The sequence below is a fragment of the Aricia agestis genome, chromosome 3 (assembly GCF_905147365.1).
Source record: "Aricia agestis chromosome 3, ilAriAges1.1, whole genome shotgun sequence".
In the NCBI taxonomy this organism is placed as follows: domain Eukaryota; kingdom Metazoa; phylum Arthropoda; class Insecta; order Lepidoptera; family Lycaenidae; genus Aricia; species Aricia agestis.
In genome coordinates, this window is record NC_056408.1 from 2,101,313 (window position 1) to 2,162,260 (window position 60,948).

At 38.5% G+C, this 60,948-nt stretch overlaps 2 protein-coding genes across 2 annotated transcripts; one reads left to right on the forward strand and one right to left on the reverse strand.

Moving 5' to 3' along the window:
* Nucleotides 1–28,033: 28,033 nt before the first annotated feature.
* Nucleotides 28,034–30,696, forward strand: LOC121740315 (ras-related protein Rap1). The gene has a single exon (XM_042132981.1). The coding sequence runs from the start codon at nucleotides 28,190–28,192 to the stop codon at nucleotides 28,754–28,756; it is 567 nt and encodes a 188-aa protein (XP_041988915.1). The 5' UTR covers nucleotides 28,034–28,189; the 3' UTR covers nucleotides 28,757–30,696.
* Nucleotides 30,697–36,340: 5,644 nt separating this feature from the next.
* Nucleotides 36,341–60,227, reverse strand: LOC121740316 (rootletin). Its single transcript, XM_042132982.1, has 36 exons — nucleotides 60,066–60,227; nucleotides 59,345–59,565; nucleotides 58,628–58,793; nucleotides 58,208–58,417; nucleotides 57,530–57,676; nucleotides 55,630–55,760; nucleotides 54,691–54,805; nucleotides 54,075–54,180; nucleotides 53,608–53,738; nucleotides 53,131–53,282; nucleotides 52,555–52,700; nucleotides 52,025–52,155; nucleotides 51,480–51,676; nucleotides 50,684–50,849; nucleotides 50,051–50,240; nucleotides 49,452–49,621; nucleotides 48,740–48,932; nucleotides 48,263–48,446; nucleotides 47,817–47,992; nucleotides 47,351–47,536; nucleotides 46,829–47,009; nucleotides 45,574–45,739; nucleotides 45,179–45,292; nucleotides 44,793–45,000; nucleotides 44,379–44,488; nucleotides 43,984–44,160; nucleotides 43,681–43,788; nucleotides 43,104–43,188; nucleotides 42,593–42,687; nucleotides 41,816–42,044; nucleotides 40,941–41,085; nucleotides 39,634–39,845; nucleotides 38,565–38,743; nucleotides 38,111–38,266; nucleotides 37,622–37,756; nucleotides 36,341–36,795 (listed from the first exon to the last, which is right to left on the reverse strand). Exons 1-36 carry the CDS (start codon nucleotides 60,225–60,227, stop codon nucleotides 36,691–36,693), a joined length of 5,685 nt encoding a protein of 1,894 aa, XP_041988916.1. The 3' UTR covers nucleotides 36,341–36,690.
* Nucleotides 60,228–60,948: the final 721 nt, after the last annotated feature.

A 60,948-nucleotide genomic window follows, 5' to 3' on the forward strand; every position in this document is an offset into this window, starting at 1 on the left:
GTAGTTAGAAAAACGGCCTCTTGTCTACCGCTACTTGTCCCAGCATCTTGTTTTTTATATATTTTGTAATTTTGACCGTTATTGGCCGTTAGAAGATAGTTCATTAATAGAAGTAAAGATAAAAGTTATAAACTGGCTCAAAACTCTAGATTATCAAGAAAAAGAACACGAGAAATATATAGATAGACAACACACACACACACACACATACACACACACACACCCACACACACAGAGCGCGCATACACACACACACACACACACACACAGCGCGCACTTAAAACTTAAAATTTAAAATCTTTAATGAGTACCCAAAGGCTCTTTTATTTGTTTTTCAAATATTATACCTGTTTTTTAAATTTAAATCTTAACTAAACTATATGTCTAAAAGAAGGAAAATATATTGGTGATCAGCAGGACAGGCTTAGCCTAGTGCAGGCGCCAAAGTTATATAATATGTGTAAAATCTGTTATTTATTGTCTTCGGAAGTTCATATACAACTGTATTGTACTTCTAGGTCATATTATAACTACACATTGTAACAGATGCTAAAAGTTTTAAATAAAGATTATTATTATTATTATTATATAGAACAATCTTTCCCTATAACCCGATTACCGAAAGAATAGAAAAACGACCACTTCGCCTACCCGCCTAAAACGAAATCACTAGATAATAATATAATCTATGTTATTGGTGAATAAAAAAGATAAATAGCGAAAGGTTATAGACATCATCTTCAATAATAAAATTACTGTTTTCTTAATGTATCAGTTTAAAAAAAAACTCTAAATACAACAAATGGGAGCCACGTGACGTAAAAAACAACGTGGCCTAATTTGGGCATTCATTACGACCGTACAAGTCTGTATCCGCCATAGACTAAGTGGATAAAGAGGCACATACTGTATCACTCTACCGACTTAGCTAGCTGGGTTTTCTATTTTCTTGCAGGCCCCAAGACAGCTTTAGCATGTCCCTCGGGCTTCTTGATATATCAAAGTTTTCGTGGTTAGATACCGGTGTCGATCTTGGTGACACAGGGGTTACAGTCGTGATTCGTGGGCCCGTTTAAAAAAAAGACACCGTGTATTGGCGGCTCTCGACATAGGCGAACGCGTTGGCCAACGCGTCTGCAGACGCGTTGGCCCAATGTGTAGAACGGGCGTTCGCGCGTTGGCCGTAGGTATTTAGACGTTGGCCAACGCGCGAACGTGGCCTAATTTGGGCATTCATTACGACCGTACAAGTCTGTATCCGCCATAGACTAAGTGGATAAAGAGGCACATACTGTATCACTCTACCGACTTAGCTAGCTGGGTTTTCTATTTTCTTGCAGGCCCCAAGACAGCTTTAGCATGTCCCTCGGGCTTCTTGATATATCAAAGTTTTCGTGGTTAGATACCGGTGTCGATCTTGGTGACACAGGGGTTACAGTCGTGATTCGTGGGCCCGTTTAAAAAAAAGACACCGTGTATTGGCGGCTCTCGACATAGGCGAACGCGTTGGCCAACGCGTCTGCAGACGCGTTGGCCCAATGTGTAGAACGGGCGTTCGCGCGTTGGCCGTAGGTATTTAGACGTTGGCCAACGCGCGAACGCCCGTTCTACACATTGGGCCAACGCGTCTGCAGACGCGTTGGCCAACGCGTTCGCCTATCTCGAGAGCCGCCATATGAAGTTTACCACTCGCCAGAAAAAGAGAAAGCGATCGTACACCATAAAGTTAATATACCTAGCGGAATAGAGCTACAATCTCGAGCTGTCAAACGTAACCAAAATTGGTTTTCATCTGTGAGAACAATATGTCGCCCATGACTATTTACAATGTCGGTTGTGCAAAATCGTCATTTTTGTTTTATTTCATAAAATATGTCCTTATAACCAAGGCTATCATGAGCTGAAATGCGTAACACAATTACCTGAAGGACTTGTGTTACACATAGCCATAGCTGGGCACCGTTAATCAAACAGTTAACTTCGTTAATCGTTAATCCGTTAAAAAATATAATCCGTTATACGTGGCAGAGCCATGCTTCGGCACGAATGGGCCGGCTCGACCGAAGAAATACCACGTTCTCACAGAAAACCGGCGTGAAACAGCGCTTGCGCTGGGTTTCCCCGAGTGAGTGAGTTTACCGGAGGCCCAATCCCCTACCCTATTACCTTCCCTACCATCCCCTATTCCCTTCCCTTCCCATCCCTACCCTCCCCTATTACCCTATTCCCTCTTAAAAGGCCGGCAACGCACCTGCAGCTCTTCTGATGCTGCGAGTGTCCATGGGCGACGGAAGTTGCTTTCCATCAGGTGACCCGTTTGCTCGTTTGCCCCTTTAATTCATAAAAAAAATGTTAGCTTCGTTAAACGTTAAAGCGTTACATTTCAGACAAATTAATGCAAGTTAATCGTTAATCCGTTAATATGTAATATGGCCTTGTTGTAACTTATATCATTGCGTTAGTGTACATACAAAACCTGTGGTTTAAGGTTTTGGAAGTTAAAATGTTAGGGACAAAACAAAATACTTTTATAATAATTGTATTCTATCTAACTAAATTATATACTGCACTCTTCTTTATCAACATGCAAATGATTTATAATAACAATAAACAAATCACTCTCTATAAGCACCGGCGCTGAGTAAAGAAATGATAAAACGAAACAAATCTCTTCTCACTCGCACGCGCCTGAAAATGTATCTAGCCCTCCGTGCACCACGTGAATAAAAGTCACACCGTGCACCACGTGGGGTTTGTCAAACCCCAAGACTTATTTAGGCAAGAAATGCATAATTTGTGTTTATTTGTTCATTTTATTTCAAATAACTATTTTTAATCTATTTCATTGTAATATAAAACGATACTTACTGAGATAATTCTCATTTTTAATCCTTTACACACAAAAATGAAAATTTAGTAATCTTTTACCAAGTTAAACATAGACTCTTTTTGGTGAGCTCCCACAGTTGAAAAGTTACCTTTTATTTCCCGTACTGCTTTTAAATTTTAAAACTAACTATATAAGGAATACAGATTGAATAATATTAACTTAATATAATCAGTCTACACGATATTCAGGTAAGTTGAAATCAGTACATTTCTTACAATGAATGTGGGCCCGGTATGTGTAAGCAAATAAGTCTATTATTGTGCTCACAACCGTATTTGAGTTTTCAATTTATCTTCGTCATACAATCTGAACACTTCTTTATTGATCTTGATAATTTTTGTGGTGGTCCAGGGGCTGCTTTGCCAAGAAATTCGTAAAACCGCTTACAAGAACCTCTCAGTATCCATGGTTTATATAATATTTGCAATTTTTCAAACCTTCTTCTATGAAAATCATACTTAATTTGTTCATAAACCTGTCCACGAATGTTTATTAAATCGAAATAAATTCAAACATGTGAAAAAAAAAGATTTTTTCACATTTCACAATACTCTGTCTATACAACTTTTTGACGACGTCCTGAACTACGTGGGGTTTTCGGGACCGCAGCACACTTTGTGCAAGTCTGTACGTTACATCGGTGAAGAAAATCCTAAACTACTGCCGCCAAACGGTAAGGCAACGTCTTAACTCCAGCTACATATAAGGTCAAAAAAACACGAATTTTTAAAAAGTTATAATTTTTGTACATCTGGGGTTTGTCAGACCCCACGTGATGCACGGAGGGCTAGTATTGTTTTGTTTCACTCGCTGCTGCCCGCCCGCCCGACACTTATCGTTTCATACTAACTGTCTGAACCTGTTTTCGCGCCGCGCCGCAGTGCCGTGCGGTAAATAGTATGCATTGGATTAACGATTAACGGACTTCTGCATATTAACAGAAGTTAACGAGTCCGTTAATATTTTTATTAAAAATTAACTTAAAAGTTAATCTGTTAATCAAAATGTTCACTTCGTTAATTAACGATTACCGGATTAACAAGTTAATGCCCAGCACATAGCCACAGAGGTCGTCTTCATTTACGTTACAGGTTGATTAGAGAATGCTATTTTCTCTATGTGTATGGTCGCCGCAGAGTAATCTCCTTGCATATCTTACTCTTGGTTAGGTTAATCTACCTTGAGTGTCACGATTTAATCGTAAATCTGAGTAAGATTTACGATTAAAACGTAACTGTTGTCCACATTATTAATAATTACGTTTACGTTATTATTAATTACTAAACATCAAGTTTAAAGCGTTATTATTATGTTTATTTTTCTTATAATGCTAGTTGCTAGATAAACTATAATATTCATGTCTTTTAGATCCTTCTTTTATTGTATAGCTTTGTCTTGATTGGAAATATTATTATATATTATAGGTTAATAATTTAATACAACATGTATTTAGGTAGTAAATAAAAGTTATTTTTACTCTTTACACAGTAGCCATATTTTATCAAAATATAGTATTTCGTTACCATCTGATCCAGTTGAAAACAAAACATTAATGAGTATATTCGGGAGACAATGCATTTCAGACATTTTTAAATAAACAATAGTACTCATATTATCAGAATATCATGCCAATAAAAACTGAAATTCTGAACAGTTATTTAAACGTTTTTGTTTTTTTTTTATAATATTTTAATATTATTTTATTTTCCTCTTTCAAACAATCTAAAAAAACTCTATTTTTCACTTTAAATACCTTTGTTTTGTTTCCATTATTAGGATTACTGCGTATTAAACTTACTTAAATCAGCAATTTTTTTAAATTAGCAAGTTGTTTTATTTCCTAAAAAAATCAAATATTCTCTTATTACCCAATAAGAATTAATTTACTTGAAGCACTTGAGAAAATTCTTAATAATACAAAGCCTTTAAAGCCAAAATTATTTAATATTTCCCGGCGTTACGTGTTAAGCATTCTCATCAACTGCCGCCCTAGCCGCCCGCCCTACGACCTAAACACGTCCCAGCCATACATTTTGAACATTTGTTTCATTTAAGTTAAGTTTTGAATGTATTTTGTATATTTTTATCATCGTAACCTTAATTAGTAGATTCATAATATCCTATTGCTAGTTATTTTTATGAAATTTACATTTGATTATTATTTCTTTCTTTATTTATTCAGAATGAATTTACATTTTACATTGTAATTTTTTTGTCAGTGTTAGTTGTATGTAAATTTAGTGTGTGACGTGTCTAAAAACAAATTATATTATTAATTTTAAGGTATTTTATTCACTTGTCCTTTAAGAGGATACCACAGCGGCTAGAGAAATGAAAAAAAAGTACGTGTAATATCTATAGCTGTCTCCCTTACCTCAAGCCTATACCGCAGAACGCGATAGAGACAACTGCAGAAAATCCAGAAAATCAACGATTCGTTGTCCCCTGATTCCTTCTCCAAAACTTAACCGATTTAAGTACTTTTTTCATTAAAGATTAAAGAAAGGCTTGAGCTGTGTTCCTATGTTTTGCTTTTTTTGTATAATCTATCCAAATCTGTTTTCTGGACGTTTAAACACAGTGGAAAATCTGGCCATTTTTTTGGGTTTTTGAACGTTCATATCTTATTTAATAATTAAACTATGAAAAAAAAGAAAACATAGGGACATTGTATTAGTGGCCGTAGATATTCAGGAAAAAAATTATAACTCTACTAGCATTATCCAGGGAGGAAACAGGGGACAACGTTTGTATGGAAAAAATGGCGGTGTGGAATCCTCTTAAGGGTTTGCCCTATCTACCTCACTTTCTCTGCAACACCATAAGGTTTGGCTGGAAGAAAATGCCACGAGGCATTAAGCCCGCCTTTGTTCAGAAACGTGCAATAGCTTAAATAAATAAATAAAAAATATTACTCCTGTTCGTAACTAAAATTTGAATGCCTTTTGTATACTTAGTATTTTCTCGAGAAATCACAATCTTGGAACAAAAACATCCTTCAAGTATCCTGAATGTCACAATACAGAACTTCGTTAACATCAACACGTTGAATTTTCAACTTTAATTTAGAGTAGCAAAGTTTATTTCAGCTTGTCCGACCTTCCACTTTATTTTAAAACGCCCCGTTAATACATTAATTAGAAAACTTGTGTGATTGGATTGTTAGGAAGAAAATGCTTTATACATTCGACTTAAACCCTTTGACTGTTGTACCGTGAACGAATAATGCTTTGAGAACTCCAAGTCGAAAACTCCTACGGGATCAAAAGTGTGTATCGCGATTGAAAAACGACTTCAGATTATAACTCTCAATATTTTAATTTACATTTATCATAACTTTGAAATTCAAATATATTTTAATAGAAAAATATAAATTAGTATTTAATTTTGTATTCACGACAGTCAAAAATTCGTAAATAGTTATTACGTAATTTTGACGCCGAAGTTTATGGATAGCGAACCGTACATTTATATCGTGATCGTGAAACTTATTTAACAATAAATTTGATGTCGCTGAATTCTGATTCTCAGGTCTGCAAATGCTAAGTTTTGACCTAGGGTCAGTTCATATTGCAACGAGGCGTTTTAAGGCATTTTCAATTAGAACAGGCAGCACAATAAGCGGCAAGTACGCCAATTTAATGAGTATTGTGTATCTTCTTATAAAGTTCAGTTTTGAATGGCTCATTTAAAGTGCATCGCATTGCCGCGTCATGTCGCAATGAGGTGGCATTTCGACCTTGCTACTTTATGATCTCTGTCCTAGCTACAGGTATCTTGTGCTCTACACCACTAAAAAGCAGAGGCGGCATCACTAGACCAATGTTGATAGAAAATTAAACTTATAACATTAAATTCCTCTCAATTAATTATTCAGCAAATGAATTGTCAAAACTGTCAAACTGACGAATGTCAAATTAGCACGAATTGCTAGACATGAATTGCAAGCAGAGTGACCATTTTGCGATTATAAAAAAATGAATCATAGATTCATAATATGATTCTCCAAAGCGACCATTTTAGCCTCGATGTTCATAGTTGATCCGAACCCATTGATTGACCCTACTCATAATAAACCCTTACATCTTGTTAATTCTCGAGCGAGCTAAACCCCGAATCCTCAAAACTTCGTTACTCGTCATTTCGCATTTTGAACTCTGCTAAAACTAGATTTCCCCGGTTATCGGACTTTTAACGTTCAAATTGTATGTCTTTCCTTCCGTCATTCCCACATCCCCTCGGGAATTCACAAAACTGAAATGTGTATTTGTATTTGGACTTTGGCAATCGTAGCATTCGTTTATCCAGTGGAAAAAAGTTGAATAACGGGATACGGGTACAGGTAAATAATTGTGAATATAAAATATCTTATAGGTATATTAGTTCGTTTGTGTGTCTTACCGTGATGTTGAATAGTCTATAAATATAGCTTTATTTTATTTATTTATTTAAATCAGGCATCTTGGCCCATAATTATTATAAATACCTTAAAGACTAACAAACAGCTACGTACATTTATACATACATATTTAAAATAGGCTAAACTTCCTATATAAACTTTTTAACTACATGATACTAAATAGGTACTTTTTGTAAACCAGATAGATCTCGGATACGGCAGGCACCCTAGTGGTCCTTGTCACTGATCCCAAGACCGTGTCGTAGGGCTAGGCAGTGCCGTAAATAGCCTTTTTGCACTGCATCCTTGTTTTTTAACTGACTTCCAAAAAGGAGAAGGTTATAAATTATAATATGTTCGGCTGTGGATATATTTTTTTTACTACATTGGAAAACATCTCTGGGGCGCAGCGGTAAGTACTTATCGGGAGCAATTTAAAAAATTAAGAGTCTAACCTGGCCATTCTTGCGCCCCCCCAGAGTCTACGACTTGTGCCTGGGCACCAGTGGCACTGCCCTATTTACGGCACAGGTGCCGCCTGCTAATCAATCAAGGTTAAAATCTCAACTACCTATAATTAAACTAAAAAAACATTTTAAATATTTTATATATATTGTGGTAAATGATGTGGATATCACAAGATATTATAGTATACCTGTAGGTATACCTACATAACTAGATGACGCCCGTAACTCCATTGCGTCAAATTTCGTTTATCGCGCGGGAAACGTACATTTTTCCTGGATAAAAAGTATCCTATGTCCTTTCCCGGGAAATATAAGCAAAATCGGTTAGCAGTTTGGGGCGTGAAGAGGTAACACACAGATAGACAGACACGTTTTTCCATATTTTAGGACTTACGGACTTGTAATCTATATATTAATACGTGAGAGAAAAACTTTGTAACCCTTTTTACGAAAAATGGGGAAACTGTGCAAAATTTCATGCACCTAGCATGAAATTTTGCACAGTTATAGTTTATATGGTGAAGGAGTGCATGGAGCTAATATTATTTTAAAATTATGCTTTTATCATATATATTTTTAACAAATAAAACGGTACATACACTACGACACTACTACTAGGAAAAATGACAGATTTTTGAGTGACAAGCCTATACATACGAATTAAACTCTTTTATTTATGGTTGAAGTCTGTTGACAACAAGTTGACAAATTGGAAATGGATTATTGTTTTTTTGTTTAATTTTAGATACTATTAGACAATGCTTAAACGGCCAGTCTGAGATAAGCTGAGTCCCAGAGACAAGAATTGAAAAAAACTATGACGAAGTCAATATTTTTTACAAAATATAGGTAGCAGTCCTAATGTCGTTGCAAATAAGGTCGAATTTCGACCATTGGGCGATCTCTAGTTCTTACTAATGATCATCATCCAGCTTGAATCAACAAGCTAGCTAAGCTAAGATTAAAGGTTGATTATATGCATTGGCTCAGACGGTAATGTCTATATTATATAACTTGAGTAAGAACTATAACAAGGCAGTTCCGAACTCGATACTAGAATCGGTCCAAGATGCAAGTGCTAGCGACAATCGACATTATAAGTAGTTAAAATTTGATTACATAAGGTGCGGTAAAATTACGACCTGCGTATTATGATCTGCTGCTTATGTAAGGATATAGGAAAGAGCGAATTAAGCAGTGCTATATATTAACTACTGATCTGATTTCAATAGATGAGGACATTAATAATAATTTAATGATGGAACAGCAACGTATGACACTGTATGTTATTGTTAATAACATGTCATATGTTATGTTAACAACATACGTTGCTATTCCATCATCCATCCATCCAGAATGAGGAACACCTCATTATATTCCTCATTAATCCTTATTAAATTGAAGTTCAATTTAATGAGGATCGTGACACGTGAACTTACTTAATATAATATTTTCTGTCAAACTCTTTACTGGATTAATGTAATCATTAAATATCTTTGAATTCAGCCGTAAGTAACATATTATTATGATTCCTTATTGAAGTAGACGCGATACAATATTTTATGTTCTCGTCTGCAACTATCGAGCGCTCATAAGCTATCTTAATTCGATGTCGAATGGAAAAGTCGAAAATTATTTGAATCTGTCGGCCAATTTTCAGAAATCCCCATCAAAGCTAGAGAAATGGACGTATGAAACTTTTATTATTTCGTAACTGTCTGTGAATTCGTAAAATTTACGAATTTTTATTTACACAACGATAGGAGCGTTTCACTGAAAAACTGTTTCTAGTCTTTTGTTGTCATAGTTCTACAACACGTACGCCTGTATTCACTATTCGAACCATCGGAGTAATTGATTCATATTATGCAGATGACCAATCTTATAGTTGTAGTCCTGGTCGACGTGGGCTTGTTATAACGCGACAAAATTAAAAGATTTAATGCTATATCAAAATTTGTACTGTGAAATCTGCAAGTATGACCAATGACCATACAGTTAAAAAAATTGAATGACGCATATTTTAGGGTTCCATAGTCAACAAGGAACCCTTAGGGTGAGGCCAAACGAGCGTAATTTTGTGAGTCGTGAGTCACCTGATGGAAAGCAACTACCGTCGGCCATGGACACTCGCAACATCAGAAGAGCTGCAGGTGCGTTGCCGGCCTTTTAGGAGGGAATACGCTCTCTTCTTGAAGGTTTGCAGGTCGTATAGGTCCGGAAATACTGCTGGTGACAGTTCATTCCAGAGTTTTACAGTGCGCGGCAGAAAGTTACGCGAAAAATGCACGGTGGAAGACTGCCACTCATCAAGGTGATGAGGATGATAAGTATATATTTCGCGTGGGGCGATGACGAAAAGTTGCAGGAGGTATGATTCCGAACAATTCCTCAGAGCACTCCCCGTGATACAACTGATAGAGGATGCAGAGTGAAGCTACATAATATAGCCCACCTTAAATATTTAATTTATTTTGTTTTTAGTATTTAGTATTATAGCGGCAATAGAAATACATAATGTCAGAAAAACAGATGGATGAGCGCATTGGTAGTTCAAGCCGGGAGTCGCGGGTTCGAATCCCGCCGACGGAATAAAAAAAATCAATTTTTTTAGTATCTATATTTATAAAAAAATATAGATATTTTAAAAGAGCCAAAAACTAAAAGAGTTAAAAAAGCTTTAATAAATGTCATTTCCGATTAAAATTAATCAGTGACATCTTTGGGAGAATTTTGCAGTTTGTGAACGTGTTTTAAAAATAGTCTACTAGATGGTGCATTTATTTATAGTATTTTTTATTTGTTAGGCTAATTTGATACACTCAACGCCATCTATCGTTCAGATGAGAACTAAAAACTGCAGACACGCTGATTTTTATGGGATTCAAGAGTCTTATGTATAATTGGTCTGTGGTGTGATGGTAGTGATGATGATGAATGTAATTTACATAGTAGCATAATAATATGCTTTCTTCGTAAAACAACGCCGGAACCCCCAAACTTTTATCTTTAAGGAATCCGGAGTTCTCTTAGTATCTTCGGAACCATAGCATACCTTGGTGCAAAATCTTACTTTTTGGTAGCATATTATGCTTAGGATACTTCTCTTTAAATCAGAATCACCATATAATTAATAATTTCAAGTATCGGTTAAATTTTCATATTGTTATAATATGGGCATAAATGCCCTTGCGGCAGTAACGTTACGAAAATATAACGATATTTGAAGATTATGGTGAAACTATTAAACAACATTTTGTTTTTAATTATATAATGATTTTAATGAACAAATATACAATAAATGTACAGTTTAATACATAAAAAATAACAATTATATCACATATTTCGTGGATCATTCATAAAATTATAAATAAATGTAGAAAAAAGAAACCGGTCATGTTCGTTTTTATGTTTTTCAGAATGTCAATACAGTTTCAATTATGAATCTGCTAATGAATTGAATTGCCATTGACGTAGGACGTTATTTTACAAAATTAGATGAATCACCGACGACATTGCTCGTAATATTGTAGCTGAATTGATTGAGAGGAATTGCTAAAAGTTACTATTTTAGCCCCACAGTTCTGCGGTTTTCCACTACGTTACGCAAGTATCAGGGTAACTGTAGGTATCGAGCGAGTGTTAGCGCACTCCTGGCCTAGTGGCATTTATATACTACACGGCTCCCTGGCCTATAAGTATGCACCAAAATCCTATTTCTTTTACTTATCTTAGTTCAAAATTGACCTAAAAAAATACAAACGGTAAATATTATGTAGTTAATGAAATTGTCGATCTATTGGCGTGTGTTTCAAATAAACGTAATTTGTAAATGCTAAGGCAAGGGTCACCAAATGGCGGCAGTCCGCATCCGGACCGCCGACCCATTATGTGGGGACCAAGCATTTTCGAAGATGAACTTCGTAAAAAATAATTTTGGTCTCGACTTACTGATGAACATCTCCAGTATTTAATATCAATAGCTCGCACCAATTTCACTCCAAACATCAGAGAGATAATTAGCTACAAATATTTACACTTTTCTCATTATATAGGTACTATTATTTTGACGACCTCTGTGGCTCAGTTGGTGGGCTGTTGGTAGCTCAAGCCGGGGGTCGCGGGTTCGAATCCCGCCGACGGAACAAAAAGTTTTCAAAGTTCCTGGGTCATGGATGTGTATTAAATATGTGTATCATTTAATAAAAATCTTAAATACAGGGTGCAATTTAACCTTTCTGCCAAATTTGGATATATTGATCCTTGTTAAAAATAAAAATACACGTATTTCTTCTTTACAATCACACACTACTAAAATTTTGAGAAATAGCCTCCGAAAGTTATCCTACCAAACACCACAAAATATGGACACATGCGCGGCCCGGCCCCGCTCCGCCCTTCCATTGACATTCTTGCAGTGACGGATTAAGACTACTTAATGCCCTAAGCAATCCATGCCTGTGGGCCCCCCTATCCGTATTCCGTATCTCAACTAGAATCGGTCTTTGAACCTTTACTCTTCTGGTGCCCCCTGAGACGTGATGCCCTAGGCAATTGCTTAATTTGATTAAGGGTTAATCCGTCACTGCATTCTTGTTATTATCATAAGTTGCGAATTTTCCTTTCATACCACAGAATAGATAATAGTACAAGTACTTCATACTTTGACGAACTTAGGACCGTCAAATGTAAAGGACGTAGACAGGTATGTTTAGAATAAAATTAATTGATACACATCAAAAGAATCGAAAATTACAACTTTTTAATTACGAAAAATAAGCACTTCAGAAATTTATAATAAATCTAAACCACATCCTTTGCATTTAGGCGTATTTAAAAATTCAATTAACTTATGTACACAGTACTACTAATTAAAAAATAAAAATCAAAACAACCCACCTCTAACTCTTATTTACTTCCATCTTGTCTACACTTAGCATAGTTCGAACGAGTTCAAACTGCAAACCGTTTTGCTCTAAGCAAAGTCTAGCGCGTTTTGCAAATTATCTTTAAAAGTTTGTTACTTTAAAAGTTTGTTAAGCACAACTTTGTCACTTTTAACCTCGTCAGAGGCATGTCTTCGAGGCTGGCTAGGCGTGTGCAGGTGTTGCGAAGTGCGAACTGTCCATAATCCAAGTATTTGATTGTCTCGCGATTCAGATTTAGGGTACAGCTGCTGCATTCGAGAATCATCAATCAGCTGTTACGAAGACGAGGAACGCTTTCTTGCTCGTACAGTCTCTGGGTTCCGCGTAAACTTTCGCCACTCAAAATGTAGCACCTCCACATTTCATAACACTCGATCGTGGTTAGGATACATTATAACAGACACTAATTAAAGCGCGGGGGCCGGGGGCGCCGTGACAAACAAAATAATTACGTGTTAGCTATACAACTACGCGCGTGATACTAAACGGTCGCCGGCGGGCGGCGGGCCTCCCGCCTCCCACCCCGCGCGTCGCCCCCGCTTTACCCCTACGCATAACCGGTCTCGACTGGATATTTGTGCGGCGCGATGTACCAACTCGGTCGCAATATCGCAATTATTATTAACTTATGAAGTGACCATTGTGCATCGATTTTTTTTGGGATAAAATATGATATTGTAAAAAAAAAACACCCTATTTTTTTTGGTTTAATGGACTCACCTAATGATACCTAAGCCCCAAAAAAAATTTGGCAGGTAGGTTTAATTGCACCCTGTATATGTATAGTATAAAAGTATTAAATATATTTCCGTTGTCTGGTAACCCGTAACACAAGTCCTTCAGGTAGGTACTTACCACGGGGCCAGACTGACGTGGTGTGAAGCGTCCATAGATATTATTATATTATTATTATTATTTCCGTAATTATCTTTGTTTATTAAATAATTTATTTTCTTATAAAATGTGTGGACCGCGAAGGTCATTTCATTTCTTAGAATGGACCCCGAGCAAAACTAATTGGTGACCCCTGTGCTAGGGAGATACTGAATGTATGCTTGAATTTAAATAAATTGGTATTATTTTGGATGCTGATATCATGAGTATTATTAATAAAAATAGGAAATTAATTACGAAGAAAGGAATGTTCATATGCTGAAGATTATTTCTGTATTTTTATTATAATTTTGTAGCTTTCAAATAATGAGTTAAAAAGACTCTAAAAACGGTAAATTACGGCATCTCCGTAGGGGGAGAGTCTTAACCCACAAAAAATTTGTTGAGTTATGAATACAGTCTTGTTCTAGATGATCTAAAGAAAATGAATGTGGGATGATACACAAAGCTTAACAGCGTCCTTAATATTATAATTATTGTGTTAATTAGTCTAATATTTCAAAATTCATAAAGAATGAAACCCCTTACTCGCAACTTTGGCGATTATAGTTCAAATTAACTTGTGCAAGTAATGAAAATGTTTAAAAGCATATAAAAGTGTGCAAATTCAAAAAACTATTTAGTTTGAGCTCGAATTACGTGTAAGCCTCACAAACTGCTGAAGCCTCTTGTAGGGGTTTCATAAATTCATATTTTAGTACATTTTTAAAAAGTAAACGCTACATGTTGCGCTAGATATCGCGTTTAGCTCGCAATCACTTTTTAATTATATTCCAGGAAGAATTATGCGTTTTTAATTTATCAAAAGTTACCTAAGTTTTGATGATTTTGCATTTTATTAAAAACTAAATGACCCGGTGAACTTCGTATATTCCCACCTACTATAAACCATCCCTGGGTTACCACGAATATTTCAAGACTAAAAATAGCATTTTGCTCTCGAGCTTAGCGAGACTAAAAAAATTAAAATTCATTGTTATTTTCGCGTTGCGTGAAATATGCATTTCAATCCAAGAAAATATAAGAATGTGGCCGATACTAAGTACGTATTTGAAAATTGTAAGCATAACAATAAAACTCCACTACAGTATCTAATTCAAAGCAAGGTGGCATTATCATCATCTATATATAGTTATCAGTTTAGTGAAATGACATATCACTAGATTTGTTTAGTAAGAAGACGTAAGAAACAAGAATATTCGGTATCTACCGCGATTTCGTGATATCCCTAGGGATTTCGGGATATCCCTGATATCTTCTTTTCCCTGCGACATATATAAAAATGGATTTTCAAAATATGTGTTAGTCGTGTAAAAAATCGAAAACGGCTGGACGGATTGGGCTGATTTTAGTCTGAAAATATTCGTAGAAGTCCAGGGAAGGTTTTAAAGTGACACGAAGTGACTGGGACAGCTAGTTTAATAATAGTAATAATAAAGTTTATTTGCAACTACATTAATGATGCATGCACACATACTTCAAAACAAGACAATTCCAAATCCATTTCAGAGTTAGATTGATTGATCTAATATTTTATTGTAAATGTAATTTACACTGCACTTATCTACAAATTCATTTGTTTCTATAGTATTATTTGCGAAGGTTGATTAAAACTATATTCGGCACGGGGACATATGGAAATAGTCAATTTGGTATTGGACGTTTTATTTAGAAACCCTATCAATCGTTGACCGCAGCAGGCGATGACTTTGTTTATATTCGCGACCACACAAAAGTAATTGCCCTGGATTTTAGGGTTCTATTGTAACTACAAAGAACCCCCATAATTAAGTCTGTTTTTCTGTCAATCATTGCTTTATAAAGTTGGTAGTATGCTGTATCATATGTGATTATAATGTTTTATTTTATTTTATCTAGGATTTCACCTTTGAAAGTTTAAAATATGATAAAATATATAATGAAAGCTTAAACTTTAAACCTCCCCCGAACTTATATTATTCATATAGTTTAAAACCAAATTTAGCCAAGTTGGTCTAGCTGTTATGAATGAACAAAAATTAATAATTTTCTCTGAAAACTATTTCAATTGTTCTAATATATAATTAGAGTGGAGTGGCCCCGAGAAACCCCCGAGAGCCTTAACATTAGGTACAATGTTCAATTGAACTTCGCCCAGTGAAGGTTGATGGTTATGAAGCCTGGATGCGGTAAATGATTAAAATAATTTAATGCAAGAAAATAGTAACGCCTGTTTCTATTAACTTTAGAAAAATCGGCTAAGTGCGAGTTAGACTCGCGCACGAAGGGTTCCGTATCACAATAGAGCAATAATGGGCTGAAAATTGTGTTTTTTGTATATGAGCCCCCCTTAGTTATTTTTTTTTTTTAATAATTATCAAGTACAAATACTATACTGATGGCCTATGTGTTGCCGTAATTGATATCGAGAAAAAAATAGCAAAAAATCACGTTTATGTATGGGAGCCCCCTAAAATATTTAATTTGTTTTGTTTTTAGTATGTTTTGTTATAGCAGCAACAGATATACACAATCTGTGAAAATTTCAGAAGTCTAGCTATAGCGGTTTTTGAGTTACAGACTGGAGACACACAGACAGATAGACGGACAGACATCGAAGTCTTAGTAATAGGGTCCCGTTTTTACCCATTTGAGTACGGACCCGAAAAAAGGAACATAATAAGTAGTATATAATGTTGAACAAACCGAAGTTCTGGGATATGCCAAAGACATAATACATACCCCTGAAAAAAAGGAAAATAGTTTATTAAATTGTGGTGACATAGCACGATAAGAAAATCGACCAAGTGCGAGTTGGACTCACGCACGAAGGGTTGTGTACCACTATAGAGAAAAGTAGGATTTTTTTTTATGAGAGCCCCCTTAATTATTTATATTATTTTAAATTTATTGTAAAATATTTAAGTACGCATATAACTGAAGATTTAGCGAAAATTTCAAGTGTCTACATGTTGCCATTATGAATTTGGAGCCAAAAAAATCATGATTGTTGTATGGGAGCACCCCTTAAACATTAACTTTATTTTGTTTTTAGTATTTGCATTTGTATAGGAATGTAATAAAGAAAATATTAAGAAGTAAGCTGTAGCTGTTCTTGAGATACAGCCAGGAGACAGTCAGACAGACGGACAGACATCGAAGTCTCAGTAATAAAGTCCCGTTTTTAACCTTTGGGTACAGAATCCTAAAAATATATTATTACATACATAATATTATGGTCTAAGCTGCCGCGCCGTTGATATTATTGTAAAGGTGCTATGCCCTACGGCTTGCTGTAGCTCCAGTGCTACGCCGTAGCATACTCTACATTCTACACTCTACAACCCGTAGTAGCCTACTACGGGTTGTAGAGTGTAGTTTAGCGTCAGTGGAAACGCGGCCTTAAGGCTTGCCTACTACTAGTAGGCAAGCCTTAAAGGAGTGAGCACACTAAGACGGGCCATGCCGGGGCACAGCGTGCTGGGGCTCATCGCAAAAATCCGCCTCCATACAATTTGTATGGAAACGGAAATCCGCTGCGCCCCGACACAGTGTGCGATACGCGCATCCGCTTTCATACAAATTGTATGGAGGCGGATTTTTGCGATGAGCCCCGGCGATGAGCACGCTGTGCCCCGGCACGGCCCGTCTCAGTGTGCTCACTCCTTAAGGCCGCGTTTCCACTGACACGGAGTGGAGCGGAGAGGAGCTTAGCGGTGCCGAATTGACCAATCACCATGCTCGAAATCTTCGCTTCGCTTCGCTGTCAGTCTACTGAAATAGCACGATTGGTCAATTCGAGCACCGCAAAGCTCCTCTCCGCGTCAGTAGAAACGCGGCCGGTTCTGCCAAAATGGAAAACTAATAGACATTTCAATTTGTTTTCAGTGCATTTTACAAAAATAATAATTATGAATTAATGCGCATAATGTAGGCAAATAAATAAGCACAATATTATCTTTCTTTTTTATGGTTCAAATACCTAAATATCTTAACTTTTACCACGAATTTGCAAGAAAAATAGTTTAGACAAGTGTAAATTTCAGCAAACTGTTGAGAGTTTTGGACGTGCTCGCTTGGAGCTGACAGGCGATTTCGTCTGCTGCGCCCGGACGTCCGGCTTCCGCCCTCCCTAATATCCGCTACTACAGCTGATAAACTGTTAAAATATCATCCGTATTGGATGAGCTGATTAATGGTATCTAAATAATAAATAACAGCAAAGATTTTACTAGTCTGAGCACGCCGCACTAAAATGACACGAAACGAGAACGTGATGTACATTTTTTAAATTATAAAATAATTAAACGCTTAATTTATTAAGCCTAACGCCTATGGATATTTTAGTTAAGTGACCTGTAGCGTCATAGCGTCGGCTCTAGTTTTCGTTTTATTTGAGCTGATCTTTAGTCTCATCACTCTCAAGCTTTGACGTGGGAGAGCCATGTTTCGGCACGAATGAGCCGGCTCGACCGGAAAAATACCACGGGCTCACAGAAAAGCGGCGGAAACAGCGCTTGCGCTGTGTTTCGCCACGTGAGTGAGTTTACCGGAGGCCCAATCCCCTACCCTTTTCCCTTCCCTACCCTCTCCTGTTTCCTTCCCTACCCTCCCCTATTCCCTTCCCTACCTTCCCCTATTGCCCTATTCCCTCTTAAAAGGCAACGCACCTGCAGCTCTTCTGATGCTGCGAGTGTCCATGGGCGACGGAAGTTGCTTTCCATCAGGTGACCCGTTTGCTCGTTTGCCCCCTTATTTCATAAAAAAAAGCTCGATCTGTATGCATCCGCGCGATCTGTTTTGCCACTTCACACTGAGATCACAAGCAATCGTATGTTACGATTCATTTAAATGAATTGAGTCATATGAAAATATAACCGTCTTAAGATTAATAAATTTATGATTAACTAAATATTGTATGTTTACGATAAATAAATATATTTAGTTCCCGCTAACTACGCTTTAACTAACAGTAGGTAATTTGTTTTTTTAAAGTTTATTCACACCTCATATTACACATAAGAAATCATCATAACGCCTTTAATTACCTCATCTAAACTCAGTCCATCCCAGTCTATTGTGAGCCGAAAGATATGCTCTCTTGCCGTAACTTTTCAATTAAAACTTGCGCCGGACGCACTAGATCTCATTCCATTGAATGTATTTTAAAACTTCCTCATGCCTCGACGTACGGAGAATTTTTGACTTTCTACGTTTTGAGCAATTTAAATAGACGTAGCTGAATTTAAAAGTAGGGCTCAAAGATTGAATTGGTAGAACCGTGCGTTTTGCAACCGAATAACGTGCATGTAGCTTTTTTAGAAAAGAAGAGGCTTTTTTCATACCTATGCGATGTCTCTAATGTTTTCCGAGATAGAGAGTATCCTACGTCCTTTTCCGGGATTCAAAGTACCTGCATACCACAGCAAATTTGGTTCAGCGGTTTGGGCATGAAAAGGTGACAGACAGATAGACAGACACACTGTCTAGAATTTAGGCAGTGTGCCTGTCTATCTGTCTGTCACCTTTTCATGCCCAAATCTGTCCATCATCAATTATTCTCATCTTTCCATCTAGATTCTAGATGGAAGGATGAGATAAATTTATTTATAGGTATATTACGATTATGATGGACCAGCCGCCTGCGTTATTTGGTCCATGTCAGAATGTAATTAACACCTCCATCGTAGGTATCGCAGACACAATAGATTTACAATTGTTATGCGGCAGCCGGCTGCTTGTCTACCTTGTCTTGCTTGTCGACCTCAGTGGCTCAATGGTTAAGAGTGTCTGGCAGCTCAAGCCGGGGGTCGCAGGTTCGAATCCCACTCGAGTCCTGATCGAGTTCCTAGGTCATGGATACGTATTAAATATGTATATCATATAATAAAAATCTTTAACATAATATGTATAATATAAAAGTATTAAATATATTTCCGTTGTCTGGTACCTTCAGGTACTTAGCACGGGGCCAGACTGACGTGGTGTGAAGCGTCCATGGATATTATTATATGATTATTATATATTTTTAATGTTGACTTTACATAATCCGACCAAATTATATATGTTCGCTATCTGCCTATGAATCAATTATTTCTCAGATGGATAAAATTGTGTAGGTAGTAGGTACGTATAATTCGTGTAATTAATGAATAAAAAATGCTACTGAATACAGATCCATCTGCGCCACAGCTATTTACTTTCGAAAAAGCCGAACGGTAAATATATTTTTACAAACGGATAACCTTATGTCACTGCAGGATTTTAACGATTTACTTTTATTCATTTTATTCGGGTGCATAGAATACGAACAAAAGTATTGTTCAGTTTTTATATCAAGCGAATTCGAGAGACCCGTTATATCTATACAAATACATTTTGTGTCGAACTTTTTTGTTTTAAAGTAAGCAATTATTCAGGTATACTTAAATTTGTTATGGCCAAGGTTTCGAAGAATTATTTATTTAGTTTAACATTTTTATTTTGTGTGGATCAAAACGTCTATCGTAGGTAATACTAGATGACGCCCGCAACCCCGTTGCGCCAAAATTCGTTTATCGCACGTAAACCATACATTTTTCCGGAATAAAAAGTATCGTGTGTCCTTTCCAGGATTCAAACTATCTCCATATCAAATTTCAGCAAAATCGATTAAGAGTCCGGGTTTTTTTTATGAAATAAGGGGGCAAACGAGCAAACGGGTCACCTGATGGAAAGCAACTTCCGTCGCCCATGGACACTCGCAGCATCAGAAGAGCTGCAGGTGCGTTGCCGGCCTTTTAAGAGGGAATAGGGTAATAGGGGAGGGTAGGGATGGGAAGGGAAAGGAATAGGGGAGGGTAGGGAAAGGAATAGGTTAGGGGATTGGGCCTCCGGTAAACTCACTCACTCGGCGAAACACAGGCGGTTTTCTGTGAGAACGTGGTATTTCTCCGGTCAAGCCGGCCCATTCGTGCCGAAGCATGGCTCTCCCACGTATAAATGCCATCGCAGTTCTCATACAAACGTAATACCAAGATCATTTCCCATACGAGAATATTTACCATATTTGAGTTATTATTCAGCTTAAGATAATAATTACGAGTACCTAGGTTCCTATACAAAGATTCTCTGCAAAATATTTACATACCAAAAATATGAACGATTAAAATATTTACATACTCAATTGTAATCGTTCATAATATTTTTTGGTATATATATATTTTACAGTGAATCTTTGTATCTAAGGAACCTAGGTAATTACTATGTTAAACTGAATAATAACTCAAATATGGTAAATATCCCCGTATGGGAAATGATCTTGGTATTACGTTTGTACGAGAATTGCGATGGCACCCGGACTCTTAAGCAGTTAGGCTGTGAAGAGGCAACAGACAGACAGACACACTTTCACATTTAATTAGTTAATATAATAAGTTATTAATATGGATTTACTGCCATTCGCCTTTGAGAATACTACTTAGCTCTTTGAGCTAAACTAATATTGAAGTAAAAAAGCATCATGAGATACAGTTTACACGTACATTCTTTTTGGCCCTCTTTCTATCCAACCCAGTTCAATGCATTAAGCCCGGCTGCACATTGTCCGAATTCTGATCAGAAACAGTTGAATTTCGCCGGACCGCCACCCCGCACACTATCCGAAATATCCTTCCGGCGAGTTCGAGCTCACTTGGCTCAGTACAAAATGTAAGAGACAGCGCGGACGTTCAACTGTTTCTGATCAGAAATTTCGGACAATGTGTGGCCGGGCTAAAACAGCAGTATATGGCGGCCATAATGCATCTTCGGTATGAGTAGGGTTGCCACGTGCCCGGATAAAGCCGGAAATTCTGGGTTTTTCATAAGTTCTGCAAATTGGAGAGATTTAGTGGTTCATTTAATAATATCGGTTCTTCTCGCAGTGTTAGTTCCCGAAACGGTGGTAGGCACCGTAGTATATCAACGTTCTGAAAGTATTTTCTTAAAATCTATTCAATTTTTATTTTATTTTAATAGACTTTTACTTAAATTCCATTTATTTTTGGTCAAATTGGTCAAAAGGTTGTGGGATATGTGTGGTGGCCAAAGGAAGATCTTCCGACCGAGCGAGGTGTTATGCTCGGTCAGGCCGAAGCCCACGTGATACATGTCAGCTGTCGTATATATACCGACGCGCTCAGAAAACTTCGATAGCGCGATGCAGGAACGTTAGGCGAATTGTGGGTACCGCCACATCACTCCCCCCCGAAGACCGGAGGTCGAATCTTGAAGTCTTGTTGCTTGAGTCGCCAATGCCAGTGAGTTCCAATGAGTCGGAACTGTTGCAGTGAGTCCCAGTGAGTCGGAACTGTAAGCTGCTGCACGGGATCCAGTGAGTCGGATAGCTGCCGTGCGGGGCCGATGCTACGTGCTGACCAGGAGAGATGTGCTCTGCTTGCTGACCGGTCGGTGTAGTGAGAAAGCCCGATGATGCCGATGCGGAGTCGCCCAGGCCGCGGTACATAGCGGCTAGTGGACGATGTACCCGATGAGGCGATGCTGGCTGGCGCGGTGCGGAGGGGCGGGGAGTGATGATGATGAAGGAGGCGTGTTCTGTCGAGGGTCACCAATGTGGGATATGTGTGGTGGCCAAAGGAAGATCTTCCGACCGAGCGAGGTGTTATGCTCGGTCAGGCCGAAGCCCACGTGATACATGTCAGCTGTCGTATATACCGACGCGCTCAGAAAACTTCGATAGCGCGATGCAGGAATGTTAGGCGAATTGTGGGTACCGCCACAAGGTCCTTTATTTGAATGCAAGCGGCAGTGTTGAGATTCAAAGTCCTCAGTAGCAGGGTGTCCGCCGTCCGGTTTGACGCGAATGTACGTTAAAGTTTTCTGGTTTGTCTGTTTTCTAAGGGTCTGATTACACCTACCGAGTAGAGTGGCGAGACTATACCCTCTGCCGAGCTCTCGGTATGTTAACTGATCACGGAGTTATAGGCTAATTTTTATTATACATACCTAGTGCTCGGCCGTGGCACTATCTTGCCACTACTCGGTAGGTGTAGGCCCTAAGTTTTGTCTGACAAGTGACAGCCCTGGGTATAGGAGAAGTGCATATCCGCTAAAAACACGAGCTCAGACCGCTCACTAACATTTTGATTTACTTAGATGCTAAAGATTTTAACAAGCTTTTATTGGACTTATATCACTTGAAGCCTCATTACAATATTATCTGTCAAACTCTTCATTAAATTGAAGGCTAATCATGATTAAATGTCTCTGAGTATGGCGGTCAGGCTCTTAATAAAAACATAAATAAAAATGTTTTGCCTCACACGTTTTCAGTAGGTACTCCCTAGATGTGACCCATATTCTGTGTGACGTAATGCTAAATTAATAAGTGTAGGCCGCCTCGAGCCATGAAATTGCGAGTTTAAAGCGCCAGTAATTAGTCGTGTTATATTTTTCAGTGGCTCGCTTCCGACGCTGTCATCCAAGTGCAGGCGAAGTTGCCTCGAATTATAGTATAATATTTTGTCTTCCCGAACGCCTAGCTACACCGCGAGATCACAAACAATTGTAATTATGTAATATAATCGAGCCTAAGCGTCTTGTAGGTCTAGCCCGGTTCTAATTTTAAAATCAAATAAAATTGTAAGTTATAACTCTTTTAAAAAATCAAACCTGTTCGAGGATTTTTTGTTTAATATTAGCTACTTACTCATAATAATTATATAAAGAGGTAGCATAAAAGCTACCGGCTATAGACCACGAAAAACTTTAATGCAGTTTTGTAAACACAAGTGAAAACTTATTTAGCTGCGTTCCGCGTTATGCATTTTTTTGGGATAAGTAGGTAAAAAATTTGAAACTCGCGTCAGGACACGCTCTGATCTAAGACCTGATCAAAAATTAATAGGACATGGGAGAGCCATGCTTCGGCACGAATGGGCTGGCTCGACCGGAGAAATACCACCAAAAAACCGGCGTGAAACAGGGCTTGCGCTATGTTTCGCCGAGTGAGTGAGTTTACCGGAGGCCCAATCCCCTACCCTTTTTGCTTCCCTACCCTCTCCTATTTCCTTCCCTACCCTCCCCTATTGCCCTATTCCCTCTCAAAAGGCCGGCAACGCACGTGCAGCTCTTCTGATGCTGAGAGTGTCCATGGGTGACGGTTTGTCAACTTCCGTTGCTATGCTCGTTTGCCCCCTTATTTCATAAAAAAAGACGGCGGTTGAGATGATAATCGATGCCAGCCTGGGAGAGGAAGCAATATAATATTATCCTCACTGTCTAATGTCTAGGTACAATATCAGAGTGCAAGCCGCTGTTTTTTTTGTTACGGTACGTTTTTTTTCTAATCTTTCCTTTTTTGCTTTAATTATGACGTTATCTTATATCTTAATAATTAAGTACGACATTAAAAGAATTCCTTCTTCATTTGGGTCTCCTTGCAGTGCTAAAACGCGTAAAAGCTTTACTTGTCGAATCGGTTTTTAGGTATAAATAGAAGCTCTCAGTCTGTAAGCCTGCGGATTGACGAAAGTAAAATCCCATTTCAATATTGGTTACTACTGAAATTACTCCGAAGTTCGAGGCTTTGATACGAGTTCGTCTACATTGGAGTCAACAATACTTTCGATATTAACTATTTGACTGAGAAAATTATGGTAACTTCATTTTGAGCAGAGTAGGCACCTTTTTACGTTTTTAATTCCCACTTGCTTGCTAGGAAAATGGACGTCATTTTATCTTTCACCTATTTTTTTAGATTTTTTACCCCCTCCCCCCCTTGGTAACCACGCGTAGTATTACGCCAAGACCCCCCTTCAAGTTTTCACGTGGTATTGACAATAATGTTTTTAATCAAATTTAAAGAAGACAGAACAATATAAATAACTAAATACTCCATGTTCATGTCAGTTAACTAGCTATTAACGTTCTTGAGTTACAGTCTGGAGACAGGCAGACAGACATACATCGAAGTCTTAGTAATAGGGTACCGTTTTTACCCTTTGATACTAAAAGCCTCGCAATCAGAAGATTATTTGAACGAAATACGAAAGAAATGGTTATTGTTTGTTAACCATAAAAGATAGACATTTATTAATAATAAATGCTGTCGTGGACTTTTTTGTAGATAATGATGAATACTATAGATATGTAGAGCATTATTCTTATGTATCATCAATACTTTTCGCAGCGTAAGCGAAATAATGTACTTACCTAATTTTAACAAAAAATTTTGCCACTTTGGGATTTTTGCAATTTTCGGAAGGATCTCTAACATTTTTCAGAATACCAAAATAGCCTATGTTCATCACACAGGATGTAGCTTTCTGTAGGTGAAAGAATTTTTAAAATCAGTTCAGTAGTTTAAAGCTTTTGAGCCTTTTCAATACAATTTGTATGTAATGCCAAAAAACACAAATCTATATAATAAGTATATAGATATCTTCTATACTTATATAAAATTCCATGTCCTGACTGACTGACTGACAGACTGATTCATCATCGCTGAGCAAAAACTGTAAAAGTTACAGCCAAGAAATTTGGTGAGTAGGGTTGTTTTATTAAGTAGACACCCACTAAGGAAGGAATTTTGAAAATTTTACCCCGAAGGGGATGAAATAAGGGTTGAAAGTTTTAATGAAAGTCCGTCATTTCTTGAGTTAGAAACATGAAACTTTAAATAAATAAATAATATAAATAAAAATTGTTTTATTTCTGAATAAATTTGAATCAAATATTTTCAGAATGTTGAACTACATGTTGCCTACCACCGCATTTATTTTTGGGTTACTGATTTAAAATGAATGGATACGTATTTAAGCGTTTTTGGAAATTCTACCCCCAAGGGGGTGAAATTGGAGTTGAAAGTTTGAATGAAAGTCCGTCATTTCTTGAGTTAGAAACATGAAACTTTATTTTTCTGCTACTGATTAAAAATGAATGGATACGTATTTAAGTGTTTCTGGTAATTCTACCCCCAAGGGGGTGAAATTGGGGTAGAAAGTTTCAATGAAAGTTCGTCATTTCTTGAGTTAGAAACATGAAAGTTTATTGACGTTTGCGTTTGACGTTTGCTTGAATAGGGTCCGTTTTTACCCTTTGTATAAGGAACCACAAAAACAAAAAGGAGAAAACTATCCATCTTTGTTATTATACTATGTTAATAACAAAGATGGATTTATATTATATTATGTATACATATATACATATATCTATATATATAAAACTCAAAGGTGACTGACTGATTGACATAGTGATCTATCAACGCACAGCCCAAACCACTGGACGGATCGGGCTGAAATTTGGCATGCAGGTAGATGTTATGACGTAGGCATCCGCTAAGAAAGGATTTTGATAAATTCCAACCCCAAGGGGTTCAAATAGGGGATGAAAGTTTGTATATAATAATACTTCTTAACGCGAGCTAAGCCGCGGGCAAAAGCTCGTATTATATAAAACTCAAAGGTGACTGACTGACTGATTGACATAGTGATCTATCAACGCACAGCCCAAATGACTGGACGGATCGGGCTGAAATTTTACATGCAGGTAGATGTTATGACGTAGGCATCCGCTAAGAATGGATTTTGATAAATTCCAACCCCAAGGGGTTCAAATAGGGGATGAAAGTTTGTATATAATAATACTTCTTAACGCGAGCGAAGCCAAAAAAGGGCAAAAGCTCGTTTTCCTATATAACGGAACGGAGCCCTACGTGCGCGAGTCCGATTACTACTTACTTGGCCGATTTTTCTTAGTTGCAATCTGACCAAGTTCTTAAATTTGTAACAACGTTAAATGCTCTAGCTTATTTAGATTTTTTATATGCTCATTTTTAATGGCATAAAAATTATTCAATAATGTTTTCTTCTGTATGGCTTGCACTAACAAGGAACCCTTGTAACATTTTTTAAAACCTTTGTATAGCCGATCGTACAGTGATATTATTGTACAGCATATTGAGCTTTCTTCGACTTGCTTGACAACTCCACAACGCAGGCACTGTTTGTCAGGTAGTTTATAGTTTGGTGAATTTGTCAACGTTTTAATATACATGCATCAGCTCCACCATTGCGCGCTAGATTCGAAGATAGTCAAAAGCGTTGCGTTTCTCTCGGCGAAATCGTAGTATTTTTAAGAAGGACCCTCCCCCCCTCCCTAAATAGGTCACGTAGTATGGGTATGTTCCCTTATCTCGTATAAAGGCTTTGGGTCAAAAGCTCTTAAGTTGCGCGCCGAATGGTCATTGTTCATAAACAGAGAGGAGCAGAATTTGTGCCGACCGAAATTCTGCAACGCGACCACGACCCACAATAATTCACAAAATATTACGCTTTTGTGAATTATTGTGGGTCGTGATCGCGTTGCAGAATTTCGGTCGGCACAAATTCTGCTCCTCTCTGTTTATGAACAATGACCATTGACACAGCGTAATATTTTGAGGCCCTCACCCGTTGTACCCACTGGGTACTACCCAGTACCGTGTAACTTTTAGCCAATCAGCGCCATCTAGGCTGTACAATATAAACTATAATAATTAAAATTATTGCCAGTTTAAAAGGTAATTAATCTACTAATTTTTTGTTTAAAAATATTATATTTTTATTTTGAAGGAAATTCTTTGATGTTACGAAAATAGTATCCTTGTAAAATTGAAACTTTATAGTAATAAACAATATTAAAGTTTTTATATGTAGATAATTTCATATAGATGAACAGTCTATCAAAAATTTTTATAAATAAAATATTTTTAAAACAATAAACATAATGTGAAGGTTTGAATTCAGGAAAATTAATTAATAGATGTTGGGTAATAATTTATGATGAATATTGTTGGGAAATAATTTATGATGAAAGTACTCGGAATGTTTTAAAGAGTGAAGAAATTAAAAAGTGGCAACATCGTAGTGTCATCCCTTTTTTCTTACAAAAGTCATGTTTGATTCACACGGCGACTTAAAATGAGTTGTCATTTGTATGAAAAAAATTCTGCCCGGCAGAAATTCTGCGTCTCACGACTCACAAAATTACGCTCGTTTGGCTTCACCCATAGTCGTTCAAAATGTACTTACCTTGTTCTATTACGATGAATACTTGTCATCCACCATCTTCTTTTTCGCCACTTCTTTTTAATAACTTTTTTCTCTTTAGTATACGCATAATTATAATATGCGAATGCACATAACAATAAACTTGTCGCAGCGGCTTCTGCGTCCATCGTCATCGAGCGCGAGAACTGTAGTGAGAACTATTTGAGAACTTTGTGAGAGTGTGTACCCAAAGAAGTTCTCGCTATAGTTCTCGCTGAGAATCTCCGGAGATTCTCGTATGAATGTCTCTTGAGAATGTGGAGCGCCCTTAAGATTGATTTAAAAGGGAAGACACTACGATGTTGCCACTTTTTAATTTCTTCACTTTTTTGACAGACTATACCTATCTACTCTGTACTCTGTAGGAATGACAGATAAAACCCACATCATTTGAATTTATATAAAGGGCAACACTAAAACAGTGAGCCATCGCCCTGTTAACTGTGTCATGGCGGTTTGACTATTTGATGGTTTTTTTGCAATAACTTAAAGTTAATGTGCTTTTTAGCAGTGTAATCTTTCATTTTTAGTGTTCGAAATTATAAAATTCAAAATATTCAATAATGCGCGAATACAAAATAGTCGTACTAGGTAGCGGAGGCGTGGGAAAATCCGCCTTGACAGTACAATTCGTACAAGGCATCTTCGTGGAGAAATACGACCCCACCATAGAAGACAGCTATCGAAAACAAGTGGAAGTCGACGGGCAACAATGTATGCTCGAAATTCTGGATACGGCCGGCACAGAACAGTTCACGGCGATGAGAGATCTGTACATGAAGAACGGGCAGGGTTTCGTACTGGTGTACTCGATCACGGCGCAGTCGACGTTCAACGACCTGCAGGACCTGCGGGAGCAGATCCTGCGAGTGAAAGATAAGGACGACGTGCCCATGGTGCTGGTGGGCAACAAGTGCGACCTGGAGGCGGAGCGCGTGGTGGGCAAGCAGCAGGGGGCGAACCTCGCCAACAACCACTTCAACTGTGTCTTCATGGAGACCTCCGCGAAGGCCAAAATCAGTGTAAACGAAGTGTTCTACGACTTAGTGCGACAGATCAACAAAAAGTCCCCCAAGGAGGAGAAGAAAAAAGGGGGCAACAGAAAGTTTCACAACTGTCAACTTCTGTAAGGGTCGTGGCGCTTCCGACGCATTTAGGTATTATAATATTTTATAATTGAAAGACTTCTCGTACCCGGATTTGGCTCTGATAGTCCCAAAAGTAAACTCGGTGCACGAGCATGGTCAGTTAATACCTGCATTTCACAATGTGCATTTCATTTGTGATCCCGTGCTGCGAGAGTGGAAAATGCACAGACATCAAATACAAGTTACTCTATAGTGATTTTAACAAAATCACACAATAATAATTATAAATTAAACTACTCGTAAAGGCATTGTCTAGTATAGAAACTTACTATTGTTTTTATGTAAAGAGGGAAATCCTACTTGTGTATAAAGTAGTTATCTCCTTGGATTGCCTGTTTATATATTTTGGAAACACGTTTTTAAGATTCTGTGCGTGTTTCACTCTAGAAATTTCCGTATTTTATGTCTGGTTTAAGAGACTAATTGTGCTAAAATTGAGCTGTGAAACCAAAGTATTACAGTATATCTTGTCCTCTGCACCCCATTAGCTCCGACTAGACTTCTCCTCCAGCCTTCTCGTAACGACCTTATTATACTGTGGTATAATGTAGTTTTACTTTGATTTTATTGTTCAAATTTAGGATAATTAGCTCCTTATTTATGCTACATTCAGAAGTTTAAAAGTACTAAGAGTTTGACTATAATAATAATTTAAAATATCTAATGCTTTTGCCATTAGATGTTTTTTATAGTATATATTCAAAATTTAATCTCTTAACTGTTTTTACAATTCTCTGTTAGACAGTGATTAAGTAGTAATAGGAGAATTTGTTAAAACTAATAATCTATGCATTAAAGTGTAAATAATTATAAAAATTCCAAATATAGAATAAAAACAATTAGTGTTTTTACTTTTTTGTGGGCATTGTAGGTAGAATGACTTGGTAATTTTGATATCGTAATAAGGTTTGGTAGTAGAATCCCCAATGTTTAGAACATTTTACATAAATATTTATATGAATTATATCAATTTTATAATGTTATTGTGAAATCCAAAGTTAAAAAAATTTGGTAAGCTTTTTCTTGGTTCAGCTTTAGAGGGACACTCCATTTAAATGACTCTATGTAAACAAAGAAGTAATGTACCTACTCATAAAAAACATACATTACCTTTATTGTTCTTTATTCTACAAGACTAATAATTATGTATTCAAACATTCCTTACATATTTATCATTAACAATCATCATACTAACAGCATAATCTCCATCATCATACTAATATGCCTTTATCCTCTAAGAGTAAACAACTTTTTTTACTGAATACTTATGCATAATTTCCTAATATGTACTTGATCACTGCTCTAACCTATTTTGTCCACTCGTCAAGTGTGTACCGCACGGGAGTCGCCCGTAACTTAGTGCCAGCAGGCCTTAACCAGTGTATAATGTTTAATATTAAGGATACATTAAATTTTTTCAGATATATTATTGTCTTGTTATATAATAAAAATGTATGAGATGGAAAGTTGCGCAACACTAGGTATTGGTAACCTTCGTTAGTGAGCCTTAGATGCACCCTGCCAATGTATTGTCCGGTGTCCGTATGTTGTATATTATGACGATCGTCACTTCCTAAATAAATTAAAAATAAAAAAAAATTGTTACTCTAATTGGATAAATTTTTATTACTGGCTCATTTAGTGTGACTTACCAACGTGTTGCTCCTAAAACTTTGTTGAAGTAAATATAATAGATGTTCAAATATTGTTATGGAGTTAGATGTTTCCTTGACTGTCATTTCTGTTTATATGTAAGTTACAGCACAAGGATATTGGTAATGACTTGATCTGAGTTGAATTATATTTTTATAAATATCGTGCAAAAAGAACTTGTATATTTTTATCTTTTCAATTAATAATCGACATGTACAATTAATTTTCTTTTTTTGCAAATTTATCAATAAAACCAATTTTAAACTTCATTTTTGGTATGTTATTTAAAATCTTACAATAGGTATAATTTTGATGAACTCTAGTCTCAATGCTATTTTATGTAAGTATGTAGTACTATGTTTTGATTCTCAAGTTCCTATTTCATGTCGAATCGACTTATTTTCGTAGATATGTATTGCCTATAGGTATTTATTGCTCAATATTGTTAGTATTCTTAATACTGCAATCAGCTCATGCCTGCCAGTCTTTTTTTGTCAGTCCTAGACTTTTAAGTGGCTATTACGCTTATGAACGCATTTTTGTCGTTCAACTAGCCATGTTAACGCCTCGCGTCAGCTGTTATCGGATGAGTCAGCCGGAGCCCGCAGCTCCCCGGCCCACCGGCAATTGGTCGGAATTTCAATTTAATTAAATCAAACAACCATTATACTTTACTACCATTTATTGAGTCGTGTATAAAAATTTCATAAAACGTGTTTCACAAATACAGGACGTTGGCGGCAAACGTGATCCCTGGAAGTCCGTTATTAAATTAAAGTATGTCGTCATTTACGCAGAAGGAAAATCATTCTCAAAACAACTATTTACGTAGGCTAAATCAGAGATTAACATTATTGTACCGAGAATATATTAAAAGGAAATAAATTGTTTATTCAGTTCTTAGGTCTAAGGACAATTTTTAATTTATGTAATATGTCAACAATAGTAATAATATTGTTCTAAAATGTAGTTGATTAAATGAGAAATGTTGGTGCCCTACGAGGCCTTTTGTGAATTTTGTTAATAACAAAACATTCAGATTTCTATACCAACCGCATTTAATTACCAATGCGTGTGTGTACCTATTTATGTATTGCATGACCTATTTTTGCCTATTTGTAACGAGTAACGACACATTGCCGCCATGTGTAAAATTTGAATTCTGAAAAAAAGTTGTGGAACACCTTCGCCGCCAACAATATAAAACATGGCAGTGACGTGGCGGGCGTATGTCGATATTCTAGTAACATAAGAATTGACACAGTCCAATGAAAATGAATACGTCTATGACCTATAAACAAGCTTCTAATAATAACATTACAAATCAAGTATCAAGTTGCTCTACTGCGCATCGTGAAACTCCGTCTCGTCGAGAGACCGAGCCCACTGTGGCACAAGTCACAACACAAGCGTGGGACGAGATCTACAGTTGCTAACGTGTTATCACCCCGTCTGTGCTCTTATCGGCTAATATGAGGGCGTTCCCCTGAAAAAATGAACGCTCATACAACTATTGTTATATACTTGCTACGTTAACCGATGTTTGAAAGGGTTTTATGGCTAAGTAATGTAATAAAATTACACATTATGCATGTTTCCCAGTAAATTACCGTGAAATCGAACGCTGATAAAAATTATCTACAACTCGGACACACTTATCATTCGATAAATCGGAAACTAAATGTTTGGTAAAATATCTCCAAAATAGATTTACTGGTGACGACAACTGAAATATTTCTAAAAAAATTTAATCACAAAATGAACACATTGTGTTGTATTTGTGCCTACCCGCAAGATAAGCGACTATTCTAATAGTCACAATAGTGATCTAATTCATGGGTTTCACATAATTCTACGTCATTTTCACTTGAATCTGTGACCAGCAGCACGTAAACAATTCGTGTGACGGTTATAGATTAGTAAACTTATAGGCAAAATAGGGATTTGTGGGCGTTTGTCTAGGGAAAATGGACATTTTGTCTACCTTTGGTCATGGTGTCATCTTTTCGTTTAAAATTATTATTAACCTTTATGCCAATAACATAAGGATGACACGCAGATTCTTGAGGTAAATTAAGTCTGTACGGGCTTCAATTCGCCTTATTAGTGTCGATTGGGAGGGGTGACGTCTAGGGTCATCGAAGGTCGCCCACACGAGAGCGCTTAAAATTCTCGAATGCTCTAGAAACTTCTTTCATGTGAAAGTGGGCGGGTGACATTGATAAGAGTGTTACAATACACGTTCCGAACACATTTCCATATGGCTCAGTGGCAGCGGACGCGGGTTCGATTCCACGCAGATGTTTACTTATTTGATATAAACAGGTATTGCATAAAATTAACATAATATTTTTACGGTAAGTGGATCATCAAATACGAATTTATATTATAAAAAAAATACCAACAAACAAGGAAAAATACATTGCTCTTCATAAAATAAAACAAATCCACTTAAAAGATTGGGGCATACACTATAAAGTTTGTAATAAGCCAGGAAAAATAATGTTTCCTGCTTCAAGTCAGAGAATTTAGTTGATTACCATGAAGTAATTTTTGTGATCTAGTCTGTTATTACACTTAGCCCCAATTTCACCAACGACTGTTAAAGTTAACGCTCGAATTAGTATCACGTTACCTTTTCGTTTTTCTTATGAATGAAAGAGAAGACTTGACATTTTAACAAGCTGTTAGCACTAACAGACGTTGGTGAAATTGGGGCTAAGGCCGGTATAAATAGTCAGTACTCAAGATGCATCACGGTCTGAACCGAGTCTCGAGACCGAGATGCATCTTGAGTACTGACTATTTATACGGGCCTTAGAAGCCTGAGTCACTCGCTTCCGTAACTCTTCCGACTGCTAGGTAGTCACTAGTAGAGATGAGTCATCCATTACTAATACTATGGTGTTTATGGTGTGGCTAATTATTGCGAAACGGTGGCCTACTTTATTATGTAGCACAAAGAAACATCGGTTTAGTCATGAAAAGTATAGTTGGATTGTCCTAGTTTTTGTTCGTGATATGACGCGGTGTCGCCCTATGTCCTAGGTTTAGGTACTAACTAACTACTAACCAATGCTGGCGTCAGTTTTAGTGCTATGAAGACAGAAAGCATGATAATCTATGACTAACTTTAACAGGCGTTAATGAAATGGCACTTACTGCCGCACTCAGAGTGGAACATTAATTAGTTAAATGTAATTAATTTTAAATTTTGACATAAGCCTCATACAGTATCTGTTAAACTCTTCATTAAATTAAAGGTTAATCATAATTAAATGTCTCTGACTCTCGAGACGAATGCAAAATTACTTATGTAGCTGAAGCTTAAAATGAAGATTTTGATATAAGGCCCACACATTAGCTGTCAAACTCTTAAATAAATTATTGAAGTTTAATCATCATTAAAAGTCTGTGAGAGCGGTTGCCTAACAAGTAGGTACAAATAGTATATGTAGCACAGTAGGTATATTTCAGAAGTGGGAACATAATAGTATTCATGTCAATTTATCTCAAATGCTATGAACTATGTAGACCGTACATTGTTTAACTTTGACTATAGATTTTCCTGCACAGCCAGAGCCTAAATTAGAGATCACAAAAAGGAAGTTGATATTTTTTGTCCGTTAAACGAGCTGTCTTGTCGATTCTGATTATTCGATAATGATTGTCGATAACCTACAGTCAAAACTCATAACTTATCTATAAATAATCATAATCGATACAATCATCAGACATGATCGCCAGCAATCAACGCATCAATCAAAGTCGTTTTCTCTTACAACCCAAGAGCCAGCGATAGCCAGACATTTCATTAAAGCTAAAGTTCTAGTATAAGTAATATGACCCCTATAGAGGTAAGAAAGACCAGATACTATGGAGTTTCGGCAGGTTACTTTAGGAGGTATCCAAGTGAAAGTCTACCTGGTCTTCGATAAAGTATAAATCTCAATTTTTTTATCTTATTTTCTTCGGAATAACTGTAGGAATCTTGTCTTCCACTGCTGAATATTTTTGCTTTCCATTGCCAGGCATGAGGCACTCGTAAAGTTAAGATTTTATTAGACTTCACTGGCTCTTGGTTTACTAATACGGACACTCGATACACATTTTAATTATAACAATTAAACAGACGTAGGTACAATCGTGAAATGTTGAAATTGAGTCAATCGTAGTTGGGTCACGTACTGGAGTCGGAAAAGCGTTGCGAAAGTACCTACGCCGATATAACTATTGAACTATTGAGAAATTTGTGGCGTTTGATATGGATTTTTTGTTTGTATTTTGATTATTGGCAAATTTTACATATTGAATAGTCTAAAACAGCTGTTCCCTACCTGCGGCCCGCCGGGACTTCAGTGGGACTTCATATTTTTGAAGTTCACGTCCACCAGCAAAATAGTGCACAGTAGTGAAAGTCGTGAAAATTTTGCAACTTTTAAACAGATAACGTTGAAGACTATTATTTTCTTAACCCAAAAAAATTTTGGATGCGGCTCGCGACACCAAGACCAAAACGTGTTTGTGGCCCGTATAAAAAAAGGTTGAGTGCCACTGGGCTAAAAGGATCTATAATGTTTAATATTGAGTCTGAGTTTTGTAATGTGTACCTACAAGAATAGCTATTAAATCACCATAAAAATACTTCTGATTATTATTATTTGTCCTATTATCTACCAAAGTAAAAAACAAAACGTTCTAAAACTGAGGAATATAATTTGAACCCGTGACCGCTAGTATACAGAAATACGCGCAACGCACTGAGCACATAGGCGTTATCCGTTTAAAAGCTGTGTTAAAAATATTTTCTCGATGAAGTGCTTTTTAATTGCATTAGGTACGCTTCACACAGTAACGTACAATGTGTAGGGAATTCGATCTCCATGTAAACTGAAAAGGCCATGAAGTGGCTTTAAGAGTGAACTTATCGGAAGTCTATCTAAAACAATGCTCACAAAATTAAAAAATTGGTCGAGATCGTTCATCATCAGAATATTTGCCTAAATTCCAAGAAAAACACTGTTTAACGATTGTTTTAGACAAAAAAAAAGTTAATTGCTATGTTTAAATCGCAGTTGAATAAATAAATTTCTGACAAAGACACTGGACAAAGGTTCAGACAAAGGCAAAGGCATTATGACAACTCCTGGAACTAAACTTAATGAGAATCTATGATACATCGGTGATTCATGTCAATGTTGTCTACAGTGCGAGGTGTCTAGTATGTTACATCAATATCATATGAAACAGTGTTGCCACATCTCATGCCATAGCAACATTATTTTCGAGTGTTACAACAATACTTATAGGTCTACCAGAATCTTATGATAAAACGTTTTGATCCTTTTTTCCCTTTTAGCGGCTTATTATGTGTGTGAAACAGGCAAATATAAAAATTTATCCAATGATCAAGGATATTTTTTGAAAATTTGCCATCAGATTCTGGTAGACCTATAAATAAGAATTTTGTTACAATATTAAGCACCCAAAAATAAATCGTTACGAAATTTTAATAAGTACTTAAATCTGTTTAAATTAGTATAATAATAAATAGAATCATAACTAGTAATTTATATTAAGTATAGCAATGATAAATAAGGCAATCTCCATCACAAGATTAAAATTGATAATACTCTCAAATATACACAGAACATTAAATACAATTTGACTAGAATTTTATGAAATAAAAAAAAAGATTAAAAAAAATCCCAAATGAAGGCACTTTTGTAAAGATTTAAACATAGATGCCTAGAAACTTAGAAGTTGAATAAATCTTTGGCTCAATGGCACCTTTAAGATTTTAAAAATGTACGTGGTTTCTAAAAGGCTTCAGCTGGCCCCTAGACGATCAATTTTACTGTGCAATATCAAGTATTGTGCAATATTATTGACAGTCTAGGGTTGATATTGAACGCGCCCGCCTTCAATCTTATTTCCAAATAAACAGTTCAATGATATTGCACATTAGAATTGATCATCTAGGTGCCCACTAACGTCGTCCAATGATGGCTATGACTGACTAACACATGTTAACAGCTGTCTGTAGTACATACAGCCAACATCAAACATGGACAAGTACAAGAATATCTCTATACCTTCGTAATCGTCGATCATTGGATTAGAGATTAATATTCTCAAAAACGAGTGTTTACGAACATGTAGAATGTAGATATGCTGGTAATAACTCTTATTTCTCCAATCTCCGTCATAGTTCAGGTATAGAAGGTAGGTATTGTACACAAATACTGGTTGATAATACTGAATTATTTGGAATCGAAGCTGTCGTTCAGTGGCGGCAGGCTGTGCGCGAGCGTGCTGTCCAGCTTGCGCGCCTCGTGCTCCAACGTGTATGAGTCCAGCGCTGGGTCCTGTGGAAATAGCATTAGATACAGCATACCATTAAATATTTTATTACTAGACGACGCCCACAACTCTGTTGCGCCAAAATTCGTTTATTGCGCGGGAACCGTACATTTTTTCGAGATAAAAACTATGCTATGTTATGTCCCTTTCTCGGGACGATGGGATGGGATTCGAGAAGAAGATTTAAAGTAAACGCTGTGAACTGAAAACAGGGACATAATATTGTGTGTGATGTAGTAAACACATTCAAATACATTAATAAGCTACCAATGCAAATATCTCAAGCAACGTGCATTGAAGATTTTGACCCAGATACGCACGAATCTCGCCAGGCAGATTCGCTCAGACTTACCACGTGGTAAGCTAAACGCTAGTCGCAGCAAGCGTTTATAGATTAAGTACGCAAAAAGTCGAATTACGATTTGTGAATTCCCAGAGTACTCGATCATGTTGAATTCGATAATTTCGACCGCAAAGCCAGATCCAGTCTTCACAACACATTGCATCGCTTTGACACATGGCGCTTGCGTCAAATACGATTTAACTCTTTATTTGATTATACTGCCTTCGCTGTCTAAACTTTCGAATGCAATGAGGATTTGCTATCATTATTCATTTGCCACCAGAGGGACGGTAGTCGGTATGGGTCTTTCGTGTCAGACACACGTATGACAGCTACATCGTGATATGTGGAAGTTATTTCCTGATATATGACACGACAGTTGACACGATAGACCCTACGGCTACATAGCGTCATTTATCCCTCATTGAACTAGGTACCCGACCCTACTCGTAATTTGTGTCAACCGGCAACCCTCAGATCTGTAATACCTGCGACACAGTCCTCAGCGAGTCGCCGAGCGCAGTACGTAAACGCTGCACGTCGCGCGCCGCTCGACCGCTGCGCGCCACGTACGCCTGCCGCCGCCGCACCTCCGCCGATAGGGACGCGCGCGTCGCCGATAACTGACACGCACATACATTCATTACAATTTTTTTATAAATTATAATATTTGAATACACAAAGTATTTTTTTATGTCGCATGACACTTTTAAAGCTGACAGAAATTATTCTGATACAACGATACATAACGCGGTGCGTAGTGCGTGGTGGCGTGCAGAATAAATTGTTAGTACGGACTACGGATATCGATATCTTTTTTAAACCAGTCAGCATTTTATATTAAATATCGAAAACCTTTAGTATCGTACGTACTTCAGTCTTCTGCAGTTCAAGATTCTTTCTTTTTTGGCCAATATTTTAGGGCATACTAATACGATAGTTATGAGCTGGTTGTGCAGAAAATATCGGTACTGTACCTGGTTCTCCAGCCGCGCTATCTGCTGTCTATGGCTGGCCTCGCGCGCTTCCAGCAGCCGCTCCGCCTGCAGCGCCGCCGCGCGGTACTGCTCCGCGTCACGCCCCCCGCCCCCCTCGCTTAGGAACCGCGTACGGAGGAGTGAGATCTCAGACTCCTGGACAAAAAAGTAGATGTTCATATTATATCTATACTTATAATTTATAATAAAAATATTAGTTACAACTAACACAAATGTATGGTAACAAAATGAAATAAAAAAAGAAACAAATTAAAACTAGTCTAATAATTTAGATATTATGTGGGGGGTGAGACAATCTTTAAAAAGATTATTCCTATACATATTATGAATATGCACACACACAAACAAATATATTGCATTGCGTGCCTGTCATAGGACTGTCATATTACATCTCAAGCATCCTAATTCCTAGTGTTGCAAAATTATATTGTACCTTATCCGCTATCTCCTTCTCCAATCGCCTGATCTTCATCTTCAGCTCTCTGTTTTCTATCTCGAGGAGTGCGATGTCGGCGCCGAACGACTTTTCATAAGACTTGTCATACGATTTATCGTAGGACTTGTCTTTACACGGCGTCTCCTTGTACTTGCAATTGTCTATCAGTGAATCTCCTACACAAAACACACAATAGCATAAACATTTATACATGATGCAATTAAACCTTCCTGGCAAAATAATCACTCACATAGGCGTACCGAGGGGGGTGTGGGGGGGGGGGGGGGGGCTGGATCATGTTGACATCCCTACTAAGTATATTATCTAGTACTTTTATCTATAAAAATTAAAAGTGAATTTTTGCTATTTGTTTGCAATACAATATTTTTACAACTAAAAATTATAAATTTTTTATTCTTTATAAACACCTAGCTTATAAAAAATCTGATTTGCCACTGTCGTTCACTGTTGTACCGTTGTAGTGCTTATCGCTTGATGTATTTACCTCGTAGGGCTAACTCTTATGTCAATAGAATGCAGGTCAAACTAAAAAATCACCCGAGTCCCTGTAAGCGCAGTACAGCGCTGTCGGTACTAAGCGCGCGGGCACGTAGCAGCATGTCGTTCTGCGCACACAGTTCGTCACGTTCTTTGTATTTACCACGTAGGGCTGACCCGTATGTCAGAGGCATAAAGGTCAAAATATAAACCTGAGTCTCGATCAGCGCAGTGCAGCGTGCGGTCGGTGCTGTGCGCGCGCGGGCGTACGCGGCGCTCGCGGTCAGCACGCAGCAGCATGTCGTTCTGCGCACGCAGTTCGTCACGTTCTTTGTATTTACCACGTAGGGCTGACCCGTATGTCAGAGGCATAAAGGTCAAAATATAAACCTGAGTCTCGATCAGCGCAGTGCAGCGTGCGGTCGGTGCTGTGCGCGCGCGGGCGTACGCGGCGCTCGCGGTCAGCACGCAGCAGCATGTCGTTCTGCGCACGCAGTTCGTCACGTTCTTTGTATTTACCACGTAGGACTGACCCGTATGTCAGAGGCATAAAGGTCAAAATATAAACCTGAGTCTCGATCAGCGCAGTGCAGCGTGCGGTCGGTGCTGTGCGCGCGCGGGCGTACGCGGCGCTCGCGGTCAGCACGCAGCAGCATGTCGTTCTGCGCACGCAGTTCTTCACGTTCGCGCTGTAACGCACGCAGTTCGCGCTCCAACTCGCCGTCGCTGCCATCTTTGCTGTCCCACGACGCCATACGCAGCTGGCACTCGAGGTCCGCTCTACAATTTACATAATAATTATTATTACATAATAAAAACTTGTGTTATATATAAAATGATCAAAATGTCGTCGTAAAGCTTAGCTGTTTACTTCTACGACTTATTTTCCTAAAGTGTTAACATTAACTGGAGTCACAGCAATGAGTTGTAATATTTATCTCTACTTTGAGATTGACAACTGGCTCTTATGCTGGTACTTCACATGGCTATTTGTATTTGCTATTGGCTATTTGTTGCATTTGGCAAAATTATTGACGTATACACAAACAAGCAAATAAAGGCAATTAATACGGCCTTACACACATGGGCGTCAAATACCAGACTTTAACTTGATTTTGTTTACTTGCCTATTTGACTATTTTGATGTGCGTCAAAAACCGACAAAGGTACTGATCTATGGACGCTACCATACCACATCAATCTGGCCCCGTGCTAAGTACTTGAAGGACTTGTGTTATTGTAGCACTTCACATGGCTAATTGTATTTGCGTATTTGATGTATTCGCCAAACAATCACCATGTGTAGACGGTATGTTTGACAAAGTATTGGCTTTATTTGCCTATTTGACAAAATATATTATGACCAATATTTGCTACCAAATACACGTATCCGTACCTTTTTCGGTTTTTGACGCACATTAAAAGGGTCAAATAGGCAAGTAAACAAAATCAAGTAAAAGTTTGGTATTTGTCGTCCATTGTGGAAGGCCGTATTTGCCTTTATTCGCTTGTTTGTGTATACGTCAATAATTTTGCCAAATGCAACAAATAGCCAATAGCAAATACGAATAGCCATGTGAAGTACGCCACCATTGCAGGTACCAGATAACGGAAATATATTTAATAATTTTATACTATACATATATTTATTATATCATACACATATTTAATACACATCCAGACCCGGGAACATTGAAAACATTTTGTTCCGTCGGCGGGATTCAATCCCACGTCCCCCGGCTTGAGCTGCCACACACTCAACCAACTGAGCCACAGAAGTCGTTATTTGGAGAGCTTAGGAGGTTACGAGGGACATAAGTCGCGTTATTTTTAAATCAGCAATCAGACAGTTATATACATAAGTTATCAAAAAACCTTTGCGCCTCAACATTAGCCAGCTGGTTAGTCAGTCGGTGGACCTGGTCGTCGAGCGAGCAGTTGATCCGCTTCGCTTCGCCTAGCGCCGCCTTCGCGCTCTCCAACTTCTCCGACAACACGCGACGCTCGTTCTCGCAGTTCGCTGGAAATATTGTACAGAGATGAGTAAGGGTCAATTTATACTAGTGCAGAGTCGAAGCGAAGCGAAGCGAATTCCCAAAAACTGAACACAGAAAATTCAACCTTAACTCCAGAGCGTAACGCATACATTACTTCTGGGAGGCCAATCAGCGTTGGTCGGACGTATCGACGCGAATTCGCGCGGTTGCGCGCGCCCTTTTAAATACTCAGAAGTAATAAAGTGCGTTAACGCGTTGGAGTTAAAGTTGAATTTGTTATATTATTCAGTTTTAATAATTCACTTCGATGTGCTTCGACTCTGCGTTACTATTAATTGAGCCTAATTGTAATTTGTTTAGTATCAAAACTGTCCAATAAGACAAACAACAGTAACTACTTTGATAACATAATAAATGTCAGAATTAGGCTCAATTTCAACAACGACTGCTAAAGTCGATGCTCGAATTAGTATCACGTTACCTCTTTCGTTTTTCATATGAATGAACGAGAACACATGACATTTTAACAAGCTGTCCACACAGACGTTGGTGGAATTGGGTTTATTGGGTAGTAGATAGTAGAGTGACTTAACCCTTCACTAATAAAAATAGTTAAGTCACAACTTCTTATATTGTAATTTAGACCATTTAAAAGAGTTATATTGCTATTAGAAGGGTAGACAACGGGTAGGTTTGTGAAAAAAAATCTAACATGGGATTTAAAGCACCACACATTTGTGGATGTATACGTACCAACATTCTTCTGTATCTGCCTCAGCTTATCCGTGGCATTCGCCTCATTATTCCTGGCCTCAGTCAGCTGCCTGGTCACCCTGGACAGTTCAGCTCTCAGCTCCGTCTCCGCCGCCGCCGCTTTCTGCAGCGCACCAGATAGCTGTTCCACGGTGCCCTTGAGTGACGTACACCGGTCTTCTAGGGAGGCTATAGTGCGGGTGTGACCTTCGCAGCGCTCTTGCAGCTTCTGTGAAGGTTTGTTAACGAAATAAGGTAACTTTAATTCTATTATTTAATCCACTTACTGATAAAAATAGTTACACAAAAGATACACCATACAACAGACAAGAACAAAGCATTGGCTGCTTATGCACTAGTAATTATTAAAATTAAAGTTAATATTTTGTAAGGCTGGATTGGTTTGTATTTAAATAGGCATGTCCACACTATGCGCTTTCGTCTTCCATTTTCGTCATCTTATTTCATTCAACTTTTCTTTTGGCGCATTCAATCATTGAATGCGTCAACGAACGCAACGCCAACATTGTCGTTTTTGTTTTTTGGATACGGTCAGAGGCATGCCTCACGTTCACTGTTGACTGCACTATAACGCATGCCCTTGACGAACAGAAAAAGGCACAGTGGACAAAGCTCATTAGTGACACGGTATCCCGAAAACTATTTCAATGGGATACCATATTATTTTTTAAATTCGTATCATTTTCATTGCAACTAACATTGAAATATTAAAGTAAAAAAAATCGGTACATTTTATTTTATTGTTATCTCTCTCACCTGTAGCGCGGCGTCCCTGTCGCGCGCGGCGGCGGCGGCGCGCTGCACGTCACCTTCTAGCTGCGCGCGACGCACGTCCAGGCGGGATGCGCGGGCTAAATATTCGAAAATAGAAAAAAGAATATTTAGTACATTCTTATATAATTTATACGTTCATATTTTCATACTAAAATTAGGAAAGCGAAAATGTGTCTTATTTTCAAAAATATAAACATAAGTGCGTCATGTCTTGAAATTTATAGATTTATGTTGATTTTTCTAATCAAGTAGTCATGTTGAATATGAAATTTTTAGTGTATTTTAAGCCCGGCCGCACATTGTCCGAATTCTGATCAGAAACAGTTGAATTTCGCCGGACCGCCACCCCGCACACTATCCGAAATATCCTTCCGGCGAGTTCGAGCTCACTCGGCTCAGTACAAAATGTAAGAGACAGCGCGGACGTTCAACTGTTTCTGATCAGAAATTTCGGACAATGTGCGGCCGGGCTAAAACTACAAAAATATCTTACCTTCAACAGCAGCGAGCGCCTCACGAAGCTGTCCTACCTCCTGCACCCGCTCCGTCAATTGAGCGCGGAGGTTGCCGGATTTGTTCTGAATTTGAATTATTATTACAAGGATCCATTAGCACTGATATCACATTGGCCTGGATGCGAGAATGATGTTCGGACAGACTACTACTACTATATATAATAATACTACTAGCATAATAAATAATTTTAGTTTAAATTTGATACACACGCAAATTGGTACTAAGGCCGGTATAAATAGTCAGTACTCAAGATGCATCTCGGTCTCAAGACGCGGTTCAGCTCTGTGATTGGTCCAAATTTTGACAGCCAACCAATCACAGAGCCTGAACCGTGTCTTGAGACCGAGATGCATCTTGAGTACTGACTATTTATAGCGGCCTTAGATACACCCAGTTTCTGTGTAGGATCTGTATTTACATTTTGGAGATCTATACATATTTGGAGATCTATAATATAATATTAATTATTTTATATATTTAAATAAGTTGTATCGTGTATAAAAGTTTAACAGTTTAGTTTAATGTAACAGCTTATTTAAAAAAAAATTAATTACCTCATTCTGTGTCTTTTCTTCTGTAATAGAGGTGAGCGTCGCTTCCAGGCTGGTTATTCTGTCCCGCAAGTTACTGATCTCGATCGTTTTTGTTTGCACGGACTCATTCTGAAATTCAAAATTGTACTATCATTGTAATACTGATAAATTCTACAGAGCATCTAGAATATAAAAAAGAGATTGATATTGGATAATAATAAATATCAAAATATAAACAGACGGACATATAACCTCCTCCTTTTTGGAAGTCGGTTAAAAATACAGGGATGAGGATGAGAATATAAACCACAATAATATACGTACAATGGCGGCGAGCTGCACGTCGCGCTGCGCGAGCGCCGCCTGCAGCTTGGCGCGCTCGTCGCTCAGGCCGCGCACGTTGCCGCTCAGCTCCTGCAGCTTGCCCTCGCCCGCTCCCTGCGCCGCGCTCGCCTCCTTCAGCTGCTTCTTTAGCACGCCCACTTGGGCTTTGAAGTCGTCCTATAGCAAAATAAGGTTAAGATAAGTTATATTTAAATAATTTCGACGACTAAATGAAGACAAGTCTAACACACACTTGCGTGACTCAAGACAATAAAGTATTTTATTAACCTTTAATTCTTCGAAAAACGAAATTCTATTGTGAGCAACTTGAAATAATTCAGACTGGCGCAAGCGGGCGTTGGTAGTTGAACCATTCATTTAATGTAAATGCATACCTTTTCTCGTTCTATCTGGCAGACTTCGTGCATCAGGTTTCTAATGCCTTTCTTGATCAATTCTGGATCGACGTCGATGATTTCGTTGCGATCCTCGGAGTGGTCACGCCCTAGTTGTAATGAAAAAATAATGTTTTTATTTATTTACACATGCTTATTTCAAGCTCGAAAGCATGCTTCAACCGAACATGTGCTTTCGAGCACGTGAATCCATACATTGCTCAAAATAAGCATGCTACCTGCGGCGCAGGTGGCGGGGGGCATGGTTTAAGCACGTGTGAACAGGTTTATGGTAGTATCGATCAGTTATTCTCTTATAGTAAGCATGCTTAATAGAAGCAAATGTATCGAGTTCAAACAGGATGCTTGTTTTATTTTAAGCATTAAAATAAGCACGTGTCACTGTACCTTTACCTCTGTGCGGACTGTAACGACGCGCGGGGCTAGAGAGGCGTCGTCGCGCGGCGGGCAGCACGCTGCCGTCGGGCTGCACGCCGCACACGCGCCGCAGCGCCGCCGCCACCGCCGACAGACGTAGCTCCGCGTCGCGTCGCCCCGCCTCCGCTGACGCTAACGCCGCCTCTGTCGCACGTCCGCGACCCTCACTAGCGCCCAGACGGGTCTAAATATTTTTTGGGTTTATAATCGGGTTTTTAATCTATGCAACAAAATGTAGAAATTTACACAAATTTCTGACACGTGGCAAAAAAACGTCGCTATCTTGTAAAGCGTTCCTTGGCAGAATGGCAGGTGTTTTGCATCTGCGCCCCTATTAGTAATATTCAAGTGCCAAAAGATACCTTTAGCTCCTGTATCTGCTGCGTGGCGTCGGCGAGGCAGACTTCCAGATTGTGTTTGAGTTCCTCGAGGCGACGCTCTTTTGACCTGCAGTCCTCTAGTCTCAGCACCAATTCCTACACAAAAATTCTAGGTTTAAAATGTTATTTTCGTTTTATTCTTTTTAGTTTTATTTACATTTTTTGACTTCATTTCTATAATATTACCGATACTATATTACCGATAAAATACGCAAGGATCACACTTATACAAACTGAGAGGTAAATGGGAGCGTTTCTTCACAAGCCCAATCATTCTGGCCAATAGGATTTTACGTCTCGATAGCCTATCAAATCTCGTTTAAACACAATGGCTGTTATAGGTGGAATTTAAGATCACCTCCCACAACTGATCGTACCTGGTCTCGCTGTCGGCAGGCGTCCTCAAGGTCAGCGGCGCGCTGTCGCACGGCGGCGAGGTCGGCGCGCGCGCACGCTAGCATGCCCTCTAGCTCGGCGCCGTGACGCCGCGCCGTGCCCGCCTCGCCCGCCACGCGCTCGCGCTCCTCGCTCTCGTTCTGTAGTCTGTGTAGTAATTATATTTATACGTCCATGCTTTGCCTATTTACCTTAGAAATTATATTTCTGTGAATGATGTAGTCAAAAGTGAAAACAATAAAAATCAAAACTACCCATTTCTGCAATCATAGCAAGCTGTGTTGACATAACACATTTATTTTTACACTTAACGAGATTTTTTCTTCTTGACGAGAATTACAGATAACATAATATAAACCTATTGAGTATAACTAGTATTAAGATAGATACTTGTAAAAATGTGTACGTCACTCAAAGGCAAAATAAGATGGCTTAGTATAACATATTGTTACATCATATTGTAACTTATTTTCGCAAAGTACTTATTTAGTAGTAGTAGTAATTAACAACATTATATCTTTAAGTAATTACAGTTGTAAAAAGGCAGTGCAGAAATGGCTGTTTAACCTAAATTATAGGCTCTGAGAGCATTATTTCATACACATTGTAACTAACTAAACCTTTTGCTGTAACCTTGTTTTTTGTTTTGTAAATTATTATAATGTAAAGTATCTGTGTAAATTAAAATAGTATTCCAGAGTGGAAGACGCTGGGAGCTGTGTCACAGTTTAAACTAGTACAGCTCCCAACGCTAACTACTGAATTTGTACTGTAATTAACTTAAACAGTGCCTTAATTATAAGCTTTTGAATGTTACTTAATATGATTTGAAAGAAATAAATTATTATTATTATTATTATTTTTATGAAATAAGGGGGCAAACGAGTAAACGGGTCACCTGATGGAAAGCAACTTCCGTCGCCCATGGACACTCGCAGCGTCAGAAGAGCTGCAGGTGCGTTGCCGGCCTCTTAAGAGGGAATAGGGTAATAGGGGAGGGTAGGGATGGGAAGGGAATAGGGGAGGGTAGGGAAGGGAATAGGGTAGGGGATTGGGCCTCCGGTAAACTCACTCACTCGGCGAAATACAGCGTAAGCGCTGTTTCACGCCGGTTTTCTGTGAGAACGTGGTATTTCTCCGGTCGAGCCGGCCCATTCGTGCCGAAGCATGGTTCTCCCACGTATTATTTTAGCAAATAAATGATTTCTATTATATTTAACTATTCCACATACTCACCGAGACTGCAGCTCCTTGATATCGTGGTTGGCCTGCTGCAGCGCCGCGCGTTCCCGCTGCAGCTGCGCCTCGGCCGCTCGCAGCGCACGCGTCGCATGCTCCCCGCCCCCCTCCGCCACCTTCAGCGCCGCTGCCAATCGCGACAGCTCGCCCTCAAGCGTGCTGCGAGATTCCTCTAGACCTGGGAAATGAGAGTATGAAATATATAAGAGATAAATAACAGCAACAGCTTCGTGCACTTTTACTTGATATGTATAAACTTATCTTTTCATAAAAACTTATTATATGATAAATATAAACTTTATAGCATTCACATAGCGCTAACCTCTTTTATGAGTTAAAAACTTAACAATTGCCGAGCAGATATAAATTCGTAATCTAACCTGTGCGAGTGGAAGAGATAAGGATCGACTTACTTATCTTTTCCACTCGCACACCAACATTGTAAACTTGTTACAAACAGCATGCCAAACAGAATTGCTATCTCACCCTACACCTGCACCAGCCGTCTCTGTCACTCACCAACGATCTTGTGATACGCGTCGTCGCGGGCGCGAGCAGCCTCACGACGCTCGGTCTCGGCGCGCTTGACGTGTTCTCGCAACTCGCGACACGCGCTGTTGTACTTGTCCCGCTCTGCGGTCGCGCTGCTAAGCATACGACGCGTATCCGCTAGATCCTTGCGGAGACCCTCCGCCTCATTTTCCACTATAAAACAGAAATTATCTTGACGACTTTTCAGAGGTTTATTTCAGAAATTATTAAACGAAATTTTGGCGCGTGGGCACTAACGCTGTCATCTTGTGTGTTACCTTTCAACATTCACGCCTTCCTTAATAATACAAAGCATTAACGTTTTGCATCGAAATGTGCTCGAATTAGGAATTATCATAGATCATATTATTTTCGATGATTCTCATCTACGCCTCCATGACAAGTCATCCAAACCCCACGTCATCTGTAGTCTCTCTAACATCGGTCAACTTACCCTCTTTGAGTTTTCTCAACGTGTCCTGTAACTGCGCATGCGCGGCGTCGTACTTGTCTTCTGCTAGTGCGAGCTGCGCGCGCGCCTCCTGACCCTCACGATGTAGCGCCTCCTTCTCCAGGTGAAGTTCTTTGATGCGAGTCTCCAGCCGCGCACACTCATCCTCCGCCGCCACTCTAGGGTTAGAATAAACTTACATTTCCAAGAATTTTAAAAACATTATAGTATGGTACCTATTACAAATTTGAAACGCAAAATACAAGGTATTTTGTTTTCATTCGGTAGCAAAACACATAGAAACTCCGTACATTTACTTATTCTACTTCTATTTATGAAAACGTGATAGTAATATATTTCAGAGCAAAGCAAGCATTGAGAAAAGTAGCGAACTTTGCGATCGAACGAAGTACTATAACTACTTAAAACACAGGTTAAAGTTCTCTTACTTAGCCTCGTCCAATCTAGTTTTTGCCGTAGCAAGTTCGTCTTTCAACGCAGCGATGGCGGCGCGGTCGGCGTCCGCACGGGCGGCGGCGTCGCGACGCGTACGTTCCAGCTTGCCACGCTCGCCGGCTGCTATACGTCGCTCTTCTTCCAACCTCTCGCAGAGAGCTTGCTGCTCTTGGTGGGCTAAAAAAGGTTCATATTTATAGTTACAAAAGAAGTGACAGACAAACATTAATATATTATATACGAAAATATTTAAGTTTAAGTAGCAGTTGCGGCCGCGCACATCTTAAGATAACTCAGCAAAAATTGTCATTTTAATTTTTTATTAAGATCAGCGTCCAGCGATCAGAAATACACGTACATATCACATACGTATTCGGTACTATTGGGACGAGTTTCGCCGGGCGGTCTTAAAATTGTGCACTTCAAATACTTGTCATTCTCATTTACTATGTTGGTTTCTATTTATTTACCCATAAGCAGCGCTTGCTGTTTGTCGTTCTCAGCCCGCAGCAGCGCCTCGTCGTGCTGCAGCATGAGCTGGTCACGTGCCGCCGTCAATCTCCTCTCTCGCTCGCGCGCGCCGCTCTCCACAGCTTCCTTCTCGCTCGTCAGCGCCGCTATCGTCTGGTTTAGTTTCTGCTCGAGCGCCTGACGCAGTTGTTCCTGGTGTGTAAACATTCGTAGTTAGTTCGGCAGGGTGATAATACATCTTGTGACAGCAATGTAACAGGCGATTAAGGGTTGATTCAGACCGCAACGCGACGCGTAGATACATTTCTAAATTAGTATGGATTTGATAGATTCGCAAGACGTCTGACGTAATTGAAATGTCAGCTACCTACCTAACCTAACCTAACCTAACAGCAGATTTTAAACAATTTTCTTCTACTGCATTGTTATCGTAAGATACAAGTTTCCGGTGCAGAATTGCGACAATGATTCTCTCGTTTGAGTCTCAAATGTCTTACTAACTTATTGATTATTATTATACTTAATTAATGTGACTACAGTGCAGTGATGAATGTGCTATCAATGAAATCGAGTTCCAAATTGTTGATGGTTATGTCACGTCAAGCTGACATATCACTTTGAATTGACATAAGTCCGCTATCTGCCTATGAATTAATTAGTTTATGGTACAAAGTCCAAACCGAATTTTCGGACATCCGTATGACGTCATACCTTCTCCTCTTTGAGCTTGGTGATGTTGTCGGCGGTGGTGCGGTTGAGGTTAACGATGAGCTGCTTGTACTCCGCCTCCTTCTTGCCGGACTGCTGCGTCATGCTCGCCTTGGTCTCGCGCAGCTTCTTCTCGCTGCTCTGCAGCTCCTTGCTCAGACGTGTTATTTGACCTGGACAAAACATAATAATCACAGTTGAAATTATGTGGTTATATACTATCAGAGAAGTTGATTTATGGGCAGAAGGGGGCTTACGTATTTTGGTCACGCTATGTCAAACTCAGCCGACAGATAACGACTAACATTGAATTGACACAATCCGACCAAATGACGTAGGTCTGTCAACTGCCTATGAATTAATTTCCTTGATGGTACATAATATTATGTTACTTGGACCGTAAGATTCCTTCTCTCTCACTTAAGCGTCCTATCTCACTCTCGCCTTTGAAGTTCTCCTGCAGCACTAGCGCCTCCTGCAGGTCTTGCTCCAGGCGAGCGCGGCGGGTGTCGGTGTCTTCCAGCAGGCTGGAGGTGTCGAACAGTACCTCTTTCAGCAATATCTTCCTTCTTTCTCATTCCACCACTCTATCTCACTCTCACCTTTGAAGTTCTCCTGCAGCACGAGTGCCTCCTGCAGGTCTTGTTCCAGGCGGGCGCGGCGGGCGTCGGTGTCTTCCAACAGGCTGGTGGTGTCAAACAGCGCCGCCTCCAGCGCCTCCTTCTCCGCCCGCAACGCGGCTAGACCCTCGCTTAGATGCTGCTTGTCGCGCTCTAGATTGTCTATACACATCTGTAAAATATAAAGGATAGTTTACAAATTTTCAAGTCTCTTTTTTCATGAAGAAATGTTTTGTTCATCCCTGGGCGCGGCGGGTGGGTTAGAATAGGTTAGGCTCCCCAACCACGAGGACTACCCAATAAAACTACATGGTGCTGCACTCCCCGCTTAAGAAAACTAAGCGGGAACGATAAACACTACAACAGCTCTGCCAACACATATACAGGATCTAATGCGTCATAACTCATAAGACAACAAGTAAGGTTGTGCCATAAGTAAGGATTTAAAAGGTCAAAAGGTAAAGATTTGAAAGCCCAGCACGCATTTATTATTTCAAATGCTGCCGATATTCATGTCCAATATTTACCAACTAAGCTACAGATCAGACCACTACGCTACTACTAATATCCTTAGTTATAACTGCTCTAATCTCTCTTTCTCTCTCTCTCTCTCACCTGTCTCTCTTCCCCATGTTTGACGTGGTCATCTATGGTCCTGTTCAGACGGGCCACGGTCTCGCCCGCCTGTTCCAGTCGCTGCGACAGTCGCACGTTCTCCTCGTGGAGTGCGTCTCGCTTACGAGCTAATGCTGATAGCTGCGAGCTGAGTTCACCGCGCTCCCTGTCGCGTAAATGGACTGTGAGAAGGATGTAGACCTCTGTTTTCCATAAATATAGAATAACAATGTTTACAAAGTATACTGATTAATGGGAACGACGCATATAAAATATATCTTATTAGTTTTCGTCTACATTGTTTCAATGTAAAAAGAACATAAAATAAGGCGTATAGCATTTGTAGTAATGTAATGATTTTACCTCACAATATTGATTTTTGACAAAAATGGGCATTCGAAAAAACGTGCATCGGAACGTTTTTTTTAAACGCAAAGGGACATCGCACCTTATATATATATATATATATTTTAGTGATCTTTTCCTACATGAAATTAATTTAATTTAAGCAATAGTCATAAAAATACTACATCTACCCATTCTGCATCTTTTCAAGTCTTAATGATACATCATAAAATTATAGCCTGTCAAGAAAGTGAAGAAATTAAAAAGTGGCAACATCGTAGTGTCATCCCTTTCGAATCAATCTAAGAAAAGAAGGGATGGCACTACGATGTTGCCACTTTTTAATTTCTTCACTTTTTTTTTCAACAGACCAAAGGTACTTGTATTTTTTCAGCAGTTTTTTTAACCCTAAATTAATATTGATTCCCAAATATCCCAAGGGTAAACTTACCTAACAACCTGTCGCAACTCCATCTCAACTTTCTCCCTCTCTCCCTCTAAGCTCTTGATCTTCTCGTACAGCGCGGCCTTGTCCGCTTCCAACTCTATGCGGTTCTGTTCCGCCGCTAGCAACTCTTTGCGAAGAGAGTTGAGGTCGCTCTGCTGTTCCGATGACTGACCCGATAGTGAGGATTTCTCGTCTTCCAACTGTTTATAAGAGATTGCACATGATTTCCACAAATAATCTCGATTCTTAAATTCGGTTGCCGGATAGACATAAATTGTGAACACGGTTAACATAGAAAATAATTTCGTTTTAATAAAACGATTAATTGAGGTCAGTTGGTCAGGTTAGGTTAGACAAGTAGCATATTAAATTAAAAATGTAATTTCTGCAAATCGTCGCACTTTATTCGCAATATACAATATTATGCGACATTAACACTCAGCTAAGCAGGGAAGTAAGCAGGCGTGGACAGCGCGAATATTATAAATATGTCACTCCCCCTACACACGTCATGCCGCTGCCCATAATAGTGAAAAGAAGTAAGTTACATGTTTGATGTCCTCCTGCAGTTTCTTCTTATCACTCTCCAAGTTGCGGACGGCGGCCTGCAGCTTGTCCGCCAGGTCCTGCAGGTCGCCGCGCTCCAGCAGCGTCCGCTCCAGGTCTATCTCCAGCTCGTCTATACATTAATTACCCATATGTATTATGTATACGTATACCTTGAGCTAGACGCATTACGCAACGTAAAACTGAAGGTCTGCTTTGTCTACCATATTGGAAAAAAAGGTAAACATAAGTCTAATTACAAATTCAAAAGTCGTTGTAGATTCTTGAAGCATATTTTGGAGATTCGGCTATCCTTTATGGTTTAGATGTCGAAACTAGAATTTAGCTCGAAGAGCAAGAACAGCCTTCTTGATTTTTTTTAAAGAATAAAACGGCATAAGCGGGGCAAACGAGCAAGCGGGTCATCCGATGGAAATCAATAGACCGTGGCTCATAGATACTTAGACATTAGAAGAGCTGCATGTGCGTTGTTCTTAAGTTGTAAAGCCAGTCTACTTTAGGATGTACTCACTCCTAGTCTTCTCAGTAGACGCGAGCAAAGCATCTAGCTCGTCTCGTTGCTGCTGCAGCAGATCTCGTGCTAGCTCCGTGCGATGCAGGTCTTCCCGCGCTGATACTAGCTCCGCACGCATGCGCGCTGAACGCTCCTCTTCAGACCTAAACAATTGAAGATTATCACGCACACGGCATACTATTTACGGCAGTTAACAAGGTGTTACAAAACTAAGTGATAATACTTGAGGGCAGCGGTAGGCAACAGGCGGACCGCGGTCCGTTTGCGGACCGCGAAAGGTCGAATGTCGAACCGCGAAATATTGTAATGTATTTTATAACAAGTATCAATTAATAAAATTAGATAAGGTATACGTGTATATCTTTATTAATTAAAATAATAATAAGTGTGTTTTTTTCTGGACCTCGTTAAAATTTTCTAACACTATCCGGACCCCACCTAAAGTCACTTGCCGACCCCGGCTTTAGGGTGTGTATGTGTCCCTTATATACTACACTGTGAAAGTAGCAGCGCTGATAGAGATCTCACTTGGCGGTTATTATTAATATGCGTGACAAAATCCTGCAAGTGTACCTCAACACAGACTCTCTATCGGAGGCCTCTCTGTGCAGGCGGTCGACCTCAGACATGAGGTTCCGTTTTTCACTCTCTAGTGACTCGATAGTTTTGTCCAGACGGTTGTTGATTTTCTGCAGCTTCTCGTAATCTGACGTTAGGGATTCCACCTGAGAATAAAGAAAAATAGTAGAAAGAAAAGATAGAAGTGTTAAACTTATTTAATTTGAAAATGTTAAAATCTATTACGGATTTTAATTGCAAAGACACTGACTCAAGGAACAACCATAGAAGTTGTCTTTTTAGCCAATATTCAAAGCTTCCTAAGTGAATGTATTTTACATAATATACATATTAGATACTTTTTAATCCTACTTTCCTACTTAGAAACAATAATATCAGCATGCTAATGTTAATATAGTTTGACATTTGAGTTTACATTTCTCTCATAAAGCATCTTTTACTGGTGGCGACTTAAAGGTGCCTTAAACGTACCATAGCGTTGATCTCGACTCTGTTTCGTTCTAGATTGTTCTTGTCGACTCTTAGCGACTCTATTGTCTTCTGCATGGACTCCTTCTCTTGCGTCAACTGGTTCAAGTCAGCTGTAGATTGGTCTAGTTTGCCTGGGAAAGAAGAACAAGGAACAATATTGGGTAGTCTAAAATCAACAAGGGACCATCCATAAAGTACGTCCGTCGATGTTTATGATTTTAGAACCCTTCCTTGTCACGCCATGTCTCACTTCATCGACCCCCTACCCCCCTTTACGTGTGAGTTGTGAGATACTTTATGGATGACCCCCAATTATTTGGAACCAAAAATAAATGTGATGGGTGTATACTCTATATGTATATGGTTATTATTTCGTTTAATTATTACTAAAATACAGCTATTTATATTCTTTATCATTAAGTAGGGATACATAATTGTCAAAAAGGGTTTAAAATATAAAGTAATACCTTGTAGATCTTGTATTTTCCCCTCCAATGTCGCGATGGTGTTATCAGCGATTTCTGAATGCTTTCTAGTCGTCATAAGTTGTTCTTTCGTATTTTGTAGTTTCACCTAAAGCATAAACCCAATTTAACACTAATTTAGCAGTTAGATCAGCAACGTATGAGACATGCATGATATTAAGGAATAAGTCACGACAAAAGTTACTATACTGTACTCGGCGAAACATAGTGGTAGCGGTCATTGACTCCCTGTCAAATCTTGTCATTTTCTATATAAACCGCGATTGACAATGAAGTGTCAGATTTTGTCAATCGCGGCTTTGTATAGAAAATGACAAGTTTTTGACAGGGAATCAATGACCGCTACCGCCATGTTTCGCCGAGTACAGTGTAGGTACTATATAGAGATACTTTACGGACATAATATTTGGTAACAAAAATAGTATTATAAACTTTATATACGAGTATTGTATTACATATTCCTCCTGTTTTTCAGTTTAATGAGAGAAAGTAATGTAATATAGACAAATATATAAGCTACTTCCGAATAGTTTAACGAGGGATGCAATAGTAACATGCTTTTAGGAGATTTACTATAAGCCTCAGTATTGGTTATTACCTGTAGCTCGTGTATCTGTATCTGGTACTTGTGTAGCGCGGCCTGCACCGCCGATATCGTGCTCTCCGCGAACGCTGTCGCGTTGGCTGATGATGGCATGCCGCGTTTCGGTGATCTGAGTGGAAAAAGATTATTTATGGTCCGTTTAACGAGTATCTTCTTCCTTGAAATGGCCTTGAGACGAAATAAGCTGATAAAAGTCAGATGCGCCTGCCTGCTGTTTCGCACGTTTTGGTCTTCATCGCTCAATATAATATAAAGGAAAAATAGAACTTGAAACTAAGCCTTACATAAACAGACAGAATGAAATAAATAATAATACACGAGAAGTTGTGAGCGTTTGCCGCCAAACCGGTGCCTTAAGAGGAGTCCACACCACCGTTTTTCCATACAAACGTTGTCCCCTGTTTCCTCCCTGGATAATGCTGGTAGAGTTATGATTTTTTCCTGAATATCTATGGCCACTGTTAGCATGTCCCTATGTTTTCTTGTTTTTCATAATTTTATTATTAAAAAAGATAAGAATGTCCAAAAACCCAAAAAAATGGCCAGATTTTCCTCTGTGTTCAAACACCCAGAAAACAAAACTGGCTAAAATATACAAAAAAAGTAAAACATAGGAACACAGGTCAAGCCTTGCTTTAATTCTTAATTAAAAAAGTACTTAAATCGGTTAAGTTTTGGAGAAGGAATCAGCGGACAACGAATTGGAGATTTTCTGTTCTTTTATTAGAACTTTTGTCGTGTTGTCTCTATCGCGCTCTGCGGTGGGAGACTTGAGATTGGTGAGACAGCAATACATTTTCAAATACCTATTTTCGATTTCTCTCGCCCCTGGTGTATCCTCTTAATGTGTAAACTCAACGCTATAATATGCAGTAAAGAGACAGCCTTATTCACGCAATCGAAAACATAATAAGTGTGAATGAGACAGCCTACCTGTCAGAGGAGAGGGCGACGGGCGCGTCGCTGCCGGCGTCGTGTATGAGTGCGCGCGCCACCTCCTCCAGCGCGCCGCGCATGATGTTCGCCTCCGAGCTGCCGGCTTCCGCGCACTCACACCTCTCCTCCTAGTAACATAGACACAACATTTAGGGTCTGTTTCACCACTTCCTGATAAGTTCCGGATCGGTTATCCACAAATATTTTCACAGATTCTCCATACTTTATCTGTCAAATTAAGTGGTGGACAGCCTATCCGGCACATATCAGGAAGTGGTGAAACAGGCCCTTAGAGAAACTAGTAACAAAACCCATGGGCTTATTCGAAACATTTTTTTATACCACGAAAAAAAGTAAAACCAAAAATTTGCCGACCGATCGATTGTTCCACAAAGCAGGTAGCGGGTATTATTTAGTGTCCTGTGTCCCATATTGATGCGTAGTAGTAACCATAGCTGGGAATTAACTCGTTAATCCGTTAATCGTTAATTAACGAAGTTAACATTTTGATTAACGGATTAACTTTTAAGTTAAATTTAGAAAATGTTAACGGACACGTTAACTTCCGTTAATTTGTAGAAGTCCGTTAATCGTTAATCCAATGCCTACTATTTACCGCACAGCACCACAGCGTGGCGCGAAAAACAGTTTCAAACGCACAGTCTGTCAAGAAAGAGTAGACGCAGTACAAAATTTTCTAAACGTAATCAGGCTCAAAAGTTGTTTTTCTCTTTGTTTTTCCACAAATAACGCTTATACACTTTAAATATACCTTGCACTTTTTTCTCAATTTAATAATGCAATTTTTTTTTTCCACGGGTAAAGACATTTTAACACCAAAACGAGCCTCGCTTTACAGACGAGAACTTCAACTTCATAAAGGGGAATATGCACCTCATGCCCGAGTATTAAATAACACATTAGAATTATATGAATATTTTGTTTGTTTCTAACCTGTTAACTCCCAGAACCTAAACCAACAGGTTTTTGAATAAGTTCACTAAGGCAACGATATAAAAATGCAATTTTACATAAATTAATGGATTAACGTTAACGATTAGCGTTAACTCTTTCGAAATGTAACGCTTTAACTTTTAACGAAGTTTACTTTTTTTGTAGCGGATTAACGATTAACGAAGAACTATTTGATTAACGGTGCCCAGCTATGGTAGTAACTAGTAAGTAGTGGCTGATTCGATCGTTAACGTCGTCGTCACAATATTCGTACACTCATGGACTAATTATTATAATCGGCCAAGTGCGAGTTGGAGGGTCGCCCATGAAGGGTACCGCAGCAGCAATAAGGTTGATTTTTATGAAATTAAAAGATTTTTGATTTATTCTTATATTTAATGATTTAATGAAAAGGTTTACCATTTATGACGTATAAAAAAAACTACATGCTAGATATTGTTCAGACCACTGTACATCATATTTTTTTAGACTTATCATGACTACCCTATTTTAGAAGTTAGAGGGGGGGGGGGGGGGGGTGACACACACATTTTACCACTTTGGAAGAGTCTCTCTCGAAAACTATTCAGGTTAGAAAAAAAATATTTTAAGAGCTATCCATAGACACCCCATACACATAGGTTAGGTGTAAAAAATTTTTGTTTTAGTTGTACCTATGTATGTAATTTTTCCATTTTTGTATCAAAATCTTAATGCGGTTCACAGACAACATATAATTACCAAATTTCAATAGTATAGCTCTTATAGTTTTGGAGAAAAGTGCCTGTGACATACGGACGGACAGACAGACAGACATGACGAATCTATAAGGGTTCCGTTTTTTGCCATTTGGCACAGCCGAACATAGAACCTCCTCCTTTTTGGAAGTCGGCTAAAAAATATATACCCTACAACCAACTTTATTTAAGGTAACAAAATTTACCAGTTCTTGTAATTCTCCCAACAATCTCTGTATTCTTGCATCTCTCTCCCGTAGCTCAGTGACTGCGGTATCTCGTTGTGACGTCACATTGTGCAGTTCCACCCGCAGCCCTTCCAATGCAGTGTTGCCAGATGATTGAGATTCCACCTTAAATGTTGCCAATCAAAAATTAGGCTATCTATAGCACTGAACACTTAGCAAAGCTAGACTGCTTTTATGTTGCTGATTTAATGCTAAATATAGAATAAATACGAGTATGTTCATAGAATTCAACTGAAATGACAAATAAATTTTACCAAGGCCTGGGCACGGAGAACTTAAAAAAAATTTACGATAGAAAAGATTGATTGATTGCTTTCGCTTACATAACATTATTCACTACTCTGTGTGACTAGCTGGAAATAACGAGAGAGATCCTGGTGTCCTGAAATACAGGCTACGCCTAGTTTAGACACCAATCTCCCACATAAACTGTGCTAACTAATTGGTATAGTGTGTAAAACATCTTGTTATTGTACCTGCGGTGAGGTGACGAATTTTTATTTTATTTATTTATTTATTATTTTCATGCTTAAGTGAATGAAAGGAGCAATAGCCAATTAAAGTTCAACTTGCTATGTTCTTCACACCCTACTGACTTTATTTAATCATAGATTACCTTAAGATAATCAAACTTACCTTCGTTCCCTGAGCCGCATAAGCATTTATGGCATATCCACTCAGTGTCCCAACAAGCTCTCTGGTGGCCGAGTCAATGTCGCTCTTGGTCTTGTAGAGATCCCTCTCAGTGCTGGACTGCAGTTCATTGAAGAACCTCTTGACGGATACCACCTCACGCCACAAACTCAACAGCCTGGTGTGTTCATTGGAGTAGTAATCATTGAATGCCTGAAACAGTTGAATACAATATTATTAGGAATAACGATTAATATTGAAACCAGGTAAATTGAAATCGAAACTTGAAAAGATAAATTAATAATGTCTCAAGACTGTAATTATGAAACACATCAGGTTTTCCAAAAATTCTAAAAACAATTTTTCTTCTATTTTCTTAAATTCTGTTTTCCTAAAAAAGTTATTAGGAAAACATAATATCACCTGTTCTTCATCTTTCCATTCATCTTCTTTGATGGTCATCTCATCGCGCAGAGCCTCCCAGTCATTGGTGAGCTTCTGCAGGTCGTTGGTGAGGGCCTCGTTGAGCTGGTGAGACTCCTCCAGCTGGTCACGGAGCAGATTGTTCTGAGCCACCAGCTTCTCACATCTTTAAAATATTAATAATACCCATATAAAAAAAATTGTTTCATAGTTTTCATTTTTCTTCCATTAGAAAATATTTTGAATTCCTATGTAGGCTTTCAATGGCCCTTTGGCTCATGATGGTGTAATACAAGCAAATAATAATGGGCTAATTTTTCTGTGATTGCCCATGGTTGATTATATACCTGTGCAAAAACTATTCCAGATGAGATTTGGTAGTAACTATGGTTATCCATTACGGTCAATTGCTTTTCATTTAATGGAGCACAGTTATAAGGTTTGAAAGATAGGCACCATAGTAATTGTAGTCCGAACATTATATATTTGCTTGGTTATAGATGATTGTATTTTTGACTATAAGAAATTAAGAAAATAGAAATGAAAAATACATATTATATTATGTTACTTTAGTAATTAGTTAAGAAATTACAATCCAAAATATTACTATTTTTATAAGTAACCGCCTGTACAAGGTGCTGAGTTTGTATCATTTATATTTTATACTGTACTTAGATGCTAATAAAGTCTTGAATCTTGAATTTTATTTTATGCTACCTTAGTTTCTCCTCATCAAGCCTTCGTAGAGCAGTCTCCAGGTCGTTGATCCTGTCATCTCGCCTGTCGGTGGAAGGGGTGGGCAGAGCGGCCGGCGCCGGGAGCGCTATAGCCTTGCTAGCCTGACCAGACTGACTAGGTCTGTAGCTGGGCTCGCTGCGAGGCGTCGTTTCCAGCATCTGGTTCTCTAGTTCGGCGCATCGTTGTTTATATTGCAACACCTATTTGAATTTAAATAAAATAAATTTAATGAGATGTGGAATGGTTTCAACTTTAAAACACGATTTCATATTTGAATGACCGGTTTAGTATGCATGAAGCGCGAAGCGGTTTACTTTAAGTAAACATTAGAAATTAGAGTCGATTTTATTTTAGATAACAAAATTTTTCTTTAAAAAGAAACAAAATTATTAATATTTTATTTGTTTACAATTCACTCATTACTTCTTCTTCTACTTTTTTACTTTTGACAGTTGACGTTTAAGTGACATTCTCCACTAATCCCAGTATACCACCTGATATAATCTGACATGTCAATAGCCAATAAAATCTCGTCAGCTATTGTATGACCGATGGCCACTAAGCTGGTGAAATATTGGAGCACACCCATGATTGACATTTTGATTTTTTTAAAACAGAATAAAGCAGCTGCAAAGTGCAAAGTGAAAAAAAGAAAAATAAATAACAAAACCATTTCATAATATATTTAACCATAAATTACCTTTGCTTGGAGCCTCGACACCAACGCAGCCTGACCCTGTTGAGCTCTACGGTACGCTTCAAGCCGTCGTTTATGATCAGCATTTTCGCCAGCAAGCCGAGCACGAAGTTCCTCGTTTTGGCGTTGCAAATCACTACTTGTGCTTCCCAGAGGTGAGTTCATCTCCGGAGGACTATCCAGAGACTTCTATAATAAAGAGACGATTAAGATGCGAAAGTACAAACTGATGGTCGGGCCTAAATTATTATTCTCATTAAGAATCTACTTACATAATAATATTATCTACTTATTCATTAAAATATTATGTAAACTTAGGTTTACAGTTTAGGCACTAAAACATAATAATAATATTATCTTCTCGTACATACATACGTCATGTATTATAACAACTATGTTACTGAACGAAGTAAAAAGTTATGCCTATACCAGGGCCAGGGGTTCCCAAGCTGTGCGCCGTGGAAAGGCAAAAGGAGCGCCGTGAGTCAACCCTCCATCCCTATCTAAAACCACAAATATTATAAAATAGAATTATAATATTATTTATGCGAGCAGAGAGATGATTAATTAATATTTGTTTATTATGATTTACCTGCTTAACCTAACTATAATCATTATAGATGTTTAATTATGTCTGTTTTACTAATAGCTAGGTAGAGTAGGGCGCCGTGACAAAATATCGTGATTCGTGACGTGTAACTGCGCCGCAGGCTGAAAAAGGTTGGGAGCCCCTGGCCTACACTAATGTAGGCATAAGGTTTTACTTTGTTCAGGAAAAAAATAAAATGTCTAAAGCACATCGAATGTATTTAAACTCTTTACCACAAGTACCCGTACCTATCCAGTGTACACAAGTACAAAATATAGATCCATGCTTACCTCTTTC

Excerpts from the sequence above, each read along its gene's own strand:
- LOC121740315 (XM_042132981.1), top strand. The coding sequence starts at position 28,190 with ATGCGCGAATACAAAATAGTCGTACTAGGTAGCGGAGGCGTGGGAAAA.
- LOC121740316 (XM_042132982.1), bottom strand. The coding sequence starts at position 60,227 with ATGAACTCACCTCTGGGAAGCACAAGTAGTGATTTGCAACGCCAAAAC. Across the intron at positions 53,739-54,074 it reads GAAAATACAAGATCTACAAG|GCAAACTAGACCAATCTACA; the intron begins GTATTACTTTAT and ends CTTCTTTCCCAG. Across the intron at positions 45,001-45,178 it reads AGCAGATACAGGAGCTAAAG|ACCCGTCTGGGCGCTAGTGA; the intron begins GTATCTTTTGGC and ends AAAAATATTTAG.